This window comes from Carcharhinus amblyrhynchos, chromosome 15 (assembly GCF_965287045.1).
Source record: "Carcharhinus amblyrhynchos chromosome 15, sCarAmb.v2.hapA, whole genome shotgun sequence".
In the NCBI taxonomy this organism is placed as follows: Eukaryota; Metazoa; Chordata; class Chondrichthyes; order Carcharhiniformes; family Carcharhinidae; genus Carcharhinus; species Carcharhinus amblyrhynchos.
This window is the reverse complement of record NC_137338.1, coordinates 77,759,727-77,820,674: the sequence shown is the minus strand read 5'-3', so window position 1 is coordinate 77,820,674 and position 60,948 is coordinate 77,759,727. Positions and strand designations below refer to the sequence as shown.

The 60,948-nt window shown below is 51.8% G+C and overlaps 1 protein-coding gene across 2 annotated transcripts; it reads right to left on the bottom strand.

The window, feature by feature from the left end:
• Nucleotides 1-988: 988 nt before the first annotated feature.
• On the bottom strand, nt 989-55,972 carry LOC145353488 (filamin-A-like). Of its 2 annotated transcripts, XM_080204293.1 has the most exons (46): nt 55,725-55,972; nt 53,843-53,940; nt 52,711-52,858; nt 52,504-52,622; nt 51,449-51,526; nt 49,142-49,304; nt 48,146-48,346; nt 45,631-45,768; nt 45,231-45,357; nt 44,986-45,122; nt 44,217-44,410; nt 42,300-42,413; nt 42,028-42,171; nt 41,804-41,927; nt 39,017-39,177; nt 38,335-38,425; nt 37,495-37,664; nt 36,864-36,981; nt 35,645-35,907; nt 34,300-34,897; nt 33,509-33,682; nt 32,680-32,842; nt 32,112-32,272; nt 31,846-32,013; nt 30,034-30,157; nt 28,713-28,869; nt 27,737-27,926; nt 27,399-27,422; nt 22,518-22,765; nt 20,972-21,040; nt 19,643-19,742; nt 18,965-19,105; nt 18,068-18,196; nt 17,771-17,944; nt 16,754-16,915; nt 15,709-15,912; nt 14,930-15,082; nt 13,631-13,753; nt 12,499-12,765; nt 11,700-11,837; nt 10,770-10,885; nt 8,556-8,688; nt 7,446-7,622; nt 6,730-6,948; nt 5,742-5,945; nt 989-1,948 (listed from the first exon to the last, which is right to left on the bottom strand). In XM_080204293.1, exons 1-46 carry the CDS (start codon nt 55,888-55,890, stop codon nt 1,761-1,763), a joined length of 7,458 nt encoding a protein of 2,485 aa, XP_080060419.1. In that variant the 5' UTR covers nt 55,891-55,972; the 3' UTR covers nt 989-1,760. The 2 variants fall into 2 exon arrangements, with proteins under 2 accessions (XP_080060419.1, XP_080060420.1); XM_080204294.1 differs by lacking the exon at nt 27,399-27,422.
• Between the last annotated feature and the right edge of the window lie 4,976 nt (nt 55,973-60,948).

Sequence of the window (60,948 nt, the reverse complement as noted above, 5' to 3'; positions counted from 1 at the left end):
TGGGATCTGGGACAGAGAGAGAGAGAAACTGTTCCCATTGGCAGGAGGATAGGGAACCGGGCAGGGGGGCAGAAAAACAGACTGGAGGCGATTGGAGAAAGAAGCAACAGAGACACGAGGAGAGTTTTTCCACACAGTGAGTGGTTAGGATCTGGAAGGCACTGCCTGAGAGTGTGGGGGAGGCAGGTTCAAAAATCAAGGCTTCCCCAAGGGGAATTGGATCATTATCTGGAAAGGGAGAATGGGCAGGGGCATTGGGGGGGTGGGAGTGGGAGGGAACTGGGCTGAGTTACTGCTGCAGGGTCATGGGGGAAAGGAAGGGTGGGGGGGACTGGGCTGAGTGCAGAGGGTCAGCACAGATGAGGAGTTGAATGGCCTCCTGTCTCAGGGATCCAGTTCTGATGTTTACAGGAATCCTGACCCTTTGGGAGTAAACAGGGGGGGGGGGGGGCAGGGGGGGAGATTAGCGATGATCCGAGTGTTGTCGAGGTGCTGTCTCGCTTGGAGGAGAGCACATTCCCCTCCCGACTGGCTGGGTATTTGCAGAGTCTGGTGTCACTATTTCTCTCCCTGCACCAGGATGTGGTCACCCACCAGTCTGGTACTGGCCTCACCTTCATCTGTAGCACCAGCCACATCCTGCACCAACATGTCAGGTTGGCACAATGCACGCAACTGTGTGGCAAGATGGGAGGGCATGGGGTAGATAAGGGAGGGGTGGGGAAAGAAAAAACACATGCAAAAGACACACACAAACGGAACACAACCATCCCAAACTGAAACCAGATCCCAGACGGGCCAGCAATGGTGGGGGGGGAGGAAGGCAGAGCTGAGAGGGATTCAGCCCCACAGATTGTGTACAAGTGATGTCAGTATCAGGCTGGTTGGGGGGGTTCAAACCCACAGGGATGACAGAATTCCTCCCCCAGAGCTGTCTGCATTTGCACTGAAGGTTGATACCTTAAATTAAAAAAACGCATCTGAGATCTGGGTTTAACAATAGAGACATTTTTATTTGTAATTTCCAATACGAATACTGTCTTGTGCGAGAGAAAAAGAGACAGACAAAAAAAAAAAATCAGCTAGCGAGTGACTGCCTTTAAGTGGCAAAGTAGACATGGTTAACAATGCAGCCATTAAAGATCCATAAATATCACCAACTTTTAGTAATCGCTGATACCCCCCACCGGGGCACACAGGGATGGCTACAGGCCCACGACAGAGCCTTACCCCGAGGTGAGGTACTAAGACACAGCTACAGGCCCACAAAGCCTCGTTACCTCTGGAGAGGTACTAAGACACAGCTACAGGTCCAAAAAGCCTCGTTACCTCGGGAGAGGTACTAAGACACAGCTACAGGTCCAAAAAGCCTCGTTACCTCAAGAGAAGTACTAAGACTTTCAGGGAGTGTAAAAACTTTTCTGGATTTCCCCCTACCTCCTGATTGAGTCAGGGAGTTTTTGGGGTTGGGGGGGGGTGGGGGAAGAAACTAAACAGGAGGAGGAAAAAAAAGAGGATTTGCTGGGGCCTCTTGGGCAGTGAACATTGGCCTTGAGCCGTTCTTCTGAGTGCACGCCAGGTTCAAAGTTTAGTGTGAAGCTGTTAATTTTTTTTCCCCTGTGAGGACTCTTTTCTCCCCCCCCAACCCACCAGGAAGTTGCTGGGGGTGTGGGGGGGGGGGGGCAGTAATGGGAGTTGTGCAAGGGATGGGGCGGGAGGGGTGGTGGTGTAAATGGGAGGGAGGGGATTCAGCACAGGGATCACGGCACGGAGATCTGGAAGGGGCTGCCGGGAATGTGGTCATCGCCCCACTTGACGACCAGGATGTAATTCCCCTTCTCCTTCAGCACGTAGGAGATGTTGTACAGTTTGCTGCCCAAGTGTTTCACCAACACTTCCTCACATGGGATCTTGGGTCCGTGGACTCCAACAAGCAGCATGTTTGAACCTGGAGAGAGAAAAAAAAGTGGGGGGGGGGTGGGGAGGGGAAAAGGGGAGAAAGAGAGAGAGAGAGAGAGAGAAAAAAGTTATTCTGGTTCAAGAACCCTTCTCTTAGCTGTTTTAAAAACAGAGGCCATTCTGCCCACATTCCATGCCAACCCCCTGTAGAAACAAATAGGAGCAGTAGGAGGCCATTCAGCCCTTCAAGCCTGCTCCACCATTCAATGTGATCATGGCTGACTGTCTATCTCAATGCTACACTCCCCACTCTCTCTCCCCCCCCCCCCAAATGCCCTGGACACCTTTAGAGAAAGAGAGAGAGAGAGAGAGAGTGTAGAAATCTATTTCCTTCTTAAATATATTCAACACCTTGGTCTCCCACAGCTTTCTGCAATAGAGAATTCATAAGAACATAAGAACATAAGAAATAGGAGCAGGAGTAGGCCATCTGGCCCTTCGAGCCTGCCCCGCCATTCAATAAGATCATGGCTGATCTGTCGTGGCTGATCTGTCGTGGCTCAGTTCCACTTTCCCGCCCTCTCCCCATAACCCTTAATCCCCTCTCTTATCAAAAACCCATCAACCCGCTTCTTAAAAATATTTAGCGAGGCAGCCTCCACCACTTCAACGGGCAGAGAATTCCAGAGATTCACCACCCTTTGAGTGAAGAAGTTCCTCCTCAACTCCGTTCTAAACCACCCCCCCTTTATCTTGAGGCTGTGTCCCCTAGTCCTACTGTCTTTTTTGAGCGGGAAGAGTCTTTCCACCTCTATCCTATCCATCCCATTCATCATCTTATACGTCTCAATGAGATCTCCCCTCATTCTTCTAAACTCCAACGAGTACAAGCCTAGTTTATATCCTCTGAGTGAAGACATTTCTCCCAATCTCTGACCTAAATGGCCTTCCCCGTATCCTGAAACTGGGACCTCCTGTTCCAGCCCCTCCCCAGCCAGAGGAAACAACATCCCTGCATCCAGTCTGTCCAGCCCTGTCAGAATTTTATACATTTATGAGATCCCCTCTCATTCTCCTAAATCCCAGTGAAAACAGGTCCGGTCGACCCAATCTCTCCCCGTACGACAATCCTGCCATCCCAGGGATAAATCCCAGTGAATATAGGCCCGATTGACCCAATCTCTCCCCGTACGACAATCCTGCCATCCCAGGGATAAATCCCAGTGAATATAGGCCCGATTGACCCAATCTCTCCCCGTATGACAATCCTGCCATCCCAGGGATAAATCCCAGTGAATATAGGCCCGATTGACCCAATCTCTCCCCGTACAACAATCCTGCCATCCCAGGGATAAATCCCAGTGAATATAGGCCCAATTGACCCAATCTCTCCCCGTACAACAATCCTGCCGTCCCAGGAATCAGTCTGGTGAACCTTCCCTGCGCTCCCTCTATGGAGAGTGTCCTTTGTGATAAGGAGTCCAAAACTGCACACACTACTCTGGATGTGGTCTCACCAAGGCCCTGTACAGCTGCACTAAGACATCCTTGCTCCTGTACTCGAGTCCTCTCGCAGTGAAGGCCAACATACCATTCGCCTTCCTAACTGTTTGCTGTATCTGCATGTTTGCTTTCGGTGACTGGTGCACAAGAACACCCAGGTCCCTCCGTACATCAACATTTCCCAGTCAATCTCCATTTTAAATAACACTCTGCCATTGTTTCTCTATCTGAAGTGGACAACTTCACATTAATCCACATCTGTCCTATATTTACCCACTCAACTTGTCTAAAATCACCTCAATATCCTCCTCAGCACTCACATTCCATAGAACCCTGCAGTGCAGAGAGGCCCTTCGGCCCATCGAGTCTGCACCGAACACAATCCCACCCAGGCCCTACCCCCATATCCCTACATAATATACCCATTAATCCCTCTAACCAACACATCCCTGGACACCAAGGGACAATTTCTTAGCACAGGCAATCAACCTAACCCGCACATCTTTGGACTGTCGTCAGACTTGGAAATATTTTGGTTCTCTCCCGGAATGGATATGTTTTGTGAATAGTTGGAGTCCCAGCACCGAAACCTGTGGGGACCCCACTCGTCACTGCCTGCCATTTAAAAAAAATACCCATTTATTCCTACTCTCGGTTTCCCGTCCATTAACCAATTCTCAATCCACATTGATATTACCCCTAATTCCACGCACATCCAATTTAAACATCAAACTCCAATGTGGGACTTAGCAAAAGACCTTTCCGGTGCTCCCATCATGTCTCACTCCTACTTGGAACGCTACACTGGCGTGTCTCTAAGTTCCTGACCTCAAAAAAAAATCAAGCCCCATCCAATGAGTGGCCCTGGCCCTTGTACCAGAGAAGCTCCCAAAACACTGCCCTCCTCATGGACCCCTTCCCTCAAAGTTCATTGCTCCAGGGAGAACAAGCCTGGCCCATTCAACCTCCCTTACTGTGTTACAGACTATTCTATCTCCCACCATCACCCCCCCCAACCCCACATCTCATGAGGGGGCACTTGTTCACCAAAAGAAAACCTACATTGACGAGTTCTGGTCGAACAAGGTTAAAGAGCAAGGCAACAAAAGGGAAATGAGGAGGACTAGACCAGGTGGCCTGTCGAGCATGCTCCAACCATCATGGCCGACCTTGGGCTGCAGCTGCCATTTTCCCATTCCCCGCCAGGTGACCCTAAAGAGAAACTCTCCCAAGATGGAATCTCCTCTACCACGACCGACTGAGTGGGAGAAGCTGGACAACCCTTTGAGTGAAGCACTTTCTCCTCATCTCAATTCTAAACAGTCACACCCCTCCCCTGTTATCCTGAGGCTGTGCCCCTACCCTCCCCCCCTGGTTTATGGTGCTCCTCCCACGCAGCAGAGATAATCTCAGCCTCCACCCTCAAATCTCTTCCAGAATTGTCTGTTCCAATGAGATCACCTCATTCTTTGCGGATTTACACAGCCTCCCTTTGCAGAACAATCCTCCCCAAAAGGGAGGTTAACCAGCTAACCACTGTGCCGGTGGTTAGCACTGCTGCCTCACAGCGCCATGGACCCAGATTCGATTCCTGGCTTGGGCCAGTGTGTGGAGTCTGCACATTCTCCCCATGTGTGTGTGGGTTTCCTCCGGGGTGCTCCCATCTCCTCCCACACTCCAAAAAATGTGGGGCTCAGATCGTAGAATAGAATCTACAGTGCAGAAGGAGGCCATTTGGCCCATCGAGTCTGCACCGACAACAATCCCACCCAGGTCCTATCCCCATAACCCCACATTTACTTGTTAATCTCCAAGGATCAATTTAGCATGGCCAATCCACCTAACCCCGCACATCTTTGGACTGTGGGAGGAAACTGGAGCACCTGGAGGAAACCCACGCAGACACAGGGAGAATGTGCAAACTCCTCACAGACAGTGACCCGAGGCCGGAATCGAACCCGGGTCCCTGGCGCTGAGAGGCAGCAGTGCCAACCACTGCGCTACCCTGACAGTAGCAGTCGCCTCAGTTCAGCCCACAACACCCTCCCCCAGGGTCCCCAAATCGAGTGAACCTTCTCTGCACCAGCCTCCGACGCAAGCACGTTCTTTCCAAAAACGGAGCACGGTTATTCCACACACGGCTTCGTCAAATCCCCGGATCGATTAGTGCCAACTTCCTTACCCCCAGACCTCCAGTCCCCTCACAAGGAAGGCCAATGCCACCATTTGCTTCCCTCATTGCTGGCTAACTTGGTGTGCAAGGACCCGTTGTCTTCTGACCATCACTCTGACAACCCCCAGCCCCCCACCCCCACCAACGCACACACTTCCACACTCACCTGCTTTACTGCAGTCCACTGTGAAAGAGTTCTTCTGCCCAACGTAGGCCTTGTTCAGGCCTAGGCCCTTGGCAACCACTTTGCTGCTGTCGGAGTGAGGCTTCGGCCCAGCGCCCAGGGGGGCAGCCGAGGCTGCTTTGGAGGCGCTGTCCACCAGGACCGAGGAGGTTTCGTGGAGACTGTGACTGCTGACCAGATGCTGACCTGAAGGAGGAGTGGGGAAAAAGGGGAGGCGGAAATGGAGGGAGGTGAGAAATGATGAGGAACAAAGAAACCCCTTCCCCGCATCAACTGAACTTTTCAAACACCCTGAACGTGATCCCACAATCACATCTCCCCACACTGTCAATAGCTCAGATGGGCTGAATGGCCTTGGGCTCTCCCCTCTATTCAATGGATGCCACTATTTGTGGGAATGTGGAGAATTGTGCAAGGCGGTAAACAGAAAGCAGGGAGAACAGAGGTCATCAGAATAGCCACAGCACAAGCAGCGGCCATTTTGGCTCCCGCCAGCAATAACCTCTGAATCGTACCAATCGTGTTGGCTTGACAGATGGTAGCCTAGTTTTCAAATCCTTCCCCTCCACCCCTTACAACACTCATCTCTAACCCCCTACAAGCCTCCCCCATCTGTGGAACCTCCTCCAACCCTCAGATCTCTGCGTTCCTCCAATTCCGGCCTCTCGAGCATCCACCCGTGCCCCCCCCCCAAATTGCCCTCACTCCGCCACTGATGGCCATTCCTTCAGTTGCCTGGGGAGGCCCCACCCAACCTCCCAAGCTCTGGAATTCCTTCCCTAAACATTGCCCCTCATCTCTCGCTCCTCCTCCTCAAAAACCAACTTTTTTGACCAAGCTATTGGCCGCCTGTCTCCAAAATCTCCGTGGGGTGCGATTAACGACGGAATTTAAGTTGAACCCATGACTTTGGACACAGTAGCTGAAAAGGGAAGCCTCTTGGGGGTGCAGGGGGGGCTGATGTACTCACCAGTAATCTTGGCTTTGAAGGGGCTCCCCACGATATGGTAAGGGCCTCCGTACTTGATAGAGATTAGGTAGTTCCCGGGTGCCATGGGCGTGTAGGTGACTTTGTAGCCCTCGGAACATTCCAGGCAGTCCATTTTGACCTTGGAGGGTCCGTCAATCGTCACGGCCAAGGCCCCGGGTCCTGCATTGGTGGTGTTCACAATAAATGCTGCTGGAATGCCTGGCGATGGAGAGAGAGAGAGAGAGAGAGAGAGAGAAAAAAAGGGTTTCAGTGGGAGGGGGAAATCGAGGGACAGAGAGAGGGGGCAATAATCCATTGCCAAAAAAGATACAACATCCCGAGAACATGTACCAACTGACTCAAGAACAGCTTCTTCCCTGCTGCTGTCAAACCTTCGAATGGACTTACCTTGCATTAAGTTGATCTTCCTCTACACCCCAGCTATGACAGTAACACTACATTCTGCACTCTCTCCTTTCCTTCTCTATGAAGAGTATGCTTTGTATAAGAACATGTTCAAGAACATAAGTAGGAGCAGGAGTAGGCCATCTAGCCCTTTGAGCCTGCCCCACCATTATAGCATGCAAGAAACAACACTTTTCACTGTATACCAATACATGTGACAGACAATCAAATCAAAGTGGAGGTGGGGAGAGGGAGTCAGGAGAAGAGTTATAGGGAGAAGTTATTTCCTGGTCCAATGGGTAGAGACGTACCAGTAACCCCTCCCTCGAGACCAGGTCCGGATGCAGACACCATTCCTGGATCTCCAGCTTGTCCAGGCTCTCCCACCCGGATCTTGAAGGGGCTTCCGGGAATGTGGGAACCATTGAACTTCACATCAATCAGGTAGATTCCGTTCTCCCTTGGAATGAAGCGCACCGCGTATTTATCTGAAAGGAAATGGGAGACTGAGTCACCTAGTGAGACGCAGAGACAGAGACAGAGGGAGCTTTACTCTATCTAACCCTGTGCTGTACCAAACTCCGTGTTGTATCTAACCCCGTGCTGTACGTGTCCTGGGAGTGTTTGATGGGGGACAGTGTAGAGGGAGCTTTACTCTGTATCTAACCCTGTGCTGTACCTGTCCTGGGAGTGTTTGATGGGGACAGTGTAGAGGGAGCTTTACTCTGTATCTAACCCCGTGCTGTACCTGTCCTGGGAGTGTTTGATGGGGGACAGTGTAGAGGGAGCTTTACTCTGTATCTAACCCTGTGCTGTACCTGTCCTGGGAGTGTTTGATGGGGACAGTGTAGAGGGAGCTTTACTCTGTATCTAACCCCATGAGCCTGACTAGCATGTACTTGATGGAGCCAGTGTAAAAGGGAACTTTATTCTATCTAACCCCGTGCTGTACCTGTCCTGGGAGTGTTTGATGGGGGACAGTGTAGAGGGAGCTTTACTCTGTATCTAACCCCATGAGCCTGACTAGCATGTACTTGATGGAGCCAGTGTAAAAGGGAACTTTATTCTATCTAACCCCGTGCTGTACCTGTCCTGGGAGTGTTTGATGGGGGACAGTGTAGAGGGAGCTTTACTCTGTATCTAACCCTGTGCTGTACCTGTCCTGGGAGTGTTTGATGGGGACAGTGTAGAGGGAGCTTTACTCTGTATCTAACCCCATGAGCCTGACTAGCATGTACTTGATGGAGCCAGTGTAAAAGGGAACTTTATTCTATCTAACCCCGTGCTGTACCTGTCCTGGGAGTGTTTGATGGGGGGACAGTGTAGAGGGAGCTTTACTCTGTATCTAACCCCGTGCTGTAACTGTCCTGGAGACAGTGTAGGGGGAGCTTTACTTAGTTTTGACACGACCAGCGAAATACCTTCGTCAATCTCAGACACGCAACACTCCTCCAGAGCTCCGGATGGGCTGTGCACCTTGGCGTCAATCACTCCCTTGGCGCCATTTAGGCTGACTGCAAAGGATGCTGGGTGATTCACCTTCAACCCTGACTCCTGGAATCACAAGACATCAGGTGAATGAGGAAGACACAGCGAGCTGGGGGTGGGGAATCCTCATCCAAGGCCTGGGGCCCAAGCAGGCCCCCCCCACCCCTTGCTCTTGCTGCGAATCCAAGCATGCTCCCCAGGACCCTCCAGTTGGAGGCACCCCTGGGGATATCACAACAGGTCACCCCCCCTCCCTCCCCACATCCCACCCTGCCCACTCCCCTCCCTCCACAACCCAAACCTTACCTGCAGAGGACAAAGTTAAAAGTTAATGATGGAGGCTGTTGGCTGGCTCAGTGTCTGGAGGTCATGACCTTTACCCTTACCCCCTCCCCCCCACATCACCATGACACTCCACACCCAACACACCAACCCTCCCGGCAAGGTGGCGAATGTGGTGGCCAGAACACACAACAGGAACTATGGAGTTGACTTCTCCCACCTTGGAGGGCAGGATATGGGTGAGGGTGCCCCACCTCACAAGGGTGATGGACCCCACACCATTAGTCACCTCACTTGGCACCCAGGGGGAAGTGCCCAGCCATCTCACTCGCCATCTCGCTACCCCAGACACAGAGCCACGCCTCCCTCTTTAACCTTTAACCTCTCCGAAGACGTGGGGGGGGGGTCGGCGAGCAGCGAATACCAGGTCCTGTTAGGTGCCTTTAAGAGAGACTCGAGAAAAACATACCCAGGTACCTTGTCGGTCAGAGAGCGGGCAAGGCTACAGCAACTAGAAAGGTTTCTCAGGCAGACAGAGTCAGCACCAGTGGTTCCAGAGAAAACAGGAGCAGGAGGCGGCCGTTCGAACCTGCTCCACCATTGAGTTGACTAATCAGTCAACTCGGCCTAATCCTGCCTTTCCCCATATCCTTCGATTCCCTTCACCTTAAGGGTTATAACCAAACTCCATCTTGAAAAGATGGATAATCTTTGGCCTCAACTACTTCCTACGGTAGTGAATTCCACAGGCTGACCACTCCCTGGGTGAAGAAATCTCTCATCTCGGTCCTAAACGGTCTGCCCTGTACATCAGGAACATACCCTGTCTAGTCCTGCTAGAATTTTAGGATCCTATGAGATCCCCCTTCATCCTTCCAAATACAAATACAATCCTAACCTAGTCAGTCAATCTCTCCTCGTACGTCAGTCCCTCCATCCCTGGAATCAGCCGGGTAAACTTTCTCTGCAGTCCCCTCGAGAGCAAGAGCATCCTTCCTCAGAAAAAGGAGACCAAAACTGTACCCAATACCCTTGGTGTGGTCTCACCAAGGCCCTGTGTAATTCCAGCAACACATCCCCACTCCCCGTACACATCCTACCATCCCTGTACTCAAAACCTCTCTCAAAATGAAGGCCAGTGTACCATTTGTCTTCTTTACCGCCTGCACGCTTACCTTCAGCGACTGGGGTACAAGACCACCCTCCCCTTCTCCCAATCTACAGCCAGATAATAATCTGCCTTCCCATTATTGCTACTAAAGTGGATAATCTTACATCACCGCATCTGCCTTCTCTCTAAAAAAAAAACTTGTCCAAGTCACACTGAAGGACCTCTGTGTCCTCCCCACAGCTCACCCTCCCACCCAACTTCCGGAAGGTTCTCTCTCTCTCTCTCCTCCAACTGCCAAAACTTTCACCAGATGCCCTCAATGGGGTGGCGGGGGGGGGGGGGGGGAGCCCCAATTCATCCTCAGGCGGAGGGTGAGTTGGCCACTCACTCCATTCCCTTGTGCAGGGAGGGACAGCTATTCGACTGTTGAGGCATCACGGCACATTCATTCCTGCTCCTGAGGGATGCAGGAAGGTGGTAAACCTGATTTCAACCCTCGCTCTCTCTCTCTCTCTCTCTCTCATCACAATTGAGACAGTATAGCTACAATCTAGCCCTGCCTTCTCTTTGCTAGGCCCCAATTCTCATCTTGGCAGTTTTTAAAGGGGCCTCTTCTCGTTCACTACTTGGGAGAGGAAGGAGAGGCTAAACTCTCCCCCCCACCCACCCCCCCCTCCTGAACCACTGGGGCAAGACCTGGGCTAGCCCGACCGACAGGTAAGTCAAAGTGGGGTTCTTTTTCCCGATATCTCACCTGAAGACTAGTAACAGTGAGGCGGCGAGCGTCATCCGAGGGGGAGGCCACAGGGATGATGAAGGGGCTGTCTGGAATGTGCTCATCATTGAACTTGATCGACACCTCGTAGTCACCTGGGGGAGAAAAGGGGAAAAAGGGAGGGGGAAAAAAAGAGGGGGGGGGGGAAAGAGATGGGGTACAGCGAGAAGGAAAAAAAAGGGGTCACTTTGTATCACAATGCAGGTGCCACACAACCCTTCACCTCACCACCAACCTCTGAACAAAAATCCCATTCCTTCCTCGCGAGTGTGCGAGTAATCGCTTTGAGGGGTGGAGGGGGCTTGGTGGAAGAGGCCAAGCTCCACTGAACTTCCCTACGGAGGGTGAGGCCGTTCAGTCCTTCTGCACCAGCCCCCCAAAAGACCATTTTACTTGGGCTCACCACCGCCCCCATACACATAACCCCCCCCCACACGTGGCATGGCCAATCTACCCAACCTGCACATCTTACAGCGTGGAGAAGGAAACCCTCGCAGACACGGGGAGAATGTGCAGACTCAGCACAGACAGACAGTGACCCAAGGCTGGGAATCGAACCCAGGTCCCTGGCGCTGTGAGGCAGCAGCGTTAACCATGGTGCCAGTCCTCGAAATACTGCCCAATTCATCCTGCTGCCCAGAAATACCTTCCGCATCCCAGTTTACACTCGATGCTGCTACCCTGCCCTGGCCTGTGGTGGAGGGGAGGGTGGAAGGGATCTGGGGTGATCCTATTGAATAACGGATCAGGGGCTGAGTGGCCTCCCTTTCAATGCAAGTGGGGAGGGGGAAGGGGGTGTGTCAGTCTACCCCCATGGTAGAAACTGGGCTGGGGGAGGGGGAGATGTCCCTCCCATCTTGGGGGCAGGGGGGGGGTAATGAGGGGGCAGAGGGTGTCAGCCAGACTCACCGGGCTCCTGCACGATGTACGACACTCCACACGAGCCGTCCTTGTGATCCTCAAAGGCGATTTCCGCTTTACTGGGACCCTCGACCGCGATGGACAGACCCCCAGCTCCCGCCTCACGGGTCCAGATACTGAACTCAGCTGGGGAGAGGGGAGAGGGGAGAGGGGAGAGGGGAGGAGAGGGGAGAGGGGAGAGAACACAGGTACACTCAATCTGATCGTATTAGGAAGAGTCACATCCCAAAGCGAGATATTTTCCACAATATCCCCTGCACACCACCCCCACCCCCCACCCCCGCCAACCCCAAAAGTCACCCCCACCACCCAGCTGAAAAGAGGGAACATTGCCAAACAAACCACTTGGGCCTCCCTTCCCCAGCAGGGCCTGGTGTGTGGGTCATGGTAACAGTGGGCAACCTTCACCATACACCCCCCTCACTCTCTGCCCCCAGTTGGCTGTTACGCCGGGTGCCTGCTTTGTGTTCCACAGGCAGGCCGCAGCCTCCACGATGGGGCCTGTAGTGCAACACCCTGAATCCCCACCTCCAGTGGACAACTACAACTCTCCTGGAGAGAGAGTGAGCGAATGCTAAAGATTCACAACCCTCAAAAGTCTCCTCATTTCGCTCCAAAACGGCCACCCCTCTATCCCCAAAACCCACCCAGAAAGCAGGTCCAAAATGGCCACTTCTCATCCCCAAAATGGCCACCGCCTTATCCTCAAAACCCACTCAATGTGGGTCCAAAATGGCCACTCCTTGTCCCCAAACTCTCAGGCAGTGATCCAGCCTGCGCAGCCTACCTGGTACTCCAGCTTCGGCCCTCTCCAACCCGGGGCCCCCGGCCCTCACTTTATGGGCCCCTCCTTCGCCCAGGGGGCCCACGGTGAACTGGAAGGGGCTTCCCGGCACGTGCTGGCCCAGGTACTTGACGCTGACCGTGTGGATGCCCATCTCGGTGGGCACAAAGCGAATGCTGTAGGTGTTCTTCTCGCCCTCCATGATTTCTGCCTCGTGGGTCTTTCCGGAAGGGCTGGTCACCTGGGCAGTCATATCCCCAACATTTATTTCTGAGGTGGTGGGGAGGTGGGGGGTGGGGGGAGGGAAGAGATTGTTGAGAAGTTGAGCAGAAAGTTAGAATTTGGCATTTGTAAAATTTTTTAAAAATTGTCAAAATGCTAAGAGCTGATAGAAAACTATTTAAGAAAGGAGCCCCCACGCAATACTGTGTTTAGAACGTTTTAAAAAAGTACAGATAGAGAACTCAGAGTGAAACATTTTTATCGTCAGGCCAGGCAGCGGTGTTGCCAAGACAACCAGTTTTTTTGAATTCAGCCAGTTTTACAATCAGGCACTTGGCTACCAGCAACCTATTAGATTTAAATTTGCTCTCAGGTTTCCAAAACCAATATTATTACAGGAGATATTGATATCTCAAAGAACAAAAGAAAATTACAGCACAGGAAGAGACCCTTCGGCCCCTCCAAGGCTGCACCGACCATGCTACCCCACTGAAATAAAACCCCCTACCCTTCTGGGGACCATATCCCTCTATTCCCATCCTATTCATGTACTTGTCTAGACGCCCCTTGAAATCACTATTGTATCCGCTTCCACTACCTCCCCCAGCAGCGAGTTCCAGGCACCCACCACCCTCCGTGAGAAAAACCTTGCCTCGTACATCTCCTTTAAACCTTGCACCTTAAACCTGTGCCCCCTAGTAATTGACTCTTCCACCCTGAGAAAAAGTTTGACTATCCACTCTGTCTGTGCCTCTCAATCTTGTAGACTTCTATCAGATCTCCCCTCAACCTCCATTGCTCCAGTGAGAACAAACCAAGTTTCTCCAGTCTCTCCTTAGAGAATACCCTCCATACCAGGGCAACGTCCATACTTTTCACTGTATATTAACATGGGACAAATCAGATCAGTTACCTGGGATCTTGAGGTTCAGGTCACACTGGCTGCCGACATTAGCTACTGAGGCAGCTCTACGTCTTCTCGTGATGCTCTCCTTAACTCGCCCCTCGCCACTCACCTTCACTGTGAACGGACTTCCTGTGGACACAAGGAGACAGAACCTCATCAATTTCCCTTCCCTAAAATTGGCAGAACTTCCAAGAGATGGACTGATAAAGGACACCCAGAACTGAGCAAGATGGTTGTGGTGGTTGGAGTTTAAGCATCTCAGCTCCAGGACATCCCTGCAGGAGTTCCTCAGGGTCGTGTCCAAGGCCCCAGCCACCTTCAGCTTCATCAATGACCTTCCCTCCATCATAAGGTCAGAAGTGGGGATGTTCGCTGATGACTGCACAATGTTCAGCACCATTCGCCACTCCTCAGATCCTGAAGCAGCCCGTGTCCAAATGCAGCAAGACCTGGACAATATCCAGGCTTGGGCTGACAAGTGGAGAGTAACATTCACCCCACACAAACACCAGGCAATGTCCATCTCCAACAAGAGAGGATCTAACCATCTCCCCTTGACATTCAATGTCATTCCCATCGCTGAATCCACACCCCACTATCGACATCCTGGGGGTTACCATTGACCAGAAACTGAACTGGACCCAGCCATATAAATACTGTGGCTCCCAGAGCAGGTCAGAGGCTGGGAATCCTGCGGAGAGTAACTCACCCCCTGACTCCCCCCAAAGCCTGTCCACCATCTACAAGGCACAAGTCAGGAGTGTGATGGAATACTCTCCCACTCGCCTGGATGAGTGTGGCTCCGACAACACTCGAGAAGCTCAACACCATCCGGGACAAAGCAGCCCCCCTCCCCCCCACTCGATCAACACGCTAACCACCCACCCTCGACATTCATTCCCTCCGCCACCAACACACAGCGGCAGCAGTGTGTACTGTCTACAAGATGCACTGCAGCGACTCACCAAGGCTCCTTCGACAGCGCCACCTAAACCCACCATCTCTACCCCCTAGAAGGGGGAAGGGCAGACGCCATGGGGAACACCCACCACCTGCAAGCTCTCCCTCCGAGCTACACACACCCCCCCATCCCAATTTGGAAATATATTGACTGTTCCTTCACTGTGACTGGGTCAAATACCTGGAACACGCTCCCTAACAGCGCGGTAGGTGTACCCACACCACATGGGACTGCAGCGGGTTCAAGATGGCGGCTCACCCACCACCTCCTCAAGGGGGTAATTAGGGAGCGGGGGGGTGGTAAATGAGTGTGGATTGAACGTTGTGGATGGACTGCGGTTATACCTGGAACGTGCTGATCTGCGAATTTGATGTTGATAATGTAGTTTCCGGGTTCTGTGGGGCAATAGGTCACTTTGCAGTTGCCGTTCTCCAGCTCCTCAGTGCTGATGTCCACCTTACTCGGCCCTTCGATGGACAGGCCCAGGCCTCCGTAACCTAGGCAACAACATCACCTCATCAGAGCTCGCTTTGTTTCCAGATTATTCCACCCAGCTCTCACCAACACTCCCTTCAACCTCCAACAGAACTCTGCTACCCACCTCCCCCCACCACCCCACCCCAAACTGCACCGAGTCCCGTTCGATTGCCCTCACTCACACACTGCCTCCATTTAACAACCGTACCATCTGACATTCTCATTCTGCTTTCCAAATCCCTGGCCCTCCCTACACCCCTCCCCCCGTAACCCTCTCCAGCCCTCCCACACCACCCCCCCATAACCCTCTCCAGCCCCTCCTACACCCCTCCCCATTAACCTCCTACAACCTTCCAAGATCTGTGCTCCTCCAATTCTGCCCCTCAGGTGTACCCCATTCTCATTGCTCCACTAATGACGCTTACAAAGGTGGGGGGGAAATTGGATTAAAAAAAAGGAAAAATTTGCATGGTTATGGGGAAAAAGAGTAATTAAATCATTTGTCCAAAAACAAAAAAGGGCCTGTACAATCTTGATAGATCTCCATCCTGTGACAGAACACTAATACCATGCCCAATGGCACACTGTGCCCAACGGTGCACTCCAGCCAAGGATTTCTGTCCCCAGACCTCTGGATGTGACTTACCCGCCTCACGTGTGTCGATAGTGAAGTCAGCAGGCTCGAAGGTGTGGGCTTCCTTGAGGCCGGGCCCAGTCACCCTCACGCGGCTGGCATCGCCCACCTCAGACTGGTTGATCATGACAGTGATGGGGCTGTTGGCAATATGGCGGCCATTCTTCTTGATGTTGACCACGTGCTCACCAATCTCCTTGGGAACAAACGAGATCCCTGCGAAGAAACAACCAACCAAAAAAAGGCTTCAAAACCTCTCGCCAACAACCACTTCCCACGTGCAAAACAATTTCACACTCACTGCTCCCACCCGCCCCCAGACTTCCATTTGGCGAGACCCACCAAGAATCCAAAATGGCCACCATGGGTGGACATGATTAGGATTGGGTTCAGACAAGGGTCACCAAAAAGCTATTACCCCATTGGCTGAGGGCTGAAGGGGGGCCTTCTTCAGGGCGAGCAGGAAGGGGGGTTGGGGACTACCAAGCATGTTCTTTGAAGAGAAATCTATAAACAGTGATCCGTGTTGATCTGGAACTCACTGGACAGCCACCAGTCAGATGGGCCAAATCACTACCTCCTGTGCCACAAGGGGTACAGTTTGGGGTCTGTCATTTAAGATGGGGAAGGGATGGTTAAGGCTGGAAAATGGAGTTCTGGCCTTAATCCAGGGCTGAAAAGGCCTACTCCCAATTTACTGGGGTCTTGAAGCCTGAGCCGTAGGCCCCAAAAGCCAAGGCAGGCTTGAGGGAACCAGATTTACTGTATGATGAGTATACCTAGGTGATGGTACTATCACAACAGACCATTCCCCCACTGCCGCCATCCCGTAATGCCCCAGGGAGCATCACGTGACAAACAGCTACCCTGGTGCCAACTCCCAGTCATCCCCTCCCTCGCCCCAGATTGAGACTATCCAATTGCGTGAGGCATCGCAGGAACCCGTCACACTTCCATTCACACAGCCAGGGTAGCCCCACACTGACCCAACAGGGTGGGGGGAAAGAGGAGAATACACACCAGAGGAGTAGCCATCAGCCCCGTGCTGGGCACCTACCGATGTTGCCGTCGCGCAGCCTCTTCAGCAGGCAGGACTCCTCCCGGCCAGAGGGGGCGATCACTGTGGCAGCGAGCTGGCTGAGGTCCGTCTCGCCAATGTCCAAGGGGATGTCAGTTGAGGAGCCCACCTTCAGCTGGGACATCCTCATCGAATCGTCGCCTGCGATGGGGTGGGCCAGGTGCAAAGGGAGGAGGGTAGACCAAGAGAAGAGCGGGGTGGGGAGTCAAAGCAAAGAGAAAGAGTAGATAAAGAGAAACAAGTCCATAACAAATGCACCCACCCAACACAGGGCAAAATATTTCCACAGTGGGATCAGCAATAAAAGAAACTCAATCCTTTTATTGTCACCAACACATTTTAGGAGTAAACAGAACCATTCAAAACATGTCAAGTGATGGCTCAGGTAGACCACACAGGGATCAGATGGGCAGAATGGCCTCTTCCTGTGTGGTATTTCAAGCATGATGCTGCTTTAGAGACAAGCCCTCCCCCACCACCAGAATCTAAAGACATTCCTTCAAAATAAAACAACCTCCCAGATCTCACAAGGCCCCATGTCAACATTTGTGTCCAAGTTATGCCCCCGTGTGGCACCTTTGGGCTGTTAGTTTCTGACACACTGTAGCTTTTCAGACTGGGTGTTTTAAAGACCTTGATCAGGTTCCCCCCCACCCTTCTCTTTACCAGACAGAAAAAAAAGACTGGACAATGTAAACTGCAGTTCAAGAGGCTAAAGTTGACATAGCAACCAGGTAGGCCTGAGGCTTCTGAAGGCATAAACCACAGCAAAGCGAGCAGGCCAGGTTGACAGCATCAACGACATAGACCTGAGGATTTTGGTGATGTAAATTGCAGGGTAGGCCTGAGGTCTAGAGTTCACATAGCAAAGGAGGTGGGCCTAAGGCTTAAATTACAGGAAAGTAGGCCCGAGAGCAGTAGAGTTGACACAGCAACGGAGGTAGGCCCAAAGCTACGGAGAGTTCAAACAGCATCAAGGCGCCAATTAATTCCTACCCGTGATCTTCGAGACGAAGGGGCTGCCAGGAATGTGTTTGTCGTTGTACTTCACCAGGATGTTGTAGTCGCCTGGGAGCACGGGCAGGTAGGAGACGGTGCAGGTCCCGTCCTTGTTGTCCGTGCAGCTGATGTCTGCTTTGGAGGGGCCTTCGATCGCCAAGGCCAGGCCGCCTGCAGAGGGGAGAGAGGAGGCAGAAAAAGAGAAGGACGTCAAAGGAGAGAGTAAGAGGGAGCGCAAGAGACACACCAACCTAGTGGTGGAACAGCAAGGTGAAGGGATGCGCAATGACTCACCCTCGCCAGCGTCCTTGGTATCCACGGTGAAAACGGCCGGCTTGTTCACCACACCGTGGATGAGGCCAGGACCGTACGCATTAACGTGACCACTGTTCACAAAGTCCACGTAAAACTGTAGAGGGCTCCCTGACAATGAGAGAGAGAGAGAGGAAAAAAATTGACAACGTGGTCATCTCAAAACAAGGACAGTCACTCAGAGCCAACGCAGGAACCAATTTACAGAGCAAGAGCCCACAAGAAAGGTGATCACTTATAGACGGCACTGTGGTTAGCACTGCTGCCTCACAGCACCAAGGGCCCAGATTCAATTCCTGGCTTGGGTGACTCATCTGTGTAGAGGCTGCACATTCTCCCCATGTCTGCATGGGTTTCCTCCAGGTGCTCTTGTTTCTGCCCACAGATGTGTAGGTTAGGTGGACTGGCCATGCTAAATTGCCCCTTTAGGGGATTAACAGAGGAAATGTGTGGGGTTATGGGGATGAGACCTGGGTGGGAATGCTGTCGGTGCAGACACCATGCGCCAAAACACTTCCTTCTGCTCTGTAAGGATTGAGAGATTCATTACGAAGTGATATCAAATGAGAACACAGGATAACATTCCTGCTCGATCCCTGCCCCTCTCCACCCGCTCCGATAGGCCACCCCAGCCCTGATCCCCAGGAGTGGCACCCCCTCAGTTGGAGCGTGGGGAGGGAGGGTTGTGTGGAGTCTGAAACCCACCACAAGAGCGAGACCGACTATAGGACAACAGAAACCATCAACTCCCCTAACTCACTCTCCCCGCCCCCCTCAACTGGCCAAATCCAGTTGGGCCCTGAGCCTGGTTCCTCCAACCAAAGCCAAGTCAAGGGTGCATAACTTCCTCCCCTCCCACTGCTTGTGCAGACGCCTCACCTGGGATATGGAGATCGTCATATTTGATGTCCATCTCGTGCAGGCCCTTCTCGCTGGGAGCAAACTTCACCGTCACAGTGCCATCCTTGTTGTCCATAATATCTGGCTTGGCCAACTTTCCAGATGGCATGCGGACAACACCTGCCAACCCAAGAGCAAAAAAAAACAATTAAAAAAGCCAAGAAAGAAATTGGATTGACCGGGCCTGTACTTCACTGGGATTCGGACAATGATGGGGGAATCTAACTGAGATATACAGAAAACTGACAGAGCTAGACAGACGGGATACAGGGATGTTGTTTCGAGGGTCCCCGTCTTAGGATATTGGGGGAGGCCATTTAGGACAGAAAGGAGGAGAAATTTCTTCACTTAGAGGCTGGAGAACCTGTAGAATTCTCTCCTAGAGCTGTGAAGGCCACTGAATGTAGTTAAGGTGCACTTCCTTTTTAAAACCAGATTTTAACCAGCATTCAAGGTGTACGGCCTTGAGATGGAGGGCAATGTGAATGGAGGAGCTCAGCGATGGGGTAGACTAACTGCCCCTCTGAAACAGTTGGGCCCAGCAAGCCACACAGTTCAAGGGGCAACGTATGCCCACCCAACCGGTGAGGCCCACCTCTCAGCTTGGTGTGGTTTGAACCGGAGACACTAAAATATTAGTTATTAATTTTTTTTTACCTGTTATCTCGCCCTTCTTGATGGTGAAAGGGATCACGAGGTCGAAAGGTCGGAGGTCAGCAGCATCCATACCGTTCATGCTGGGAGGCCGGTCAGGTGCCTGCAGGAGGCAAGAGGGCAATGGAAGTGAGGAACAAGAGAGGGGGGCATCAGCTTTTATAAAGTTGAGGTGTTACACAATAGGCCACACTCCCATTTGTTGGCCGATCTGGCGGTAGGGATGGTGGGGGAAGCCTGTCCACTCGGCCTCAACTCCAAGTCCTCGAGCAACCACCGTCCCCACCAATGTTGTCTGGGTCCGATTTGAAGGGGCCAGGTTTCACAAGAAAAAAATAATGGTGGGAGAAATTTGCAGAATATTTAAAGATAGGAGCCATCTTTCCCCCCAGGCCCTTGGTCAAAATTTAGGCCCCCCCCCCTCCCCCTCCCCTCCCCTCAATTGGAGTTTTCAGGCATAGCTGTTCGAACAGTATTAGCCTCTCATGGAAGGCTGGAGACAAAACTAGGAACTCCCCGCTCACCATCACGTACAACCCGTCCATTCTACCAAGGAATAGAGGCCATTCAGCCCCTCAGACCTGGTCTCCTACCTTTCAAAATGGTGGCCATTGAAGTTGTCACAACTGATGAGATTTGTCAATGGCCAAAAGCACACGCCATGGTCATGCCATCCTTAAACACAAGGCCGCACATGGTCACGATACAAAGCTTCCCCAGGATAGGTACAGCACGGGGTTAGATAGAGTAAAGCTCTCTCTACACTGTCCCCAAACACCCAAGGTTAGATACAGGGTAAGGCTCTGTCTAGCACAGGGACACATGCAAGAGCAGATAATATGAACCAATGTTTTTTATTTTGGTGTCACAAGTAGGCTTACATTAACACTGCAATGAAGTTACTGAAAATCCCCTGGTTGCCACACTCTGGCGCCTGTTCAGGTACACCGAGGGAGAATTTAGCTCGACCAACGTACCCTAACTAAAACACATCTTTCAAACTGGGAGGAAGCCAGAGCACCTGGAGGAAACCCACACCGACACAGGGAGAATGAGCAAACTCTGCACAGCGACCCAAGGCCAGAATTGAACCTGGGCCTGTGGCGCTGAGGCAGCGGTGATAACCACTGTGCCACCTGGGAGATCTGCCACACGCAAGATGGGCAGAATGGTCTCCCATGGCACCCCCAAGTCTGCTTCTGGCTAGACTGTTCACCCAAGTGGGGCGGGGAGGGGGTTGGAGGAAGCACAAAAGATAGTCAGGCAGGAGTGATGGGTCACCATGGTAAGTGAACACCACGCAGGAGAAAACAAAAATGGAGGTCAAGATACCCATCCGTAGTTTGGAGCCATCCGGTTCTGTTGTACTTGTTGTGGGATGATCGCGTCGCCTTCTGTGGCCTGTTCCAGAAAGAAAGAAAGAAAGAAAGATCGATTGAAATCAGACTGAGGGGAAAACGGAGGGGTGCAACAGAACAAACTGATAGAGGGAGCGAAGCAATATTGGGGTTTCAAATCCCACATCACCCTGGCCCAGTGTATAGTCACAGCAGAATTGGGCCCATTCACTTATTACCCATCCCTAGTTGCCCTTGGGGGGACAGTTGAGAGTCAACCACATTGCTGTGGCTCTGGAGTCACACCTAGGCCAGACAGGGTAAGGACGGCAGATTTCCTTCCCTAAAAAAAAGGACATTAGCGTGAACCAGATGGGTTTTTCCTGACAATCGGCAATGGTTTCATGGTCATCAGAAGATTCTTAATTTTTTTTTATTGAATTCAAATTCCACCACCTGCTGTGGCAGGATTCAAACCCGGGTCCCCAGAACAGGCCCATCAGTCCACAGGGTGTATCAATTAGTTAGAACCATAGAACATTACAGCTCAGAAACAGGCCTTTTGGCCCTTCTTGTCTGTGCCAGACCATTTTTCTGCCCAGTCCCACTGACCTGCACTTGGACCATATCCCTCCACACCCCTCTCATCCATGAACCCCTCCATGTTAAGTGACCCCACATTTACCACTTTATCCGGCAGCCCACTCCACACTCCCACCACTCTGAAGAACCCTCCCCTTAATATTCCGTTTAAACTTTTCCCCTTTCACCCTTAACCCATGCCCTCTGGTTTTTTTCTCCCCTAGCCTCAGTGGAAAAAGCCTGCTTGCATTCACTATCTATTCCCATCAAAATCTTATACACCTCAATCAAATCTCCCCTCATTCTTCTACACTCCAGGGAATAAAGTCCTAACCTATTCAACCTTTCTCTGTAACTCAGTTTCTCAAGTCCTGGCAACATCCTCATGAACCTTCTCTGCACTCTTTCAACCTTATTAATATCCTTCCTGTAATTAGGTGACCAAAACTGCACACAATACTCTGAATTTGGCCTCAATGTCTAATACAACCTCACCATAACATTCCAACTCTTATACTCAATACTTTGATTTATAAAGTCCAATGTTCCAAAAGCACTCTTTACGACTCTATCTACCTGTGACGCCACTCTTAGGGAATTCTGTACCTGTATTCCTAGATCCCTCTGTTCTACTGCACTCTTCAGTGTCCTACCGTTTACCCTGTATGTTCTACCTTGGTTTGTCCTTCCAAAGTGCAACCCCTCACACCCGTCTGCATTAAACTCCATCTGCCATTTTTCCAACCCATTTTTCCAGCTGGTCTAAATCCCTCTGCAAGCTTTGAAAACCTCCCTCACCGTCCACTACACCTCCAATCTTCGTATCATCAGCAAAATTTGCTGATCCAATTTACCACATTATCATCCAGATCATTGATATGACAAACAACAATGGACCCAGCATAGTTGTACTTACGTTTACCACCCCCACCCAATGCCCGGGCACACTTGCCACTCACCGTGATCTGGAAGGGGCTGTTGGGGATGTGCTCGCCCCCAAAGCGGACGCAGATGACGTACTTGCCGGGCTGGGGGGCAGTGTAGAAGATGTCGAAGGTGCCGTCCTCGTTCTCCACCACGTCCACGTCCACCTCCGTCCCGTCAGGGGTGCAGACGGTGCAGGTCACCTTGCCCTTCCCGGCAGCCTTGGCATCGACCGTGATGACTGTCTCTTCTCCGATCTGAATGGTCGGGCCGATGCCAGCTCCTGGGGAGAGGGAGGGGGCAGGTGGTGGTGGTGGTTTGGGCAACCAAAGGTTGTCCAGAAAGAGAGAGATAAACAAGAAAAAAAATGCAGGAAGAGAAAGCACGTTTGTAAGGATAAACCCCTCAACTCCAAAAATAATTGCCCAATTTTCTAATCTAAGACTGGCTTAGTGGAAGGCATTTGATTAACATATGACTTGATTGGTTAGAGAATTTTGGTACTCATTTAATACTTCAGAAAATTGATAGAAAAAGAATTATTAATATTGGTAAAAAACAAGAGTACATTTGCTACCTGCCTTGTCAATTCTGACTTAGCCACTCGACATCTTGGCCTGTGCAAGATTCCCCATCCATCTATTCCCCCCCCGCCCCAAGCCAGTCTGTCCCACCCCTCCTTCTACCTCAGTTCTCAAGAGCAAATTGTCATCATCATCACCACACACAAACAAACAAAGGCCTTTGGGCATCTATACAGACTTTGATCTCGGTCAGCAGTGTGGATGTAGAGCGTTCTGTTCCCAATTTCTTTTGGCCCCCCGCTATGGAGGGGGTGGGGGGGGGGGGGGAAGCAGGAGGATGACGTTACTACCCGAATGGCTGTAAATTGGGAGAGGGGAGTGCGCAGAGGGACCTGGGTGTCCTTGTACTCCAGTTGCTGAAGGTAAGTATGCAGATACAGCAGGCAGTAAGGCGGTAAAATGGCATGTTGGCCTTCATTGCGAAAGGGTTGAGTACAGGAGCAGGGATGTGTTGCTGCAATTATACAGGGCCTTGGTGAGACCACATCAAGTATTGTGTGGGGTTTTGGTCTCCTTTTCTGAGGAGAAATGTTCTTGCTCTCGAGGGAGTGCAGCGAAGGTTTACTAGGCTGATTCCAGGGATGGTGGGACTGATGTATGAGGAGAGATTGACTAGGTTTGGATTATTTTCGCTGGAGTTCAGACGAATGAAAGGGGTTCTTACAGAGACTTATAAAATTCTAACAGGACTAGACAGGGTAGATGCAGGGAGGATGTTCCCAATAGTGGGGGACTCCAGAACCAGGGCTCACAGTCTGAGGATTCAGGCTTGACCATTTAGGATGGAGATGAGGAGACATTTCTTCACCCAAAGAGTGGCGAGCCTGTGGAATTCATTACCACAGGAAGTAGTTGATGCCAAAACATTGAATGGATTCAAGAGGTGGCTGGATATAGCACTTGGGGCAAATTGGATCAAAGGTGATGGGAAGAAAGCAGGATTAGGGAATGGAACTGGACAATCAGCCATGATCATAATGAATGGTGGAGCAGACTTGAAGGGCCAAATGGCCCCCTTCCTGCTCCTATAAGAGACTCCCCCCACCGCCCCCCCCCCCCCCCCCCCAACCCCTCCAAGTTCAAATCCCAAAATGGAGGGTGAAAATGGAAAAGGTCAAGGGTCAGAATATGGTAAGGAGAAGGAGAAGAAGTGACCCCCTCCAAATACTCGACAGTTGAGTGGGCATGGGAGTTAACTGGACGTGACAAAGTTTTGAAGGTGCAACAGGGAGGGTCTGTTGGGCACACCAACCTCCCCCACCCCCACAAGAGGTCAAACCTTCTTGTTAACTGGGAGTTCAAACCTTGGTACCAGCAAACACCAGGCAAAGTAGGCCCAGGGATAACAAGTAGTCCATCAAAAAGGGGGAGAAGAGAGCAGGTATTCATTGCCCAAGGGTGAGGGATGGTGAAACAGCACAGAAAGAGGCCACAGTGTGGCTGGGTACGGAGAATTTTGGTGCTCACTTTACCTCAAAAAAATTCTACTGCACCAAGGTTAAATTGTGGATCGTTCCTCATTTCTGGAATCTGGAGCTGTGTGCATTCATTCTCAAATCCATGGAAAAAGTATTCTTCAAAAGGAATACCCCCTCCCTCCATCCCACAAGACAAGATGAGAACGCACCCATCCACCTTACGTACCGAGATCACTACGACAACTAATCTCTACTCCGAAGCAGCCAATCAGCAAGCAAAGCCAGCCATCTTGCCAAAGAGAAAGCCACCAATCACAGCATTCCGTCTTGTGGGGGTGGCAAGCAAGCAAGCAAGCAGTTAGAGTTAGCTCAACAGCCAATAGCAGTGGAGGAAAAAAAAAGGTGGGGCAGGGAGGGCCTCCAAACACGGCAACCACTTGGAAACGCCCACAGGCATTGGAAGGAAGGGCTCGGAAGAGATTACAGGTGGACCAAGAAACCCTCACGAGGATAAACTGGGGTCAACGCCTTGAGCCCCCACTGAGGTGACCCTTCAGCATCCTCCCCCATTGCCCCTCTCTCTGTAGAAGTCATTTATAGACTATTCTGCATCTCAAGGGCCTACTGGATCCCAACTGAAGAAAAGTACAACACAGGAGTAGACCCTTCAAGCCTGTGCCAATAATGCCCTAACTAAACTTACTGCCCTTCCTCATTCTGTATCCCTCCATTCATGTACCCACCCAGGTGCCTCTTAAATGTGCCTACTTCCACCACCACCTCTGGCCATGCATTCTAGATGCCCACCACTGAGAAGACCTTCCCCACACATCTTAAAAAAAACTTTTCCCCACTCACCTTGAGCTCGTGCCCTCTTGTATTTGACACTTTGCCCCTGGGAAAAAAGCCTCTGACTCTCCACCTGTCTCTCATCGTTCTGTAGACCTCTCAGGTCTCTCCTCAACCTCCATCTTTCCCCATGAAAACAATCCTAATTTATTCAACCTCTCTTCATAGCCAACGCCCTCAAGAGCAGGCAACATCCTGGAGAACCTTCTTCGCACCTCTCCAAAAGCTTCCACATCCTTCTGGTAGCGTGGCGACCAGTAATACTCCAAATGCGGCCTAACCAAGGTTTTGTATAGCTTGGTTTATACAAGTCAGCTCCCCCCCCCACCCCACTCATTCCCCCACTGCCTACCACCAACCTTAATCCCCTCAAAAATTATTCAATAGCCTCATGAATAAACTCCAGGCCGTCTATCACTCTCTATGTAAAGAAAAACAATTCCTCCCCGCCTCTGGGAACAACCCCAGTGACCGCCCCCCCCCTCAGGTGATGGGACGGTGGGGTTCCAAGGTGTTTGAAGGAGGCACAAGACATAGGTAAAACTTTAAAAACACGGGCGCAAACACACGGCCATCTCTCAACGGCAATTCTGTCACCATCAAGGGCCAGATCTGAAAACGTGGCTGGGAGATGATGTCAGAACTCATGCGTGCAACATCCAGGCAGGTTAACCAAAAAAAAGGTGGGGAGGGGTTATGGGGTGGGCCATGCCAGTGTCAGGGTCAAGGTTCCAATAGAGCAAAAAAAAAAAAAGGGGCAATTGACAAAAAAAATCTCAAATTTGGGTGGATCCACATCTACAACTTAATGCCCCAACCCCTCTGAAAACCAACACACCCACACCCCCTCCAAACTCAAGGTCAACCAATCACTGCAGAGATGGACACGGGGCCTGCAGGCCTACAAAAGGCCAGGAAGCTCAAGGGGTCAAAATTCCCCTTGTTGAAGAGGCATTCTTCGCTGGGGCTACCAGCCCTGGGATTGTCAGTGGAACTCCCTCCAACCCCTGCAGATATTAAGCGCTATTGAACCAGGAGCTTAGGCAAGACAGACATGCCTGCTTAAAGTATTGTCTCCTCAAGCACTGGTGAAAATTTGCCTCTTTAGTGCCATCTCCACCCCACACAAATCCTACTTTTCTGCCCCCCCCCCTCCTCTCAGGTTCAGGGCACAGAGGCCCATCCTTCAGCCACCAGGAGGTTGGCGTTTATTTCCCACATGGCTCTATTCCGGAACAAGAACGCCTCAACCCCAAAATCTTTCAGGATTCGAGGACCAGCCCAAAGTGGGGGGGGTGAGGAGCAGAGCGTTCGAGGAATTAAACCCCTACGTGCAAAATGGCGTACTTCGAACCCCGATAAAAAGGGGGCGGCCCATTAGAAAGGCAAAACAAAACACGACGACATTTAGGCCTTGAAGCAGGGGGCAAAAAAAATGGGAAGAAACAAAACCTGCCCCTCCCCCCCCACCCCGAAAATCTTTTGACAACGGACATTGGCAAAGCCTTCTGGGATTGGGCCACTGCTGCTCACAGTACGTCAAACCAAATTGGCGGGATAAATCGAAGCGTAACCGCAAATGCCAACGCTTGTTTGCTTAGAGGGGCAATTTTGGAACACAAAATGGCCGATAAAAAAAAATTGGAAAAAAAAGGGCAGTCACGCTTTGGTCAACTAGCCCAACAGCAGCTCAGTACCTCAAACCAAATTGGTGGGATAATTAGTTACCATGAATTCAAATTTTTTTTTTTAAAACTCCAAGTTTTGGTAGGAGGGGGGTGGGTGGGGGCGGGGCGGGTGGTGCCATTGCGGCCAATTCTGGAAAACAAAATGGCCGATTAAAAATGGGGGAGGGGCAGTTGCCCCGGGCAACCAGCCCGAGATTTCAGCAAAGCTGCGACCAGCATGGGCTCAAAATGAAGGCGTATTTTTCACAAAAAAAATAGAAACAAATCTTGAAGGTAAAAAAAAAGAGGTTAAGGGAAAGGGAGGGGGGGGGGAAAATAAATTTTTTTTTAAAAGGGGGGGGGATTAAAAAACACGGAAGACAAGCAAAGCAGCTTACCTAACCCGTGACCTCCGATTGACACTGAGTGAAAGGGCAGAGAGCAAGGAAAGGTCAAGTGAGATACAAAAGGAAAACTGTGCTCCAAAAAGAAAAGTTTCTTAAAAAAAAAAGCATTTTTTAAAAAAAAACACAAACCACGAAACCAAAAACAAAAAAAAACAACAACAAAGTGTGTGCAGCAAAGTTTGAGATGTACAAGTAGTGTGTGCGGTGGGAGGGAGGGGGTGCGGTGGGTGCAAGAGGAGGAGAAGGGCTGGGTTATTACATCAAAATGTGGTCAGAGAGAGAGAGAGAGAGAGAGAGAGAGACGACGGTACCACACTGGGGAGGCTCACCTGTCACCGTGCACTTGCTCGCGTCGCCCGTGGGGAGAGCCCGGATGCGGTACGGCGAGTACGGGATCTCGTCGCCGCCGTATTTGATGAGGATGGTGTAGCGCCCCGTCATGGCGGGGATGTAGGAGACGGTGTAGGTGCCGTCGTGATTGTCGCGGATGTTGGCCTTCTTTGGCTTGCCCTCGGGGTCCTGCGGGGGGGGGGAGGGGAAACATCGAAAGCGGTTCGGGACCGGGGTGTTGGGGGTGGGGGGGTGGACAAAGACGCCATTAGAATCCCGGCAAAACAGAAGAAGAAGAAGATGGCCGTTCAGCCCATCGAGTCTGCACCGACTGTCGGCCAGGCCCACTTCCACCTCTCCCCACGACCCCAGCTAAGGTCGAGCAGTAAAAAAAAAGTGAACCCCCCCCCCACCTCCTTTCCCATGCCCCACCACATCCTTCCAATCCCCTACCTTCCCCACCACCCCCCAATTTGCTCGAGGACCAACCCCAGGCAATGGCACCCAAACTCCAGGGTGGATCACAGGGCCAGGCCCATTCCCAGGGTCCTGCTGTCATTCCAAGCCCACATCTGAGACATACAGGCCCAGGTCCAATGCAGGGCCTGAGTGGGGTGGGGAGGGGGGGTGGGTTCAGGGCTATGTTAGCACCACACAGACCCAAGAGGGACAGGGATGCCTAGCCAACTAAGTGTGGTACAGCACTCCACTCAGGAGACTGAAAGTAAATTCCTTCATCCTCATGATCTGTAGCCTTGAAAGAAAGAGGTTGGTGGTCCGGGGTGGGGGGTTGGTTGCAAGACATTGTTGTGGGATCTTGCTGTGCCACTGCTCATGTACCTAGTCCAAAGGGAATGCCAAGGCAGCGGTGGCAGGGGGTGTGGTGATGGTGTCTCAGAGGGTTGATAATGGCCGAGGAGGAGGAGGAGGAGGAGGAGGAATCCTGTCCTGGGGAGGATGGAGGTGGACACTCACCGTGATCTGTACTGCCAGCAAACCCTCACCAGCATCCTTGGCATCAATGGTGAATTCCACAGGCAGGCTGGCTGGCACACCCATGGTGTTGAGGCCAGGCCCACTGGCCTTGACCTTGCTGGCATCATGGCTGGGCAGCACTTTCACCTTGAAGGGACTAAAAAAACAGAAAGATAATCACTCAGTAACCCCCTCCTCTTTTTGGGTGAAGAATTGGTACTGACCCAAATCCCCCACCCCACCAACCCAAGCAGCTATTTCACTGCTCTCACCAGTCTACCCCACCACCGCACCTCCCCCCCCCCCCAACCTTCCAAAGCCCTCGTCCTCCCTCAATTCAGGTGTCCCAACTCCTGACCACCTCCCCCTCACTGGCTCCAGGTCTGGACAAGGTTTCCATTTCAACAGCCACATTCTAGCTTTCAACTCACTTCTCACCACCCACCCCGATCTCCAACTCCTGACAGCCCCAATCTCTGTAACCCCCTTCAGCAACCCCCCTCCCCTCCCCTCCCCCAGCCCTGACAGCCTCCCCCGCCCCCCCCCACCCCAACCCTCTGCGCTCTTCCAATTCTGGCCCTTCGAGCATCCCCCGATTCCCATCGCACTACCATTGAGGATTCCCTCCCTAAACCTCTTACCCCCTCCCTCAAGAACAGACCCCTTTGATTGAGCTTTTGGGTCACCTCTCCTTGACAATGCCCTTGTGGCTCAGAGTCAAATCCTGTCCAATTTACACTGCTACATGGTATTCCACCTCCCAAAAAAAAACAGGCAGAAAAACAGTTGGTCTTGTTATATCGAGATAACCTGAGGCTTTGGGGATGGGGTGGGGCGCAGGCCCATGATTTAGATATTGCCGAGATAAAGCTGTGAAGGTTTTACAGCTTGCATTCAACATGACAAAAGCAAGACTGCCAAATTTCAGACTCACCACGATTTACACCACAGGAGAACAGGATGCTGCCTTTACATTTGAGAAAGCAGCAGCAAGCACTGGGTGAGTTCAAATATATAAATAAAAGGGCACGGTTCGAATATATTCCTTTACTTTGCAGATAAGTGGTTCCCTGCACATGAATGGCAGTCACAAGTGTAATGAACCAGGTTACGAGTTCGACTACTAGTGCACTTAGGAACGAGTGCTCACTCGCATGCAAGTTCTCCCAATTCTCTGACTGAGATTTGGCCTAAACCTTTAGCTACATTCCCCTCTTTTTAGCCTCGTTCAAGCTCACAACCTGGCCTTGGGAGCTTTTGCCCAGGGGAAAAGGGGTGCCGGTGGACCCAAGGGTCACTGGATTCCAGTATGTGCTGGTACCTGCGGGGGATCTCTTGATCAGCGTACTGCACTGACACAGTGTATGGTCCCTCACGCGTTGGAACGTAGTTGACAGTTTTGGTCCGGTCAGGGTTGTCAATGACTTCGACAGGCTCGACCACACCTAGAAAAGAGAGAGGTCAGCATTACATCACACAAAAATCCCAGACGAGGGGCCCCATGTAGATGACCCTAACACTTATGCCAGGGTCACTCAGCTCCTGACCTCAGTGCAGCCTTGGTTCAAAACATGGACAAAAAAAAGAGCTGAAGTCCAGAGGTGAGGAGAGAGTGACTGCCCTTGACATCAAGGTCACGTTTGACCGAGTGTGGCATCAAGGAGCCCAAGTGAAATTGGAATCAGAGTATCAGGAGGCAAACTCTGCTGGTGAGTCAATCCTGGCACCAAAGGAAGATGGTTCGAGCATCTCAGCTCCAGGACATCCCTGCAGGAGTCCCTCAGGATTGTGTCCCAAGACCCCAGCCATCTTCAGCCGCTTCAATGACCTTCCCTCCATCATAAGGTCAGAAGTGGGGATGTTCGCTGATGTCTGCACAATGTTCAGCACCGTTCACCACTCCTCAGATCCTGAAGCAGCCCGTGTCCAAATGCAGCAAGACCTGGACAATATCCAGGCTCGGGCTGACAAGTGGCGAGTAACATTCACCCCACACAAGCACCAGGCAATGCCCATCTCCAACAAGAGAGGATCTAACCATCTCCCCTTGATATTCCCCAAATTGCCAAATCCACCCTCTTCCCCACTAATATCAGAGTTTACCACGTGGAAACAGGCCCTTTGGCCCAACTTGGCCATGCCAGCCCTTTAAGCCACTAAGCTAGTCCCAATTGCCCACATCCCTCTAAACCCATATTACTGTCTAAATACTTAGAAAGGCAAAATTGTACCCACCTCTACTACCACCTCTGGCAGCTCATTCCAGGCACTCACCCTCTGGAAAAATATTGCCCCTCTGGACCCTTTTGTATCTCTCCCCTCTTAAACCTATGCCCTCTAATTTTAGACTCTCCTACCTTTGTCAATATCTTTTCCCAGTCTAGCTGATCTGTGCCCCTCATTATTTTATAGACCTCTATAAGGTCACCCCTCAGCCTCCTACGCGCCAGAGAAAAAAAAAGTACCAGTCAATCCAAACTCAAACCATCAAGTCCCGGTAGCATCCTAATAAGTCTTTTCTGCGTTCTCTAATAGGGTGATCAGGGCTGCACACAGGACTGTCAACATCCTGGGGGTCACCACTGACCAGAAACTGAACTGGACCCAGCCATATAAATACTGTGGCTCCCAGAGCAGGTCAGAGGCTGGGAATCCTGCGGAGAGTAACTCACCTCCTGACTCCCCCACAAAGCCTGTCCACCATCTACAAGGCACAAGTCAGGAGTGTGATGGAATACTCTCCCACTCGCCTGGATGAGCGCAGCTCCGACAACACTCGAGACACTCAACACCACCCAGGACAAAGCAGCCCCCCTGCTTGATCAACATGCTAACCACCCACCTTTGACATTCATTCCCTCCACCACCCCAACTTGGGATTATAATCAGCTGTTCCTTCATGGTCACTGGACCAGAATCCTGGAATTCCCTCCCTAACGGCATCGTGGGTCAACCCACAGAAGGTGGACTGCAGCGATTCAAGAAGGCAGCTCACCACCACCTTCTCGAGGGCAACTGGGGAATGGGCAATAAATACTGGCCCAGTCAGCCACACCCATGACTCACCAATTAATAAAAATCTCTTCTCTGCACCCCCTCCAGTGCCAAATCCTGTCCAAAGTAAGGGCCTCACCTTTAGGTCCCACCACGTTGACGTTCAGTGGGGCCGCTCCTGCCTTGCTTGTATCGACGGTGAAGGACTGAGGAACATTGGCACGCACATTGTTGCCCAGTCCCTGCCCCAGACACTTGACTTTGGTGGGATCAACCGTGTCGGTGACGGGAACTTTGAATGGGCTTCCTGAAGGGGGGGAAAAGGAGAAAGAAACAAGCATCACTCAGGATCTATCGTAAGGGACGCAACGGAGGGAGGGGGAGAAACGGAGAAAGAACCCTTACCCGGGATTTGTTGGCCCCCGTAAGTGATGATCACGTCATAGGTGCCGGGCTCATAGGGGACGTACTCCACCAAGCAGCTGCCATCTTTGTTGTCTTTGCAGGTAATCTTCGCCTCAGAGGGTCCTTCCACAGCAAGGCCCAAGCCTCCTGTCCCAGCATTCCTTGGAGGACAAAGGGGGCGGGGTGGGGAGGGAAAGAACAGGTGATGAAGGAACGAGCAACAGGTGCAACGAGACCCCCTCTTATCAAAACAGGCTTCGACCACAACAACAAGACCCTGTTACCATAGCAACCTCCTGGCCAACAGCAAAACAACTCGTGTTGGAAACACAGCAGCCATTTGTACGCAGCAAGCTCCCACAAGCAATTCGGTAAGGACCCCGATTGCCTCTTCTTCTTGAAGTGATATTGTTTGAGGGAGAATTTCCTCCCCCTTCAGGAGTGTGAATGGTTAAAAAAGATTATGTTTGGCATCAAAAGAAGCCAGCAGACAGCTCAGCCAAAAAAAAATGAGGGCCCTAGATTTAGGCTTCAAAGGACACCCTCAAGGTAGTAGGCCCGGTCTCACCTGGTTTCCACGGTGAATTTGTTGGGCTTGTTTGCTATTCCTCCATCGAGGCCTGGCCCAAAGGCCCGGACCCTACTCGAGTCGCACCCCTCAGTGACAGGCACTCGGAAAGGGCTGTTGGGCACTGGTGATTCATCGTACGCAACATCGATGGCGTGTACCCCTAGAGGGAGAGAGACAGTAAAAATTGGGGACCAAAAATAACACTCTGGAGATGTGGCTTAAAAGTCTGGAAAACAAAGAAAATAATACAAATTGAAAAAAGTTATGTCTAACAAACCTTCAGAGAACCATAGAGTCCCCCACAGCAAAGAGGCCATTCAGCCCTTTGAGCTGGACTAACTCAGAAAGAGCACTTACCCAGGCCTGCCCCATTCCTGTAAACCCATCATGGCTAATCCACCAAGCTACACATCTTTGGATGCTCCAGTTTCCTCCCAAACCCCCAGAGGAAACCCACACAGACATGGGTAGAATGTGTAACTCCAGACAAACAGGGTCCCAAGCCAGGAATTGAACCCAGGTCCCTGGTGTTGTGAGGCAGCAGTGCTAATCCTGATCTCCCCATCCCACTTGGAATATGGTGCACGGCTCTGAAACCAGAGAGAACATCCCTTCAGCTTCCAGCCGGTCGACGTCAACACCCCCCACCTCAGAATCTGAGACGTTTCAATAAGATCCCTTCTCATTCTTCTAAACTCCAATGGGTTCAGGTCCCAACTTGCTCAACCTTTTCCTCATAAGGCAAACCACACCCTGCCCCCCACCCAAGAATCGGCCACAACACAATCGGAGAGAAATCAAATTGAGAAGGCCCCACGTGGCCTACCTTCCTCGAAGGGGGTGTATTCAACCTTGTAGGTTCCGTCACCCTTGTCTTGGATAACAGCGTCCGTGTGGGCGCCTGAGGGGTTAGTAATTCGTGTCTTGATGTGGTTGCCGCCAACACTGGACAGATTTCTAGCGTCAACATTGAATTCTGTGGTGGCTTCACGGAAGACCCCTAGAGTTTGAGGTGGTTAAAATGGAAGAAACAGTTGAGGAAAAAGTGTGGAAAAAAAACACTGCTACAATATTCTTTTGCCTTCACCCACGAAGACCCTGAGGCATGAGGCCTAGAAGTATATTAAAAAATGAAGGCTTGTCAATGAACTGGACAGCCTCAAATGGAATCCCACCTTCCTCTCTCCCCCATTAAGGAACAGTCATAAAAATTTACCTTCAAAAGATGGAATACAGCACAGGGTGAGGCCATTCAGTCCATTGAGCCTGTGCCAACCCCTTTGGGTTAGTCCCACATTCGCTCCACACCCTCCTTATTTCTGGAGCCAGTGTTTGGGGGGTGGTGTGGAGGGTCATAGGAAGTGGTTCCACAGATGGGGAGGGTCATAAGGTCTGGAGGAGGTTACAGAGGTAGGGAGGGTTAGGGCTGGAGGAGGTTATAGAGATACAGAGGGTTGTAGGGGCCTGGAGAAGGTGGCAGAGAAGGAGGAATCCTTCCTGAGAAAGGTCGAGAAAGATGCAGAACTTGGAGGTGAACCAATGCTCATTAACCATCCCGCCCCCAACCTCGACTCCCCCAGTCCACCCACTGATGAGTTCTTGAGCGTAAAGACTCACCTCTACCTTCGACCCCAGGGCCGTACACCTTGACCCCTGAGGTGTCGACAGCTGGCTCCACTTGGAGCTTGGCGGGGAAGTTGGGCACTGGCTGCCCGCCATACTTGATAGTGATGGTATAGGTGCCCGGGTAGAGAGGGATGTAGGTGATGGTGTAGGTGCCGTCACCGTTGTCCTGGATCAGGACCTCCGCCGGGGCGCCCGAGTCCGAGATGATCTCGATGTTGAGCTCGGCCGGTCCGGCACCCGCGCAGTCCACCACGAAGTCGCCCGACTCGCCCACCCGACCCCGCTCCAGGCCTGGGCCCCAGGCCTTCACCTTGGATGGGTCGAAGGAGCCCTGGATGCTGGCCTTGAAGGGGGAGTTGGGAATGTGGGTCTCGGCAAACAGGATGTTGATGAGGTAGTCGCCCGGCTCTGTGGGCAGGTAGGACACCGAGCACGTGCCGTCGCCGTTATCCAGACACTCGATCTTGGCCTCGCAGGGGCCCTCGACGGTGAGGCCTAGTCCTCCCATTCCAGCCCCCTTAGTGTCGATGGTGAAGGGAGCGGGAGAGCCAACTACACCTCTTTTCAAACCAGGGCCGTACGCTCGGACCTAAAGAAAAGAGAACACAGAGTCAATGCCACAAAGGGAAGCCATTTGGCCCATCTAATCTCCTGTACGTAATCCAGCCAAGGAGATAAAGGGGGCAGCCATTTTGATCACAACACGAAAAGAAAATTTCTTCGCCCCAAGGGTTGGAGACGGAAACAAAATCCTTTGGGAATTCTTAACCCGATCGCTGAGCACATCGGGAGCTGGGATCAGGAGTGATGCCGAGGGGGCAGGAAAGAGTGGAATTGGAGGGGGATTAGCTTTGATTGTGGTGAAGGGGGAAGGGGCATGATTGGGCCTCCTCTTCTCCCGATTTGCTCCCCCATGCACCCCAGTAACTCCGAGGGGCTCCCTCAACCTGGATCAGTGCCTGGGGAATGGTGGGGGGGGAGGGGGTGGCATTTGCTTTGCCTTACTGGAGTTAGAAGATTCAAATCCCCACTCCCAACTCCATGGGTGCCACCTCAAAAGGGGGCCCCACCACACCAGGAAGGGCTCATCTTGTTAAACCACTCCCTCGCTTAAGCCCGTGTCCACCTCAGGACTGCACAGAAAGATCCCACAGCCATGAATAGAAGAAGAGCGCGAGGGCTCCTGGTATTTACCTCCCACCCCGCTCCTCCCTCCATCTTGATGGCCCAGAACCAATGTGTTGACCCTTCCCCAAGGTTACACCCTCAACCCTTCCCCAAGGGGACACCCACAGCCCCTCCACAGGAACAAAGTCAAAAAAAAAACTGCGCCAACCTTGGATGGGTTGGAGGGCGCGACAGCCTCGAGGGGGAAGGGGCTGCCAGGCACTGGGACGCCATCGTAGGTCAGATCCACCTGGTAGGGGCCCTCGTCACGGGGGATGAACTTGACCACACTGTTGTCGGCGCTCAGTCCCGGCTCCACCTTGCAGGGCACCGACTTGTTGGCAGGGCCGGTGATCTTGGCGGCCACCTTGCCCTGACCTCCTGCACCCTTGGACTTGACGGTAAATTCCTGGTCGCTGCCCACTTCCACCTCTGGCAGAGAGAAAAGGAGACAAGGGAAGACAGCAATTGGTTAAACAGCATTGGTTTGTGCACCACACCACCCCCTCTCTGGTGGCATTGAAACTGCCCCCCCCCCCCCCCCCCAAGGTGGCACAGGGAACTTGAGCCAGGTTTAGGCCCCTGGCCAACTGTTTCCTTCGTCAGCAGGGGATTGAGAACAACCTCCCTCCACCATGGCAAGAGGAGGCCATTCTGTCCATCTTGCACCCTCTGCGAAGGGCCATCTTAATAAAAAGGACGCTTCTCCCTCACATCTCCATCTCTGCCATTCCCAATCTCCTCTTCAATAAAAGTTTTGAAGGATTCCTCAAGCAAAAATCTTGGGATGGAGGGTTCACAGTGGTCACACATCCCATGAGTTTGGGGGGGGGGGGGGGGGGGGGGGGGGTCAGGCTGGTACATCCGGCCTGTTACTCGTGGGTCCAATGTGGCTCACCGCGTTCCCAAGGATGGGATCACAACCAAAGGAGGACATGGAGGAAGTTTTACCAGAATGTTACCATCCACAGGAGAATTTTATTGATGGGGGGGGGAAGACTGGCAAGGCTGGGGCTGGAAGCGAAGTGAGGTGTCAATCAGTGTAAACACATCATCCATGGGATGTGGGCATCACTGGCTATGTCAGTATTTATTGCCCACCTGATTGTGTTTGAAGATTGTGTCTGAGTCTATCATGTATATTCCCCTGCCTTGTTAGGCCTCCCAGTTTTGGATGGTGCCCCAGGACTGGAGTGGGAGTAGGCTTCATAGCTACATGTAGGCCAGAGCAGACACGATAGGGTCAGGCAGTCTTTCCCTGCTCTAGAACCTTCCCAATTTGGAGAGACCAAATCTAGCTTTCTACAGGACACATCCTTGCTGCTGGCCATCATTACTGTCACCCCTCTCCCCAACCCCAAAACAGTCAGAAACCAAATCGGACTTACTGTCACTAAGGCCATTAACTTTGATCTTGCTCAAGTCCAAAGTGGGAGCCACTCCAACGTTGAAGGGGCTTTTGGGAATGTTGTCACCTCCGTACGTCACCGCCACTCCCAGGTTACCCTGAGTTCAAGGGGGGGGGTAAAAAAAAGAAAGTCACAATGCATCAAAATAGTCAGACACAGGACTAATTCATCAGCACAGGAGGAGGCCATCCAGCCCTTCATGAGTCAGATACATAGGAACAGGAGAGGACCATTCAGCCCCTCTCTCAAGCTTGTTGCACAGGAACAGGAAGAGGCCCTGTTCAGCCTACACACCAAGGCTTCCAAGTGGCAATTGAGGTTGGATTAATTTTAAATCTGAGAGACTGTTGACCTGAAGTGGTTTGTAGCGAGGGTGGACATGTGGGAGTTACAGCCCTGGTCACAGTGCAGAGGCCTACTCACATTGCTATGGAAACAGGCTCCAGAGACTGGATAGAGCCTACCCCTCATTCCTATGGAAAAAGGCTCCAAGGATTGGATGGGGCCTACCCCTTGTTCCTATGGAAACAGACTCAAGGGCCTGAATGACCTCACAACCCCTACAGCATTTGAAAAAAAAGGAAGTGCTGGTGACATCCAAGACTCTTACCTGCTGCACGGGGGTGTATTTGACAGTGTAACTGTCATCGTGGTTGTCTACAATCTCAAAGTCACGCACAGCCTCGGCCTTGGTTGGTCCGGTGAACTGGACATTGGGTTTGGCTTTTCCGGCTCCTTTGGTGTGAAGGGTGAAGTGTGTGGGTTTGCCCATCTCGACTCCTACAGAGAGAAAGAGAGAGGTGGGGAGAAGAGAGGTTATTTTTAGCAACAAGATGGAGTGTGAACAGGTCCCCAAGAGAGAGACAAGGCCCCATCACTAAACACAAAGCAACCTCACATGCTCTGTACACGTTACTAACGTTAACAGCCCACTCGGGTCCTCTTGTGCTGGCAGGGGCCATACCCCTCCTCCTATTGAGCCCCCCACAGATTCCCTCCTTGGATGATATCTAACTTACCAGTGTCTGCCATCTTAGAGACCACCCCCTCACACCAGGCTCCTCTGGGCAAACAAAGTTTCCCCTGGATAGGGTAGCTCATGCCAAGGGGCAACAAACTCTGAACACAGAGTCTTCCTCTGAACCTTGGGGAGGGTTCAGGCCAGAGTGGAACCATTAGGCCACTGCTGGATTAGTGGATCCAGTTCTGCTCACCGTGTTACCAAAAAAAAGGTGGTGATTGCAGCAAAAATATGTTGCCACCCACAGGATTTTATTGATGGGCAAAGATTGTCAAGTCAGGGGTTGCTTACTGGCCATATAACACCCTCAATATGAGGGACCAGATTTTAGGCCAACAGGCCCCTAATCCAACATGGCCACCGGCCCACAATGCACAGCAAACAGCCCCACTCCAAAAAAATGGGGAAAAAAATGGGAGCTCCTCTTACCAGTCCGGCTCAATCCTGGGCCATCAGCTTTCACTCGACTCGCATCGTGAGCGGGATCCACTTTCACTCTTAACGGACTCATCGGAATAGCCTGAGGGGGAAAACAGGAAGGTTTCAAATCAATAGGCAGAGAGAGTGAGAGAGAAAGTTCAACCCCACCATTAGACAGGAGATCTGCCTCAGGAGGAGGCCATTCAGTTCCTCGCACAGGAAGAGGAGGGGGGAGGCCATTCAGCCCATTGAGGCTGAACCTCCATTCAATTAGATCACGGCTGATATCACCCTGTGCTCACCTGACCCACACTGGCTCCAACAAAATCTCTAAACTCCTACAACCCTCCGAGATCCCTGCGCTCACCCAATTCCAGCCTCTCGATTCCCATCGCTTCACCGCTGGCGGCCGTGCCTTCAGCTGCCTGGGATTGGGGGGGAATCCTAAGCTCTGGAATTCTAAACCTCATCCATCATTTTAAAAAAAATGAAAATGCTCCTTAAAAACCAACCTCTTGGGCACCTATCACTAATACCTCCAGATCTGGCTTTGGGGAGGGTCAGGTTCCTGCTCCCGTGAAGCATTTTGGGGGCACATTCAGGATGGAACTTCAGGCAGGGGTGACGGGCGGTAGTGGGACAAGAGGGGACGTCGCGCACGTTAACTCGCCCCCTCCCCCCCTGTACTCACCTGGTCCGCGAAGAGGACCATGATGGTGTAGTGTCCGGCCCCAGGGGCTGTGTACTTCACCGTGAAGGTGTCGTTATCGTTACGGATTATGTCAAAATCGATATCTGCTTCTGCGGGCCCCACCACTCCCGGGGCACATTTGATCCCAATGCTCACATCACCTGGAGAAAAACAGCAGGTAACAGAGGTTAGTCAGGAAGACAGCATGTGAATTCCGTAAGAAAAAAGAAAAGGAGAATTAGGCCATTTGGCCCAGCCAGTCTGCTCCACCATTTGATCATAGCTGATAAATTCCTCAACCCCATTCTCCCACCTTCCCCCCCGCAAATAACCTTTGATCCCCTTAACGATCAAGAACCTATCTTAGATACAGCTGTAGACCTGGCCCCCACAGCCTTCTGTAGCCATGAGTTCAGCCAGAGTGGTGAATCTGTGGAAGAAATTCTTCAGCATCTCTGTTCTAAAAAGGGTCATTCCTTTACTCCGAGGCTCTGCCCTCAGATCCCAGTCTCTCCCACCAATGGGGAGATCTTCCCCTCATCCACTCTATCCAGGCCTTTCACTACTCGGCAAGTTTCAACGAGATTTCCCCCTCATCCTTCTAAACTCCATCGAGTACAGATCCAGAATCCTCAAACCCTCCTCGTACATCAAGTTTTTTGCTCCCAGGATCATTCCCGTGAACCTCCTCGGGACCTGCTCCAGGATCAGCACATCCATCCTTAGGAGCAGGACTCAAAATTACTCAATATTCCAAATGCAGTCTGACCAAAGCCTTAAAAGCCTCAGCAGTACATACCTGCTTTTTTTGTATTCTAATTCTGTGATGACCACATTAAGAGTCAGGAGGTTTACAGCATGGAAACAGACCCTTCGGCCCAACTTGTCCATGCTGCCCCTTTAAGCAGCAAAGCTAATCCCAATTGCCCAAATTTGGCCCATATCCTTCTATATACAAAAAAATTGCACCTGCCTCTACTACCTCTGGCAGCTTGTTCCAGACACTCATCACCTTGTGAAAAAAATTGCCTCTTTTGTATCTCTCCCCTCTCACCTTAAACGTCTAGTTTTAGACTCCCCTACTTTTGGGAAAAGATATTGACTATCTCACTGATCTATGCCCTTCATTAATATCTGGGCCTCAATAGGGTCATCCCTCAGCCTCCTACACTCCAGAGAACACAGTTCCAGTCTATCCTTATAACAAACCATCAAATCCCAGTCACATCCTAGTAAATCTTTTCTGCACTCCTAGTTATTTATAATGATATTTTTTTAAAGAGTGTTTTCAACCCAAACCCAACAGCAAACAGGCAATTTCAAAACTACAGAACTGTTCAGCACAGGAGGCCATTTTCTCTTCTTGTTTGCGCTGGATCCTAACCACTCGCTGCGTGAAAGATTTCCTTGTATCTTTCTCCAATCTGTGTCCCTCTCTGGATCCCCATCCTCCCACCAGTGGGAACAGTTTCTCCCTCTCTACTGCCCCAGACCCTAATTTTGCACCCCTCCCACCCCCCCCCCTCATGATTTTGAAACCCTCCATCAAATCTCCTCTCAACCTTCTCTTCTCCCAAGGAGAACATTCCCAACTTTCCCAATCTGTCCACAGCTGAAGACTCGTCAATCTTTTCTGCTCTCTCTAACCTTTATTTCCTCCCTAAAGTTCGGCGCTCGTAACTGGACACGACAGTCCAGCTGAGGCCGAACTGGTGTTTTATACAAGTTTAACACAAACTCCTTGCTCTTGTACTCTGCGCCCCCATGAATAAGGCCCAGGATAGAGTGTCTGTTTGTTAACCACTCTCCTTACCTGCCCCTCTTAAGAAAAAAGATAGAAAATAGAAGCAGGAACAGGCCATTCGCCCCTACTCTGCCAACCCTTGATAACATGCACACTTTCATACCCAGGTCCACCTCAGTGTCCCATTGGCACCACAGGGGTTGGAGAGCTGCCCCCTCCACCAATTAGTTTCCAAGAAAATTCCCCACCCACTCCTCTTTGGAAGGTGGCCCTTTAGTTATTTTGGGGCAGTATGATGGCAGTGGGTCACACTGCTGTCTCAGTGCCACAGACCCAGGTTCAATCCCTGGCTTGGATCACTGGAGTTTGTATGTTCTCCATGGGTTTCCTCCGGGTGCTCCCATTTCCTCCCACACTCTAAATGTGGGTGTTAGGTTGGATTGACCATGCTAAATTGCCCCTTAGTGTCAGGGGGACTAGGGTAGTAAATATGTGGGGTTACAGGGATAGAACTTGAGTGGGATTGTTGGCGCAGGCTCGATGGGCCTTGTGGCCCCATCCAGTTCCCATCCTCGTGACGCCACATATTTACCATCCTAGTCCCCTGACACTAAGGGGCAATTTAGCACGGTCAATCCACCTAACACACACACACACTTGGACTATGGGAGGAAACCCACACAGACTCAGGGAGAATGTGCAAACTCCACATAGTCACCCGAGGCTGGAATTGAACCCTGGTCCCGTGAGGCAATTGTGCCATAGTAAATTGCCTCAGTTCCAAGGCGATTAGCAGGGTAAACGTGTGGAGTTAAGAGGATAGGGCCTAGGAGGGATTGTGGTTAGTGCAGCCCTGATGGGCCAAATGGCCTCCTTCTGCACTGTATGGACTCTATGATTCACACAAAAGTTAATATTGGCCCCTGATTTCCCATATTCCTCCACTCCTGCTGCCACCACCTCTCCCTCCTGCCTTTAGATTTGTACCCAATATGACGTATCCACATCCTTTCCAGCAGACGACGCATCGACCCTTGCATTACCTTGTCCGGCCTCTGCGCAGTCCACGGTGAAGTAGGTGGGCTCGAAGGCCTTCAGCCCGGTCTTGGCCACACCTGGACCATAAACTTTGACCTTCTGGGGGTGACTGCCAGCTCCCACATTGACCTAGGAGGAGGGGAAGAGAGAAAGAGCGTCCATGAGAGAGACAGAGGAAGGGCAAGGAGAATTGAACCACCATGTCCGGGAGCTGGCGACAACGACTCACCCTGAAGGGACTCTCTGGTATGTTGACCCCACCCCACGACACCATCACCGTGTGCTTGAGAGGTTTCTTGGGGGTGTACGAGCAGGAGTAGGTGCCATCTTTGTTGTCCTTCACACGCACGTCAATGGGTAGGCCTTCCGAATCCTTAAAAAAAAAGTCAAAACATGAAGGGACACAATTTCACCATTGGATTTGGTAAAAGGTGGAGCTGGGGATAAAAACAAACAAGTTCACGCAAGGCCTCATTTTACCCCAAAGCAGCCCTGTTTTACCTGACCGTAGACCTTCAGCTGGGCTTTGCCAGCATTCTTGGCGTCCACGGTGAACTCGGCTGGTTTGTTGATGATCATTCCAGTACTCTGCAATCCTGGCCCGTAGGCCTTCACCTGCAGGGAGACACCAGAGAGAGTAAAGAACCCCCCCCAACATCCAATTGGAGACTTCCCTTCTTCCCCTCCCCCACCCCTTTTACATATTTGTGTTTTCAACTCCATTAGGAGCCAGGAGGGGGCCCCCTTGAGCCCACTCCGCCATCTGATCGGAAGGTTATCTCAACCCTACTTTCACACATAACCTTTCAAGCCCTTGTTAATCTCTCTCTGCGGGCAGCAGTGGTTAGCACTGCTGCCTCTCAGCACCAGGGGCCCCAGGTTTGATTCCCTGCTTGGGTCACGGTCTTTGTGGAGTCTCTGTGGGTTTCCTCCGGGTGCTCCAGTTTTGCCCCACACCCCAAAAGATGTGTGGTTAGGTGGATTGGCCTTGCTAAATTGCCTGTTAGTGTCCCAAGATGTGCAGGTTAAATCTGTGAGGTTACAGGGAGAGGGGCCAGGTGGGATTGTTGTTGGCGATGGGCCAAATAGCCTCCTTTTGCACCGTAGGATTCTATAATAATCCGGCCTTAAAGATTCCAAGACTCTGCTTCCTCCACCTTCTGAGGAAGAGGGTTCTAGAGACTCAGCCCCCTCATCTCCTTCTGCAATGGGTGACCCCCTTATTTCTGAAAGGGTGACACCCCCCCCCCATCCCAGTTTTTTTTTAACTCTTTTGTGGGACACAGGCATCACTGGCTGGGCCTGGCATTTATTGCCCATCCCTAGTTGCCTGGGGGCAATTTGGAGAGTCAACCACATTGCTGGAGTCACATGTAGGCCAGACTGGGTAAGGACAGCAGATTTCCTTCCCTAAAGGGGAAGTCAGTGAACCAGATGGGTTTGTCCAAAAAAAAATGGTTTCGTTGTGTATTAAATCCAGATACTTTTCAATCGAATTCAAATTCCACCATCTGCCGTGGTGGGATTCGAATCCAGGTCCCCAGAATTTTAGCTGAGTTTCTGGATTACTACTCTAGCGATAATACCGCTAGGCTGTCCCCTCCCAATTCTAGACTCTCCCAAAAGAGGAAACATCCTCTCCACATCCACCCTGTCAAGAAACCCCCCAGGGTCTGAAAGGTTTGGATCGAGTCGCCTCTCACTCTTCTAAACTGCAGCAGATACAAACCTAACTTGTCCGACCGTTCCTCATCAGACAACCAGCCCCCTCCTCGCCAGCCTTCTCTGAACTGCTAGCAACAACATGCATTCATGGGCAGTGCCCAACCCTCTGCGAGGAAGTTGCTATTTCCCTTTAACACTGGGTATTTTTGTACCTGTCGGAACAAGTTCATGACGCAAAGCTGTGTCCGGTGCTACCGGAGTGACTGATGTTCACATTATCCTTCCCGTCTCAAAAACATACCATCCAGAAACCCTTCTGTATGGACAGCGGGGGAAGTCCTCGAGGGTTTTCTTTCTCCCACCCTGTCCCCTTTCCAGGATCAAGGAGCCCCTCCCTTTTCACAGGGAGAGATGACCACTCAGTGCTCCCCTGGCACGCGGTTCCCTGAGAAACAACTGGAAAAACTGCAGGAAGCCCCCTCCCTATTCCCAGTCCCTCATGTTTCAGATTCCCTGTACAGGGGATCTCTCACATGGCCCCATCTTATCAAGCTCCCTTACAACTGTCCATGTCCCAATGCAGGGGGACCCTCCACCTCGACCTCAAAACCTGGCGGCCCCAACTGGACTCGATCCTTATTGTGGGACAACCCCTCCCTCCTGTACGTTCTCATTTCAGACACCCCGCCCTCCCCCACCAAGTACATCCTTCCTCAGAGTCCGAATCCTCGGCACGGTAGGGTGGTTTCTCACCTTCTCCGGTTTGAAATTGGGCGGGGCTGGTTTGATGTCGGCCATGAAGGGGCTGTACTTGATGTCCTCGTTGTTGCAAAGCACGTGAACGGCGTACTCGCCGGCCTCTGTGGGCCAGTAACGGACGTCGCAGGAACCATCACCCTTGTCATCACACTCAATCTTGGCCTGGGACGGACCCTCCACCGAGAAACCTACCAGTCAGGAGGGAGAAGGCCCAACAGGCCGAGTTAGTCACACTGCTACACCCAAAATATAGGAGGCCCAATCAGCCTGCTGACCCCTAATCCACCTCGAACCTGTTACACAGGACAGGAGGCCATTCAGCCCCTCTATCCTGTACCCTTGTCCTGGCTTTATAACCCTTAAATCCCCTTCTGAAGGGGATGTAGGGGCTGGAGGATAGGGATGGAGAGAGTTGTAGGGGCTGGAGGAGGCTACAGAGAAATAAGGGAGGGTTGTAGGGGGCCAGAGAAGGATAGGGATGGAGAGGGTTGTAGGGACCAGAGGAGGTTACAGAGATAGGGAGGAGTTGTAGGATATTATAGAGATGGAGAGAAGGGAGGATTGAGACAGGGATCGATTGAAGTGGATAACCTCATTAGGCCCAATCTCCACGTGAAGCCTTGACTCAAAAATCTCTCCCCCCAACATCACCACTGCCCCCACCCCAGGAGCACACAAGCCTCCCCCTGAGCCCAAACTGCTAATGGTGACTGTAATATGCTCTCTGACCCCTCTCTGGAGGGAGAGCCCCCCCCCCACTCACCTAATGTCCCCACATCGGTGCCAATCGCCTCGACAACAAAGTCCGCCGACTGCCCGGCAACGCCTCCCTCCAGGCCAGGCCCCCAGGCCCGGACCTTCTGAGGGCCTGCCTCTGAGCCCACCTTCACCTCAAAGGGACTGTGGGAGAAAGCAAGCAGGGTTTAGAAGACTGCAGTTTCCCTAGCAAGGGAGGAAAATTCTAGAAAGAAAGAACAAAAACCAAGAGACGGAGACACGCAGACAGACCTGCGGGGAATGTGTTGGCCACCCCAAGTGATCGAGACGGTGTAGGTCCCTGGCAAATTGGGATAATACTCGCAGGAATAGACTCCGTCGCCCAGGTCCTTCTGCTTGACCAGTTCCTCGTGACCCTCTGGCAGGGGGAAAAAGAGCCAATGAATACAAGGTTAGCGTTTTCCTTAACTGCACCAAATCTGCCCCCTCCCCCAGAGGTAGCTCAATAAACGACCAGCACACAGCAAGATCCCATAAGTCACTAACATGGTCAATGACTTGAATCCATTGTTTACAAAAACTCAGATGGACAATGGAGGAAACCCATGTTGGGTTAAGGGATAAATAGAGATGGAGATGCCTGTTACCCCCCTGCCCCACCCCACCCCAAACTCCTCCACCAAATACTCACTGGGTCCCTTCACGACCACCTTCAGGTCCCCACTGCCCGCTCCTTTAGTGTACACCTTGAAGTCCGCCGTCTCCTTCGCACGAACGCCCTTGGGCTGCAGGCCACGTCCGACTGCGCGGCACGCGTTGGGGTTGCACGCTGCCAGACAGAGAGAAAGAGACTCTTACTCTAGTCCCCCACACTCCTTCCCCCTCCCCCATTTCTGCCCACCCCCCCCTCCCAACCCCCCACCATATCCACTTGCCCTGACCTAAGCCCATCTCCTGGATTGTCAGGGTGGGGGTGAAAACAGGAACCCTGCTGGGAGGTATTGCCAAGAAAGGATAAGCCTGTCAAATCTTTTCCTCTGGGACTCATCAGATGGCAAGAACACCGAATTTCAAAGAATTTACACAACGGGGAGGGGAGGAGATGGTAGGATGTATGAGAGAGCGACTAGGTTAGGATTGTTTTTGCTGGAGATGAATTTTGTTAGGGGGGGGACGGGGAAGAGAATCTGGAACCAGGGGTAGCAGCCTGAGGATTCAGGGTAGACCATTTTAGGATGGAGGTGAGGAGACATTTCTTCACCCAAAGAAAAGGTGAGCCTGTGGAATTCATTACCACAGGAAGGAGTTGATGCCAAAACATTGACTGGATTCAAGAGGCGGCTGGATATAGCACTTGGGGTGAACGGGATCAAAAAAAGGTTATGAGGAGAAAGCAGGATTAGGCTATTGAGTTGGACGATCAGCCATGACCGTGATGAATGGCGGAGCAGGCTCGAAGGGCCAAATGGCCTCCTCCTGTCTATGTTTCTATGACTGGGTGCCAATTGGCTGCCTCTGGTGGTACGTGCAGGGCGTCGTCATGGCAGTTACACCCAATTTGAGTGCCAGCAAGCTTGCAAGACAGCTGGCCAATGCCCACCGGATGTTCACTGGCATGGAGCCATCCTCTGCAAGCAAGAGGAACATGACCAGGCATGTGGCTAAAAAAAAACAAGTCAATCACTAACTCGCTGGTACATCCTCTACACGAACACACTTCAACCACACCAGAAATGCCAACCCTTTCCAAAGGAATTGTTGTTCCCTCATTAGAAGGGATATGGAAAGCCATGACCCTCCTGAAACTGGGAATCTCAGAATGTCCCATCGTCTGAGCCCAAACCCTTCCGAAGGAAATGGGGGTAAAGAGACTGTCCAATGGCATTTCCAACACTTTGGAATGAAGCCAACCATATGTTGGTTCGGTCACCAAGGAATCAGAATCCCTAGGAGAGCAGAAGGAGGCCACTCAGCCCATTGAGTCTGCTCCAACCACAATCCCATCCAGGCCCTATTCCTGTAACCCCATTCATTTACCCTAGCTAGTCCCTCTGACACTAAGGGGCAATTTAGCATGGCCAATCCATCTACCCCACACATCTTTAGACTGTGGGAGGAAACCCACGCAGACACGGGGAGAATGTGCAAACTCCACGCAGACAGTCACCCAAGGCCAGAATCGAACCCAGGTCCCTGGCAGAGTGAGGTAGCAGTGCTAACCACTGCTGTCCTGGTTGAAACCTACACCCACCCTAATTCATCATGTAGCCCTTCCCCTCAGGTTTCAGCATGGGATGAATGTACCTGGACGCCCAGATCCCTCTGTACCAGCGTTCTGCAGTCTCCCTCTACAGAGGGTGTCACATGTGGGCTGTCAGTAATGTCAAGATATGATCTGTTGGTAATGGGTCAAATGGCCATATCCCCACCCCCTCACACATGCCACCACTCTCCCCCCCCCCCCCCAACCCCCCTCTCCCCGACAGCCACCCGCATGCAAGTGATTACCTCCAGTCCCCCAGAACGGGCACGCAAACAGAGAGAGGATCTTGTTTGTTTTCCAATCATTGCTGGATAGTCAGCGGAGAGAGATGGAGTGAGGAGAGAGACAGAGAGACAGAGAAGCAGGCAGCCATCTTCCTGACACGCCAAGGTCAGCAGGCAAAGGTCAGAGGTCGATCAGAGTGGATGCAATTTGAGGTAAGCGGACAGTTTGAGGAAGGAAGAGGAAAAAAAAAATCAAGTGTTTTGAAAGCAGAAGAGAACAGAGGCAAACAACACTTGACTGAGTCAGAGAACACAACACAAACCTAAAAAGGCCACCAGCTGAGTGACCAACTTCTACCACAACCCCTCGGGGAGGGAGGGGCTCAGTGTAGAATGTTCCAAGCCCCACACCTCAACCCCCTCACCCTCTCTTCAAACTCCACCCAGCAATCAATGCCAGGTCAGAGGCAACTCAACGGGCCTCCTCCTGTTCCTGTGTAACAGGCTCGAGAGGGGGGCTGAAAGGGACAGCAGGAGGCCCAGTGTAACAGGCTCGAGAGGGGCTGAATGGCCTCCTCCTGTTCCTGTGCAACAGGCTCGAGAGGGGGGCTGAAAGGGAGAGCAGGAGGCCCAGTGTAACAGGCTCGAGGGGGGCTGAATGGCCTCCTCCTGCTCGGAGGGCTTCTAGGCCCTTGGCCTGTGGTAGATTTCGGGCCTACCTTCAGCAATGGTGACGGTGAAGGGACTCTTGGGGATCTGTGCCCCAGCGAAGGTGACGTAGATAGTGTGGACACCCTCGACGGTGGGGCGGTAGGTGCAGCGGTAAGAGCTGTTGCCACGGTCTTCGATCTGAATCTCCACCGTGTCCTTCTTCCCATTAGGGTCAGAGATGCTCACGGCCACATCTCCAACACCAGCACCTGTGGAGGGAGAGAGCGAGGGGGGAATCCTGTTACAAACATGTAAACATTCGTTTATTAAAATCAGACAGACACTTTGGGGATTCCAAACAGGCCAGCAAATCAATACCAACATAGTTAATTATTCTGACAATCTGATACCTTTACATCCTCCTCAATCCTCCCCATCTCTAACCTCCTCCAGCCCCTCAGTCCTCACCATTTATAACTCCCTCCAGCCCCTACAACCCTCCCCATCTCAGTAACCCCCTCCAGCCCTCCTCCAATTCCAGACTCTTGAGCACCCCAATTCTCAATCGCTCCATCATGGAGAGGATCCCCAACAGTGCAGGAGATCATTCAGCCCATCAAGATTAAACTGACAATCCCACCCAGGCCCTATCCCCATAACCCCACATTTGCCCTGCTAATCCCTCTTACCAGTGTATCCTGAAGGGACAAATTTAGCACGGCCAATGCACCTAATCCACATGGTCTTTGGATCGGAGGAAACCCTCAGACACAGGGAGAACATGCTGACTCCACACTGACCAGACATCCAAGCCAGAAAATCTGACTCGTGTCCCTGGATGGGCTTGAGGCATCAGTGCTACCCACCATTGTGTGAGGGGTGGGGGACACGCATACACACGGGGAGGGTGGAGAAAGAGAAGAGGTGATGGCTCACTGCAGGAAGCACTTTGATTACCAAAGGTGATGGAAGAAGACGTGTTGAGTGAGTTAACCACTGTGACACAAATCAAGGGTGAAAGGGCAGGGACAGGGTGGAGCAGGCCTCTCCTTCGCACTCCTTACCTGCCGTGTAGATGTCGAAGTAGGTGGATTTGTTGGCTGCGTTGCCCAGGGGCTCGAGGCCTGGGCCCTGGGCAGTCACCTTGCTCGAGTCACCCTGCGCCTTCCCAATGGTCACTTCAAAAGGGCTCTTGGAGATGTTCTGTCCGGCAAACAAGACGGTCACCTGTTTTTGGAGGGGGAAGGACACAAGAACAAGGTCAAAAAAAGGGGGGGGGGGTGGTTGGGGAGAGTGAGCACACAGCACCTCCAAATCCACACTGGTCACCCCACCCACCCACCAGCTCCTCCTCTCTCAGGCCCCCACTTCTACCTCCCCCAATTAGGTTTACAGCATGGAAATAGGCCCTTCGGCCCAGCTTGTCCATGCTGCCCAGTTTTGTTTTAAACCACTAAGCTAGTCCCAATTGCCCACATTTGGCCCATATCCCTCTATACCCATCTTACACATGTAACTGTCCAAATATTTTTATGACAAAATTGTACCCACCTCTACCTCTGGCAGCTTGTTCCAGACGCTCACCACCCTCTGTGAAAGAATTGTCCCCCTGGGCACTTGTCTTCCCCCCTCTCACATTAAGCCTAGGCCCTCCAGTTTTAGATTCCCCGACCTTTGGGATAAGATGTTGACTAGCTAGCCAATCTATGCCCCCTCATTATAAGATCACCCTCAAGTCTCCTACACTCCACAGAAAGTCCCAGTCTATCCAGCCTCTCCTTATAACTCAATCCATCATGTCCTGGTAGCATCCTAGTAAATCCTTTCTGCACTCTCTCCAATTTAATATGATCCTTATCAGCACAGAAAGAGGCCATTTGGCCCATCCCCTCAGATCAATGTTAACATTTGTACAACACACAAGTGCCCACCCCCAGTGATATCCTTCCCTAGCATGCAAAGAGTCAACACCTTTTACAACAGAAGCCCTTTGGCCCATCACATCGATACCAGCCCATCAAGCACCTATCGATTCTAATCCCATTTCCCAGCACTTGGTCCATCACCTTGTACGCTGTGGGGTTTCAAGATCTTAAAATGTCGAGTGTTCCTGCCTCTCCCATCTCTTCAGGTTCCAGACTCTCAACACCCTCTGGGTGAAAAAAAGTTTCTCCTCAATCTCCCAGCCCTTCCCTCTAAAGTTTGTGTCACAAGACAGCTTACATTAATACTGCAATGAAGTTACTGTGAAAATCCCTTAGTTGTTACACTGTGGCGCCTGTTTGAGTACACTGAGGGAGAATTTAGCACAGCCAGTGCACCTCATCAGCACGTCTTTCAGACTGTGGGAGGAAACCCACACAGACATGGGGAGAATGTGCAAACTCCACACAGACAGTGACCCAAGCTGGGAATCGAACCAGAGTCCCTGGCAGTGTGAAGCAGCAGTGCTAACCCACTGTGCCTCTACTAAAAGGGAAGTTTCTTCCTATTCACTCGGTGTCTCTCATTATTTCGTACACCTCGATCAGGTCCCCCCTTCAGCCTTCTTTGCTCTGAGGAAATTAGCCCCAGTCTAACCAGCCTCTCTCCATTGCTGAGATGCTCCAGCCCAGGCAGCATCCTGGTGAATCTTCTCCACACCCTCTCCAGTGCCATCACATCCTTGCTAATAGTGTGGAGACCAGAACTGCACACAGTCCTGCAGCTGTGGCCTAACCAGCGTTTTATACAGTTCCATCACAACCTCCCTGCTCTGATAGTCTATACCTTGGCAAATAAAGGACATATGCCTTCTTTACCTATGGAGAAGGGTTAACAGGTCATTGTCTTTTTATCCCTCGTGGCCCACACACTCCTACCATCCTCATCGAGCCCTCTACACCTGAGATGTGTCCATGGGGAGTAGAAAGATCTTAAATCTTGTAATAGAGTCACCAACATCCTGGGGGTTACCACTGACCAGGAACTGAACTGGACCCAGCCATATAAATACTGTGGCTCCCAGAGCAGGTCAGAGGCTGGGAATCCTGCAGAGAGTAACTCACCTCCTGACTCCCCCTTCCAAAGCCTGTCCACCATCTACAAGGCACAAGTCAGGAGTGTGATGGAATACTCTCCCACTCGCCCTGGATGAGCACAGCTCTGACAACACTTGAGAACATCAGCTGCTCCTTCACTATTCCTGGGTCAGAATCCTGGAACTCCCTCCCTGACAGCACAGTGGGTGTACCTACACCACACAGGACTGCAGCAGGTTTAAGATGATGGCGGCTCACCCACTGCCTTCTCAAGGGGCAATAAATGCTCCCCTGGGAACTAAGGAGCTGGGAAAAAAAAAAATGCAACAATCCACATCTGAGACACCTTACCTTGTGCAGTCCCACGACCTTGGGAGTGTAGTAGACTGAGTAGGTTCGATTTTTATCATTGTTGGCTGTTACCTTAGCCTGTCGACAAACAGATAGTAAAACAATTAAGTCAAACACAAAAGCTGATATCAGGGCCAGAGTGGGGGCAGAGGCCAAGGGATGTTGTTGACAGATTGAGGTCTTAATGTAGAGGGGGTTGTTTCAATAGGGTTGACACAGAAGATGGGTCACTCATGAGTGACCCATGTGACCAGAACACTGGGCTACCAGTTCAAGAGTGTTGCTACTAAATCCATTACGGGGTCTTTACCCAGAGAGTGGGGGAAGAATGCAGGACTCTCCCTGCCCCAGAGACTCTTCAGCCCATCAAGAACCAATCTAATCTCACCTCAACCTAATAACACTCAGTCCTGCACATTACAAATGTAACAGAACAATTATGGCATAGGTGGTTCATATATGCCCTCATCTGGCTGCTGATCTCTCTGGCAGAGCAACACGTGTAATTCCCCCACCCTGCCCCTGTGACCCTGCCTATTCTCCTTCCCCAGATCCTGATCCAATTTCCCTTTGGGAAACCTTGATTGAACCTGCCTCCCCCACACTCGGGCAGCACCTTCCAGATCCTAACCACTCGCTGCTTGAAAAACTCTTCGTGTCTCCGTCGCTTCTTTCTCCGATCTGTGTCCCCCTCTGGTTCCCCACCCACCCGCCAATGGGAACGGTTTCTCCCTCTCTACTCTGTCCTGGACACCAATTCCCCCCACCCCACCATCATTTTGAACCCCTCAAATCAAATCTCCATGATTTTGAGCCCCTCGATCCAATTTCCTCTCAACCTTCTCTTCTCCCAAGGAGAACATTCCCAACTTCTCCCAATCTATCCACAGAGCTGAAGTCCCGTCATCTTCCTGGACATATTCTCCTCAATCCTTTCCACACACTCTCTCGAAACATTGTACCCTGAAGTGTGGCAGGCAGGGACTGGATGGAATGCTACAGATGAGGTCAAATGAGGGCGAAAAAAGTTAGGCAGTGTTCTGGACGCCCCTTACCTCCTCACGATGGCCAGCTGGGTCCTCAACGTAGACCAGCACCTCACCAAGCCCAGCACTGATGGTCTCCACCATGAACTCCGCCTTCCGCATCACAACATTGCCAGTCGGTTCAATACCTTGAAGAAAAGGGACAAAAAATAAATAAAACAAAACAGGCAGTGACGGAGACAACTAAGGGGGAAAAAAGTTGGCGTGATGACAGACCTGGTCCGTAGGCCCGGGCTTTCTTGGGGTTGAGTTTTGGACGGAGGGGTGCTCCGGGTTTCAGCTTGGCTTTGGGGAACTGCGACAGGTAGGTCATGACAGAGTGTTCGTCCACATTGGGGTCAAGGATCTCCTCTGGGGTGATCACCTGGAACAGAGTGAGGGGGAGAAAATGAGAAGATGGTCAAAATCAGGGAAGCCATGTTCGATCCATTGAGAAAGAAAATGGCTGCCCAAGGCAGAGGACACCAAGGGTGGTAGAAAATGGCCACCGTGCACCCAATGAGGGCCTTCTCACCCGCACTTCCCTATTTCCCCACTGCAGCCCTGAGCCACTAACTGTGCAACAGTCCCACCTCAATTTAGGGGCCTGTTCAAGAAGGCCAAAGCTGGTTTCACCCACCCTCAGGGCATCCAAACCAAGGGGGAGGATTGGTGGGTGCATTTCTTTGTGGGTCACTTGTCGTCAAAAGCAGGAAGTGTGGCAGCCGGCCAGTGCACAGCAAGATCCCACAAACCACCAATGACCCAAGTTTCACGAAATGTGACTTTAATCAAGGGATTTGAATACTGGGGCCTGGGAGAGAACATTATCCTCCAACCCCCACCCCCCTAATAGCAGCACTTGTGACTACCCCAGGGGACAGATGGGGAAGGAGGAAGGGAAGGGGTTCAATGTCCTATCATGAAAGACAAGCCCTCCCTCTAATGGGGTGGCCCTCCCTCAGTATTTGAGACCTCCTCCCCATCCCCTCAGCTGATGGGCCAAGGGCCCCTCAAACTGCCATCGCCCCCATCCCTCCCTCAGCCCCACTCCACCTCAACTAATAAGGCCACACCCTTGGCTCCCACGTCCCCTCAGATGAGGGGGTTTCACCACTGACACTCCTTCCCCTCAGCTCATTTACCGCCACCCCCCCACCCTACAGTGATGCTCCCTTAGCATCGTGGGAGTGTTTCAGGCCTAGATTGGTAGGTTTGAGCGTGGTGTTGGGGCCTCCTCCCATTTCCGAGTTTGCTCCCCTCCTTCCCTCTCCCCTGCACCCCACCCAGAACCTGCAGTGCCCACACTGAGGGCAATTGGCAGAGGGGGAGGTCAAATGAGCCCAACTCTGCTACCCAGCCAACTCACCTGTGGGATTCCCAGCCAGTCATCAGCCTGCTGCATGGCCTCCCTGGCATTGTCCACTGGCTTGCTTCCATCCCAGGTCTCCCAGTCTGGGCAGAGCCCTGTTCCGAGGAGGAAAGAAAACGGCCACCGTCAAGGTTTAATACATCTCCAAATCTCTCCCCCCCCCCCCCCCCCCCCACCATCACCCCAACTCAACGTCCCTCAACCCCTCACTTCACACCAAGGATTCCAAGGGAAAGGGGATGGGGGTCCCTGCACAAATAGGGATTGTTTGGGTGAGTGGGATGGAAGTATACCTTCCCTCAGCACCCAAAATCAACAAGCTGACCTTCCTCCATCCTTTGGCATTAGACCATTTAGGACGGAGGTGAGGAGACATTTCTTCACCCAAACCTGTGGAATTCGTTACCACAGGAATTAGTTGATGCCAAAACATTGAATGGATTCAAGAGGAGGCTGGATATAGCACTTGGGGGCAAATGAGATCAAAGGTTATGGGGAAACAGCACAATTACACTATGAGTTGGACGATCAGCCATGATCGTGGTGAATGGTGGAGCAGGCTCGAAGGGCCAAATGGCCTCCTCCTGTTCCTATCTTATGTTTCACCAAGGCGCCTTAGTGCTATCCAAACCCGCCACCTCTACCCCCCTAGAAGGACAAGGGCAGCAGATGCCATGGGGAACACTGACCGCCTGCAAGTTCCCCCTCTGAGCCCCTGACACACCATCCTGACTTGGGAGTATTGGCCATTCCTTCACTGACTGGGTCAAAGTCCTGAAACTCCCTCCCCATCAGCGCTGTGGGTGTACCTACACCACATGGGACTGCAGCAGGTTCGAGATGGCGGCTCACCCATCACATTCAGAGGGGAAATTAGGGACAGGCACAGTGGTTAGCACTGCTGCCTCATGGATCCGGGTTCAACTGCAGCCTTAGGTCGCTGTCAGTGCAGAGTTTGCATGTTCTCCCTGTGTCTGTGGGGGTTTCCTCCCAGTCTGAAAGACATGCTGGTTAGGGTGCATTGGCCATGCTCAATTCTCCCACAAGTGTACCTGAACAGGTGCCAGAGCGTGATGACTAGGGGATTTTCAGGGACTTTATTGCAGTGTTGGTTTATTTTTGGAGAGCGGTGGGGGGTGGTGTGCGAGAGAGAAAGGGAAATCTCTGCTCGCCAAAAAACAGGCCATTCAGCCCCTCTCCCCTGGGCCAGTGTTTCTGCTCCCCCCCCACCCCACCCACACACACCCCCTACTTCATCTCCTCCCTCATGTTTATCTAGCTCCCCTTCTGCTTCTCCCCCACCCCCGCATCTTAAACACATCAACAGGATACACCTCGACCACTCCCCGTAACTTCCGCACTCTCCCCATTCTCCAGGAGAGACCTTCTCCCCCGCACCACCTCGATTCACCCCCACTGATTAGATTAATTAATCTCGGATCAAAACACTGCCGCTGGGGCTAAAATTTGACCGAGTCACACAAGGAAAAATCGAAATCAGGGAGGAATTCCATAGCCAAGCGACCAGAGCACCAACACTGGTGGTGAGGGAAGGCCCAGAACATTCCGGATCCAAATCAGAGACAGACTCGGCCTCCTCCCGCTAAAAGTCTCAGTAAATCATGCGTCAAATCCCACACCGACCAACCAAAATCACCAAACGGCCTCAGCCCTACATAAATGTCAGCTGAGAGGAATTGGCATTTGACCCCTGACCCCGCCTCCTCTCCACCTAGGTTGGAGAGTCTTCCCCTGCCGGGGTTGGATTCTTCCGCTACCCTTTTCTTCCATCCACCACCCACTCTCCCCTCCCCCCGACCCTGGGGAGAAGAGGCCCGAGGCTTGGGGGGGCGGGGGGAGAAGAACTGATGGTCCTTACCAGGGGCACAGCTGTCCACCAAGGCACCCAGAGCCTTGCCACTTTGCCAGTCCTTGCTGAAGTTGGTGATCGGCATCTCGGGCAGCTTGTTCTGGATCCATCCCAGCAGCCTCTGCTTGGGGGTCTGTTTCTTGGCCTCATCGTCATCCTCATCCCACATGGGCATGGAGATGGAGTAGTGAAGGATCAGCGTCCATATCAACCCCAGGATCAGCTTCAGGTTCCCGTCAACGATGGCTTTGCTATCTGCAGAGGCGGCAAACGAGACAAAACTCCTTCAAAACCACAATGAATAATTTTAAAAAAAGTTTGCCCACTTCCTTTGCTCCATCTACTGCTCACCGCACTGGCCATCTCGTCCCTCACGTGACACCAACCTTTTACAGATGCACCATAGAAAGCATTCTTTCTGGTTGTATCGTGGCTTGGTATGGGCTCCTGCTCTGCCCAAGACCACAATAAACTACAAAGGGTCATGAACGTATCCCAGTCCAAACCAACCTCCCATCCATTGACTCTGTCTACACTTCCCGCTGCCTTGGCAAAGCAGCCAGCATAATCAAAGACCCCACACACACTGGACATTCTCTCTCTTCCACCTTCTTCTGTTGGGGAAAAGATACAAAAGTCTGAGCTCACGTACCAACTGACTCAAGAACAGGTTCTTCCCTGCTGCCGCCAGACTTTTGAATGGACTTACCTTGCATTAAGTTGATCTTTCTCTACACCCTAGCTATGACTAACATGGCATTCGGCACTCTCTTCCTTCTCTATGAATGGTATGCTTAGATTGTAGTGTAATATATCTAAATGATTTGGAGGAAAATGTAACTGGATTGATTGATAAGTGGAGACGACAACAGTTGGTGGATTTGTGGATAGCAATGAGGGCCAGAGGATACAGCAGGATATAGATTATTTGGAGACCTGGACAGAGAGATGGCAGATGGAGTTCAATCCGGACAAATGTGAAGCAATGCATTTTTGGAAGGTCTAATACAGATAGGAAATATACAGTAAATGGTCGAACCCTTAAGAATATTTGATAGGCAGAGGGATCTGGGTGTACAGGTACACAGGTCACTGAGTGGCCACGCAGGTGGAGAAGGTAGTCAAGAAGGCATACGGCATGCTTGCCTTCATCGGCCAAGGCATTGAGTTTAAAAATTGGCAAGTCATGTTGATGCTTTATAGAACCTTAGTTAGGCCGCACTTGGAACATAGTGTTCAATTCTGATCGCCACACTACCAAAAGGATGTGGAGGTTTTTGGATAGGGTACAGAACAGATTTACCAGGATGTTGCCTGATGTGGAGGGCATTAGCTATGAGGAGAGGTTGGAGAAACTTGGTTTGTTCTCACTGAAACGATGGAGGCTGAGGGGAGACCTGATAGAAGTCTACAAGATTACGAGGGACATGGACAGAGTGGAGAGTCAGAAGCTTTTTCCCCAGGGTGGAAGAGTCAATTACTAGGGGGCACAGGTTTAAGGTGTGAGCGGCAAGGCTTAAAGGAGATGTACGAGGCAGATTTCTTTTCTTACATAGAGGGTGGTGGGTGCCTGGAACTTGTTGCCACAGGAGGTAGTGACTTTTAAATGGACATCTTGACAAATACATGAATAGGATGGGAATAGAGGGATATGGTCCCCGGAAGGGTAGGAGTTTTAAATTCAGACAGGCAGCATGGTCGATGCAGGCTTGGAGGACCAAAGGGCCTGTTCCTGTGTTGTAATTTTCTTTGTTCTTTGAACAGCCACAATCAGGGGGACACTACCACTTGGGACATCACAATAGGAGGTGGCCCAGGCCCAGCCCCAACTCAAGCTTGCGCGTCAAAGTTTGGTGCCTTCTCCCTCCTCCCAATGGAGGGTGGTTAAAAAAGTGGACCACTTGACATTCCATAACAGGAATTTGGGTATGGGTTTTCGGACAGAGTTCTGGAAGCATCTCTGAAAAAAAGATTAAGGACTGGCTAGAAGATGCTTGAAACAGTCAGGGCGAGTCAGATCAGCACTTGGTGGGGAGAGAAGGTGCCAAATTCGGGCTCACAATCTTGGGTTGGTGCTGGGCCTGGGCCACCCCTATCACGGCACCCCAAATGGTAGGGTCTGCCCACCCGAGTGGAGGTTCCTCCCATCTTGGCCTAGACCACGAGCATCAGTGGGGGTGCGGGGCCTAAATTCCAACAAAATGTCAAATCCAAAATTTCTGGTCTCTCCACCGCCTCCTTCCTGCAGTGCAGGTCTCTCTCCTCTGAGGATCAAGTGCGGTTTTGACCAGGGGTCTAGGGAGGGGCAAAAGAATTTACTGAAATGAAAGGTTTGGATCATTTCTCACTCAGCTGTTTACGTGGGAGCGTCCTGTGTGTCAATTGGCTGGCGATCCTTTACGCACACAAAATGCTGACCGTAGTCATACTTTGAAGAAAGGGTTTGGTTTGGGGGGGGGGGGGGGGGCGGGCGGGCGGCGGGCGTTGTTGGTCCCTCGTTGGCCAAAATTTATTGCCCATCCCTCGGGAAGTATTGCGTGGGCAGGAGATTGAGAAGTTAGCGAGAGATAAAAAAAACTTTCAACGTTGGGACTGCCATCTTGGATCTGGTCAAAAACAAACACAAGCCTCCCCCCGCCCCTTCCCCCCCCCCCCCCCCCCCACCCCAAACCGGAGGGGCTGCCACACCAGTGAAGATCTTCCACAAGGAGGGGTCAAACGTGGCCCCCTTCCATCCTCATGACGAATCTCACGGCCGTCATTGGAAGGGCAGTGGTGGGAAGAGTTGCACCCCAGTGCCCAGTATTTAACCCTTAACCCACGCCGACGCTTTAAAAAGTACGACCGGTGTCACTGGCTGCCCGTGGGATCTTGCTCTGCCCAACAGAACAGGGGGAAAAAAAAACCACACTGCTGCCTCTTCCCCGTGTTACACTAACAACGGCACTGGCATCATTGAGCACACTCCCAATCTCATGCACAGACAGGCCCTGTGTGTGTGTAGCAAATAGCTCGTAGCAACCAAAAAAATCCAGGGTGTGTCACACTGGGTCAATGTCAGGATACGCAAGAAGATAGCCAAAAAAAAAGTAATTTCAAGCCTTTTAAGTTTTTAAAAATTCCATCAGGTTCTCACTGCAGCAAGTAAATTCTGAATCTCCCCCCACCCCACCAGTACCTTTGCGCACCCCCACCCCAAACCCACCACGCCACTGTGGCGAGTAAACTCGACTGATCCACCAGCTCCTTGGCAATTAATGGTAACATTTCTTAATTAGATTACACAATGGCGATTTTGCTTCAAGATACCACAGCTGCTGTTGATTAAGGGAGATAATGACCAATAAACACAGCTATCCAGCGAGCTTTGTGTCCCCATCGCCAGAGACAGACCTGTCCCCACCAGTACTGTACCCCAGTGTTATACAGAGACAGACCCGTCCCCACCAGTACTGTACCCCAGTGTTATACAACGACAGACCCATCCCCACCAGTACTGTACCCCAGTGTTATACAGAGAGACCCGTCCCCACCAGTACTGTACCCCAGTGTTATACAGCGACAGACCCATCCCCGCCAGTACTGTACCCCAGTGTTATACAGTGACAGACCTGTCCCCACCAGTACTGTACCCCAGTGTTATACAACGACAGACCCATCCCCACCAGTACTGTACCCCAGTGTTATACAGCGACAGACCCATCCCCGCCAGTACTGTACCCCAGTGTTATACAGAGAGACCCGTCCCCACCAGTACTGTACCCCAGTGTTATACAGCGACAGACCCATCCCCGCCAGTACTGTACCCCAGTGTTATACAGTGACAGACCTGTCCCCACCAGTACTGTACCCCAGTGTTATACAGAGAGACCCGTCCCCACCAGTACTGTACCCCAGTGTTATACAGAGAGACCCGTCCCCACCAGTACTGTACCCCAGTGTTATACAGCGACAGACCCATCCCCACCAGTACTGTACCCCAGTGTTATACAGCGACAGACCCGTCCCCACCAGTACTGTACCCCAGTGTTATACAGTGACAGACCCATCCCCACCAGTACTGTACCCCAGTGTTATACAGCGACAGACCCGTCCCCACCAGTACTGTATCCCAGTGTTATACAGCGACAGACCTGTCCCCACCAGTACTGTACCCCAGTGTTATACAGTGACAGACCTGTCCCCACCAGTACTGTACCCCAGTGTTATACAGAGACAGACCCATCCCCACCAGTACTGTACCCCAGTGTTATACAGAGACAGACCCATCCCCACCAGTACTGTACCCCAGTGTTATACAGTGACAGACCCGTCCCCACCAGTACCGTACCCCAGCGTTACAGTGACAGACCCGTCCCCACTAGTACTGTACCCCAGTGTTATACAGTGACAGACCCATCCCCACCAGTACTGTACCCCAGCGTTACAGTGACAGACCCGTCCCCACTAGTACTGTACCCCAGTGTTATACAGCGACAGACCCATCCCCACTAGTACTGTACCCCAGTGTTATACAGCGACAGACCCATCCCCACTAGTACTGTACCCCAGTGTTATACAGCGACAGACCCATCCCCACTAGTACTGCACCCCCAGTGTTATACAGCGACAGACCCATCCCCACTAGTACAGTGGTTAGCGTGCTGCTTCACAGCTCCAGGGACCTGGGTTCAATTCCTGGCTTGGGTCACTGTCTGTGTGGAGTTTGCACATTCTCCTCATGTCTGCGTTGGTTTCGTCTGGATGCTCCAGTTTCCTCCCACAGTCCAAAGATGTGCAGTACTGCACCCCAGTGTTATACAGGGACAGACCCGTCCCTGCCAGTACTGTACCCCAGTGTTATACAGCGACAGACCCATCCCCACCAGTACTATATCCCAGTGTTATACAGGGACAGACCCATCCCTGCCAGTACTGCACCCCAGTGTTATACAGTGACAGACCCATCCCCACCAGTACTATATCCCAGTGTTATACAGGGACAGACCCATCCCTGCCAGTACTGTACCCCAGTGTTATACAGTGACAGACTTGTCCCCACCAGTACTGTACCCCAGTGTTATACAGTGACAGACCTGTCCCCACCAGTACTGTACCCCAGTGTTATACAGTGACAGACCCGTCCCCACCAGTACTGTACCCCAGTGTTATACAGTGACAGACCCGTCCCCACCAGTACTGTACCCCAGTGTTATACAGTGACAGACCCGTCCCCACCAGTACTGTACCCCAG

Excerpts from the sequence above, each read along its gene's own strand:
- LOC145353488 (XM_080204293.1), bottom strand. The coding sequence starts at position 55,890 with ATGCCCATGTGGGATGAGGATGACGATGAGGCCAAGAAACAGACCCCC. Across the intron at positions 49,305-51,448 it reads AGGTCGTGGGACTGCACAAG|GTGACCGTCTTGTTTGCCGG; the intron begins GTAAGGTGTCTC and ends CTCCAAAAACAG. Across the intron at positions 10,886-11,699 it reads GTACATCGTGCAGGAGCCCG|GTGACTACGAGGTGTCGATC; the intron begins GTGAGTCTGGCT and ends TTTCTCCCCCAG.